General features: G+C 45.4%; 1 protein-coding gene across 2 annotated transcripts; it reads right to left on the bottom strand.

Annotated features, from left to right (window-relative positions):
- Positions 1-15,041: 15,041 nt before the first annotated feature.
- Rheb (Ras homolog, mTORC1 binding) lies at positions 15,042-56,729 on the bottom strand. Of its 2 annotated transcripts, none has more exons than NM_013216.1 (8): positions 55,345-55,519; positions 31,918-31,989; positions 27,359-27,426; positions 22,276-22,358; positions 19,628-19,684; positions 19,482-19,529; positions 18,784-18,865; positions 15,042-15,535 (listed from the first exon to the last, which is right to left on the bottom strand). In NM_013216.1, exons 1-8 carry the CDS (start codon positions 55,394-55,396, stop codon positions 15,443-15,445), a joined length of 555 nt encoding a protein of 184 aa, NP_037348.1. In that variant the 5' UTR covers positions 55,397-55,519; the 3' UTR covers positions 15,042-15,442. The 2 variants fall into 2 exon arrangements, with proteins under 2 accessions (NP_037348.1, XP_063141720.1); XM_063285650.1 differs by having other exon boundaries at positions 15,511-17,394; positions 55,345-56,729.
- Between the last annotated feature and the right edge of the window lie 15,360 nt (positions 56,730-72,089).

Raw genomic sequence — 72,089 nt, 5'->3', positions numbered from 1 at the left:
GAGGACAGGAGTGCTGTGAGATACTGTCTATGAGGAGGACAGGAGCGCTGTGAGATACTGTCTATGAGGAGGACAGGAGTGCTGTGAGATACTGTCTATGAGGAGGACAGAAGCGCTGTGAGATACTGTCTATGAGGAGGACATGAGCGCTGTGAGATACTGTCTATGAGGCGGACAGGAGCGCTGTGAGATACTGTCTCTGAGGACAGGAGTGCTGTGAGATACTGTGTATGAGGAGGACAGGAGTGCTGTGAGATACTTTCTATGAGGACAGGTGTGCTGTGAGATACTGTCTATGAGGACAGGAGCGCTGTGAGATACTGTCTATGAGGAGGACAGGAGTGCTGTGAGATCTGTCTATGAGGACAGGAGCGCTGTGAGATACTGTCTATGAGGACAGGAGCGCTGTGAGATACTGTCTATGAGGACAGGAGTGGTGTGAGATACTGTCTATGAGGACAGGAGCCCTGTGAGATACTGTCTATGAAGACAGGAGTCCTGTGAGATACTGTGTATGAGGACAGGAGTGCTGTGAGATACTGTCTTTAGGACAGGAGCGCTGTGAGATACTGTCTATGAGGAGGACAGGAGTGCTGTGAGATACTGTCTATGAGGACAGGAGCGCTGTGAGATACTGTCTATGAGGACAGGAGCGCTGTGAGATACTGTCTATGAGGAGGACAGGAGTGCTGTGAGATATTGTCTATGAGGACAGGAGCGCTGTGAGATACTATCTATGAGGAGGACAGGAGCGCTGTGAGATACTCTCTATGAGGAGGACAGGAGCGCTGTGAGATACTGTCTATAAGGACAGCAGCCCTGTGAGATACTGTCTATGAGGACAGGAGCGCTGTGAGATACTGTCTATGAGGAGTACAGGTGTGCTTTGAGATACTGTCTACTAGGACAGGAGCGCTGTGAGATACTGTCTATGAGGACAGGAGTGCTGTGAGATACTGTGTATGAGGAGGACAGGAGTGCTGTGAGATACTGTCTATGAGGACAGGTGTGCTTTGAGATACTGTCTACTAGGACAGGAGCGCTGTGAGATACTGTCTATGAGGACAGGAGTGCTGTGAGATACTGTCTATGAGGACAAGAGCGCTGTGAGATACTGTCTATGAGGAGGACAGGAGCGCTGTGAGATACTGTCTCTGAGGACAGGAGTGCTGTGAGATACTGTGTATGAGGAGGACAGGAGTGCTGTGAGATACTTTCTATGAGGACAGGAGTGCTGTGAGATACTGTCTATGAGGACAGGAGCGCTGTGAGATACTGTCTATGAGGAGGACAGGAGTGCTGTGAGATCTGTCTATGAGGACAGGAGCGCTGTGAGATACTGTCTATGAGGAGGACAGGAGTGCTGTGAGATACTGTCTATGAGGAAAGGAGCGCTTTGAGATACTGTCTATGAGGACAGGAGCGCTGTGAGATACTGTCTATGAGGACAGGAGTGGTGTGAGATACTGTCTATGAGGACAGGAGCCCTGTGAGATACTGTCTATGAAGACAGGAGTGTTGTGAGATACTGTCTATGAGGAGGACTGGAGCGCTGTCAGATACTGTCTATAAGGACAGGAGCGCTGTGAGATACTGTCTACTAGGACAGGAGTGTTGTGAGATACTGTCTACTAGGAGGACAGGAATGCTGTGAGATACTGTCTATGAGGACAGGAGTGCTGTGAGATACTGTCTACTAGGAGGACAGGAGTGCTGTGAGATACTGTCTTCTAGGACAGGAGCGCTGTGAGATACTGTCTATGAGGACAGGAGTGCTGTGAGATACTGTCTATGAGGAGGACAGGAGTGCTGTGAGATCATGTCTATGAGGACAGGAGCGCTGTGAGATACTGTCTATGAGGAGGACATGAGCGCTGTGAGATACTGTCTATGAGGAGGACAGGAGCGCTGTGAGATACTGTCTCTGAGGACAGGAGTGCTGTGAGATACTGTGTATGAGGAGGACAGGAGTGCTGTGAGATACTTTCTATGAGGACAGGAGTGCTGTGAGATACTGTCTATGAGGACAGGAGCGCTGTGAGATACTGTCTATGAGGAGGACAGGAGTGCTGTGAGATCTGTCTATGAGGACAGGAGCGCTGTGAGATACTGTCTATGAGGACAGGAGCGCTGTGAGATACTGTCTATGAGGACAGGAGTGGTGTGAGATACTGTCTATGAGGACAGGAGCCCTGTGAGATACTGTCTATGAAGACAGGAGTGCTGTGAGATACTGTGTATGAGGACAGGAGTGCTGTGAGATACTGTCTATTAGGACAGGAGCGCTGTGAGATACTGTCTATGAGGAGGACAGGAGTGCTGTGAGATACTGTCTATGAGGACAGGAGCGCTGTGAGATACTGTCTATGAGGACAGGAGCGCTGTGAGATACTGTCTATGAGGAGGACAGGAGTGCTGTGAGATATTGTCTATGAGGACAGGAGCGCTGTGAGATACTATCTATGAGGAGGACAGGAGCGCTGTGAGATACTCTCTATGAGGAGGACAGGAGCGCTGTGAGATACTGTCTATAAGGACAGCAGCCCTGTGAGGTACTGTCTTTGAGGACAGGAGCGCTGTGAGATACTGTCTACTAGGACAGGAGTGCTGTGAGATACTGTCTACTAGGACAGGAGTGCTGTGAGATACTGTCTACTAGGAGGACAGGAATGTTGTGAGATACTGTCTATGAGGACAGGAGTGCTGTGAGATACTGTCTACTAGGAGGACAGGAATGCTGTGAGATACTGTCTATGAGGACAGGAGTGCTGTGAGATACTGTCGATGAGGACAGGAGCGCTGTGAGATACTGTCTATGAGGAGGACAGGAGCGCTGTGAGATACTGTCTATGAGGACAGGAGCGCTGTGAGATATTGTCTATGAGGACAGGAGCGCTGTGAGATACTGTCTATGAGGAGGACAGGAGCGCTGTGAGATACAGTCTATAAGGACAGGAGTGCTGTGAGATACTGTCTATGAGGAGGACAGGAGTGCTGTGAGATACTGTCTATGAGGACAGGAGTGCTGTGAGATACTGTCTATGAGGACAGGAGCACTGTGAGTTACTGTCTATGAGGAGGACAGGAGTGCTGTGAGATACTGTCTATGAGGACAGGAGTGTTGTGAGATACTCTTTATGAGGACATGAGCGCTGTGAGATACTGTCTGTGAGGAGGACAGGAGCGCTGTGAGATACTGTCTCTGAGGACAGGAGTGCTGTGAGATACTGTGTATGAGGAGGACAGGAGTGCTGTGAGATACTGTCTATGAGGACAGGAGTGCTGTGAGATACTGTCTATGAGGACAGGAGCGCTGTGAGATACTGTCTATGAGGAGTACAGGTGTGCTGTGGGATACTGTCTACTAGGACAGGAGCGCTGTGAGATACTGTCTATGAGGACAGGAGTGCTGTGAGATACTGTCTATGAGGACAAGAGCGCTGTGAGATACTGTCTATGAGGAGGACAGGAGCGCTGTGAGATACTGTCTCTGAGGACAGGAGTGCTGTGAGATACTGTGTATGAGGAGGACAGGAGTGCTGTGAGATACTTTCTATGAGGACAGGAGTGCTGTGAGATACTGTCTATGAGGACAGGAGCGCTGTGAGATACTGTCTATGAGGAGGACAGGAGTGCTGTGAGATCTGTCTATGAGGACAGGAGCGCTGTGAGATACTGTCTATGAGGACAGGAGCGCTGTGAGATACTGTCTATGAGGACAGGAGTGGTGTGAGATACTGTCTATGAGGACAGGAGCCCTGTGAGATACTGTCTATGAAGACAGGAGTGCTGTGAGATACTGTGTATGAGGACAGGAGTGCTGTGAGATACTGTCTATTAGGACAGGAGCGCTGTGAGATACTGTCTATGAGGAGGACAGGAGTGCTGTGAGATACTGTCTATGAGGACAGGAGCGCTGTGAGATACTGTCTATGAGGACAGGAGCGCTGTGAGATACTGTCTATGAGGAGGACAGGAGTGCTGTGAGATATTGTCTATGAGGACAGGAGCGCTGTGAGATACTATCTATGAGGAGGACAGGAGCGCTGTGAGATACTCTCTATGAGGAGGACAGGAGCGCTGTGAGATACTGTCTATAAGGCCAGCAGCCCTGTGAGGTACTGTCTATGAGGACAGGAGCGCTGTGAGATACTGTCTACTAGGACAGGAGTGCTGTGAGATACTGTCTACTAGGAGCACAGGAATGCTGTGAGATACTGTCTATGAGGACAGGAGTGCTGTGAGATACTGTCTACTAGGAGGACAGGAGTGCTGTGAGATACTGTCGATGAGGACAGGAGCGCTGTGAGATACTGTCTATGAGGAGGACAGGAGCGCTGTGAGATACTGTCTATGAGGACAGGAGCGCTGTGAGATATTGTCTATGAGGACAGGAGCGCTGTGAGATACTGTCTATGAGGAGGACAGGAGCGCTGTGAGATACAGTCTATAAGGACAGGAGTGCTGTGAGATACTGTGTATGAGGAGGACAGGAGTGCTGTGAGATACTGTCTATGAGGACAGGAGTGCTGTGAGATACTGTCTATGAGGACAGGAGCACTGTGAGTTACTGTCTATGAGGAGGACAGGAGTGCTGTGAGATACTGTCTATGAGGACAGGAGTGCTGTCAGATACTGTCTATGAGGACAGGAGTGCTGTGAGTTACTGTCTATGAGGAGGACAGGAGTGCTGTGAGATACTGTTTATGAGGACAGCAGCGCTGTGAGATACTGTCTATGAGGAGGACAGGAGTGCTGTGAGATACTGTCTATGAGGACAGGAGTGCTGTCAGATACTGTCTATGAGGACAGGAGTGCTGTGAGATACTGTCTATGAGGAGGACAGGAGTGCTGTGAGATACTGTCTATGAGGAGGACAGGAGCGCTGTGAGATACTGTCTATGAGGAGGACAGGAGTGCTGTGAGATACTGTCTATGAGGACAGGAGCGCTGTGAGATAATGTCTATGAGGAGGACAGGAGCGCTGTGAGATACAGTCTATAAGGACAGGAGTGCTGTGAGATACTGTCTATGAGGAGGACAGGAGTGCTGTGAGATACTGTCTATGAGGACAGGAGTGCTGTGAGATACTGTCTATGAGGACAGGAGCACTGTGAGTTACTGTCTATGAGGAGGACAGGAGTGCTGTGAGATACTGTCTATGAGGAGGACAGGAGTGCTGTGAGATACTGTCTACTAGGACAGGAGTGTTGTGAGATACTGTCTACTAGGAGGACAGGAATGCTGTGAGATACTGTCTATGAGGACAGGAGTGCTGTGAGATACTGTCTACTAGGAGGACAGGAGTGCTGTGAGATACTGTCGATGAGGACAGGAGCGCTGTGAGATACTGTCTATGAGGAGGACAGGAGCGCTGTGAGATACTGTCTATGAGGACAGGAGCGCTGTGAGATATTGTCTATGAGGACAGGAGCGCTGTGAGATACTGTCTATGAGGAGGACAGGAGCGCTGTGAGATACAGTCTATAAGGACAGGAGTGCTGTGAGATACTGTGTATGAGGAGGACAGGAGTGCTGTGAGATACTGTCTATGAGGACAGGAGTGCTGTGAGATACTGTCTATGAGGACAGGAGCACTGTGAGTTACTGTCTATGAGGAGGACAGGAGTGCTGTGAGATACTGTCTATGAGGACAGGAGTGCTGTCAGATACTGTCTATGAGGACAGGAGTGCTGTGAGTTACTGTCTATGAGGAGGACAGGAGTGCTGTGAGATACTGTTTATGAGGACAGCAGCGCTGTGAGATACTGTCTATGAGGAGGACAGGAGTGCTGTGAGATACTGTCTATGAGGACAGGAGTGCTGTCAGATACTGTCTATGAGGACAGGAGTGCTGTGAGATACTGTCTATGAGGAGGACAGGAGTGCTGTGAGATACTGTCTATGAGGAGGACAGGAGCGCTGTGAGATACTGTCTATGAGGAGGACAGGAGTGCTGTGAGATACTGTCTATGAGGACAGGAGCGCTGTGAGATAATGTCTATGAGGAGGACAGGAGCGCTGTGAGATACAGTCTATAAGGACAGGAGTGCTGTGAGATACTGTCTATGAGGAGGACAGGAGTGCTGTGAGATACTGTCTATGAGGACAGGAGTGCTGTGAGATACTGTCTATGAGGACAGGAGCACTGTGAGTTACTGTCTATGAGGAGGACAGGAGTGCTGTGAGATACTGTCTATGAGGAGGACAGGAGTGCTGTGAGATACTGTCTACTAGGACAGGAGTGTTGTGAGATACTGTCTACTAGGAGGACAGGAATGCTGTGAGATACTGTCTATGAGGACAGGAGTGCTGTGAGATACTGTCTACTAGGAGGACAGGAGTGCTGTGAGATACTGTCTTCTAGGACAGGAGCGCTGTGAGATACTGTCTATGAGGACAGGAGTGCTGTGAGATACTGTCTATGAGGAGGACAGGAGTGCTGTGAGATCATGTCTATGAGGACAGGAGCGCTGTGAGATACTGTCTATGAGGAGGACATGAGCGCTGTGAGATACTGTCTATGAGGAGGACAGGAGCGCTGTGAGATACTGTCTCTGAGGACAGGAGTGCTGTGAGATACTGTGTATGAGGAGGACAGGAGTGCTGTGAGATCTGTCTATGAGGACAGGAGCGCTGTGAGATACTGTCTATGAGGACAGGAGCGCTGTGAGATACTGTCTATTAGGACAGGAGCGCTGTGAGATACTGTCTATGAAGACAGGAGTGCTGTGAGATACTGTGTATGAGGACAGGAGTGCTGTGAGATACTGTCTATTAGGACAGGAGCGCTGTGAGATACTGTCTATGAGGAGGACAGGAGTGCTGTGAGATACTGTCTATGAGGACAGGAGCGCTGTGAGATACTGTCTATGAGGACAGGAGTGGTGTGAGATACTGTCTATGAGGACAGGAGCCCTGTGAGATACTGTCTATGAAGACAGGAGTCCTGTGAGATACTGTGTATGAGGACAGGAGTGCTGTGAGATACTGTCTATTAGGACAGGAGCGCTGTGAGATACTGTCTATGAGGAGGACAGGAGTGCTGTGAGATACTGTCTATGAGGACAGGAGCGCTGTGAGATACTGTCTATGAGGACAGGAGCGCTGTGAGATACTGTCTATGAGGAGGACAGGAGTGCTGTGAGATATTGTCTATGAGGACAGGAGCGCTGTGAGATACTATCTATGAGGAGGACAGGAGCGCTGTGAGATACTCTCTATGAGGAGGACAGGAGCGCTGTGAGATACTGTCTATAAGGACAGCAGCCCTGTGAGATACTGTCTATGAGGACAGGAGCGCTGTGAGATACTGTCTATGAGGAGTACAGGTGTGCTTTGAGATACTGTCTACTAGGACAGGAGCGCTGTGAGATACTGTCTATGAGGACAGGAGTGCTGTGAGATACTGTCTATTAGGACAAGAGCGCTGTGAGATACTGTCTATGAGGAGGACAGGAGCGCTGTGAGATAATGTCTCTGAGGACAGGAGTGCTGTGAGATACTGTGTATGAGGAGGACAGGAGTGCTGTGAGATACTTTCTATGAGGACAGGAGTGCTGTGAGATACTGTCTATGAGGACAGGAGCGCTGTGAGATACTGTCTATGAGGAGGACAGGAGTGCTGTGAGATCTGTCTATGAGGACAGGAGCGCTGTGAGATACTGTCCATGAGGAGGACAGGAGTGCTGTGAGATACTGTCTATGAGGACAGGAGCGCTTTGAGATACTGTCTATGAGGACAGGAGCGCTGTGAGATACTGTCTATGAGGACAGGAGTGGTGTGAGATACTGTCTATGAGGACAGGAGCCCTGTGAGATACTGTCTATGAAGACAGGAGTGTTGTGAGATACTGTCTATGAGGAGGACTGGAGCGCTGTCAGATACTGTCTATAAGGACAGGAGCGCTGTGAGATACTGTCTACTAGGACAGGAGTGTTGTGAGATACTGTCTACTAGGAGGACAGGAATGCTGTGAGATACTGTCTATGAGGACAGGAGTGCTGTGAGATACTGTCTACTAGGAGGACAGGAGTGCTGTGAGATACTGTCTTCTAGGACAGGAGCGCTGTGAGATACTGTCTATGAGGACAGGAGTGCTGTGAGATACTGTCTATGAGGAGGACAGGAGTGCTGTAGATCATGTCTATGAGGACAGGAGCGCTGTGAGATACTGTCTATGAGGAGGACATGAGCGCTGTGAGATACTGTCTATGAGGAGGACAGGAGCGCTGTGAGATACTGTCTCTGAGGACAGGAGTGCTGTGAGATACTGTGTATGAGGAGGACAGGAGTGCTGTGAGATACTTTCTATGAGGACAGGAGTGCTGTGAGATACTGTCTATGAGGACAGGAGCGCTGTGAGATACTGTCTATGAGGAGGACAGGAGTGCTGTGAGATCTGTCTATGAGGACAGGAGCGCTGTGAGATACTGTCTATGAGGACAGGAGCGCTGTGAGATACTGTCTATGAGGACTGGAGTGGTGTGAGATACTGTCTATGAGGAGGACAGGAGTGCTGTGAGATATTGTCTATGAGGACAGGAGCGCTGTGAGATACTATCTATGAGGAGGACAGGAGCGCTGTGAGATACTCTCTATGAGGAGGACAGGAGCGCTGTGAGATACTGTCTATAAGGACAGCAGCCCTGTGAGGTACTGTCTTTGAGGACAGGAGCGCTGTTAGATACTGTCTACTAGGACAGGAGTGCTGTGAGATACTGTCTACTAGGACAGGAGTGCTGTGAGATACTGTCTACTAGGAGGACAGGAATGTTGTGAGATACTGTCTATGAGGACAGGAGTGCTGTGAGATACTGTCTATGAGGAGGACAGGAGCGCTGTGAGATACTGTCTATGAGGAGGACAGGAGTGCTGTGAGATACTGTCTATGAGGAGGACAGAAGCGCTGTGAGATACTGTCTATGAGGAGGACATGAGCGCTGTGAGATACTGTCTATGAGGCGGACAGGAGCGCTGTGAGATACTGTCTCTGAGGACAGGAGTGCTGTGAGATACTGTGTATGAGGAGGACAGGAGTGCTGTGAGATACTTTCTATGAGGACAGGTGTGCTGTGAGATACTGTCTATGAGGACAGGAGCGCTGTGAGATACTGTCTATGAGGAGGACAGGAGTGCTGTGAGATCTGTCTATGAGGACAGGAGCGCTGTGAGATACTGTCTATGAGGACAGGAGCGCTGTGAGATACTGTCTATGAGGACAGGAGTGGTGTGAGATACTGTCTATGAGGACAGGAGCCCTGTGAGATACTGTCTATGAAGACAGGAGTCCTGTGAGATACTGTGTATGAGGACAGGAGTGCTGTGAGATACTGTCTATTAGGACAGGAGCGCTGTGAGATACTGTCTATGAGGAGGACAGGAGTGCTGTGAGATACTGTCTATGAGGACAGGAGCGCTGTGAGATACTGTCTATGAGGACAGGAGCGCTGTGAGATACTGTCTATGAGGAGGACAGGAGTGCTGTGAGATATTGTCTATGAGGACAGGAGCGCTGTGAGATACTATCTATGAGGAGGACAGGAGCGCTGTGAGATACTCTCTATGAGGAGGACAGGAGCGCTGTGAGATACTGTCTATAAGGACAGCAGCCCTGTGAGATACTGTCTATGAGGACAGGAGCGCTGTGAGATACTGTCTATGAGGAGTACAGGTGTGCTTTGAGATACTGTCTACTAGGACAGGAGCGCTGTGAGATACTGTCTATGAGGACAGGAGTGCTGTGAGATACTGTGTATGAGGAGGACAGGAGTGCTGTGAGATACTGTCTATGAGGACAGGTGTGCTTTGAGATACTGTCTACTAGGACAGGAGCGCTGTGAGATACTGTCTATGAGGACAGGAGTGCTGTGAGATACTGTCTATGAGGACAAGAGCGCTGTGAGATACTGTCTATGAGGAGGACAGGAGCGCTGTGAGATACTGTCTCTGAGGACAGGAGTGCTGTGAGATACTGTGTATGAGGAGGACAGGAGTGCTGTGAGATACTTTCTATGAGGACAGGAGTGCTGTGAGATACTGTCTATGAGGACAGGAGCGCTGTGAGATACTGTCTATGAGGAGGACAGGAGTGCTGTGAGATCTGTCTATGAGGACAGGAGCGCTGTGAGATACTGTCTATGAGGAGGACAGGAGTGCTGTGAGATACTGTCTATGAGGAAAGGAGCGCTTTGAGATACTGTCTATGAGGACAGGAGCGCTGTGAGATACTGTCTATGAGGACAGGAGTGGTGTGAGATACTGTCTATGAGGACAGGAGCCCTGTGAGATACTGTCTATGAAGACAGGAGTGTTGTGAGATACTGTCTATGAGGAGGACTGGAGCGCTGTCAGATACTGTCTATAAGGACAGGAGCGCTGTGAGATACTGTCTACTAGGACAGGAGTGTTGTGAGATACTGTCTACTAGGAGGACAGGAATGCTGTGAGATACTGTCTATGAGGACAGGAGTGCTGTGAGATACTGTCTACTAGGAGGACAGGAGTGCTGTGAGATACTGTCTTCTAGGACAGGAGCGCTGTGAGATACTGTCTATGAGGACAGGAGTGCTGTGAGATACTGTCTATGAGGAGGACAGGAGTGCTGTGAGATCATGTCTATGAGGACAGGAGCGCTGTGAGATACTGTCTATGAGGAGGACATGAGCGCTGTGAGATACTGTCTATGAGGAGGACAGGAGCGCTGTGAGATACTGTCTCTGAGGACAGGAGTGCTGTGAGATACTGTGTATGAGGAGGACAGGAGTGCTGTGAGATACTTTCTATGAGGACAGGAGTGCTGTGAGATACTGTCTATGAGGACAGGAGCGCTGTGAGATACTGTCTATGAGGAGGACAGGAGTGCTGTGAGATCTGTCTATGAGGACAGGAGCGCTGTGAGATACTGTCTATGAGGACAGGAGCGCTGTGAGATACTGTCTATGAGGACAGGAGTGGTGTGAGATACTGTCTATGAGGACAGGAGCCCTGTGAGATACTGTCTATGAAGACAGGAGTGCTGTGAGATACTGTGTATGAGGACAGGAGTGCTGTGAGATACTGTCTATTAGGACAGGAGCGCTGTGAGATACTGTCTATGAGGAGGACAGGAGTGCTGTGAGATACTGTCTATGAGGACAGGAGCGCTGTGAGATACTGTCTATGAGGACAGGAGCGCTGTGAGATACTGTCTATGAGGAGGACAGGAGTGCTGTGAGATATTGTCTATGAGGACAGGAGCGCTGTGAGATACTATCTATGAGGAGGACAGGAGCGCTGTGAGATACTCTCTATGAGGAGGACAGGAGCGCTGTGAGATACTGTCTATAAGGACAGCAGCCCTGTGAGGTACTGTCTTTGAGGACAGGAGCGCTGTGAGATACTGTCTACTAGGACAGGAGTGCTGTGAGATACTGTCTACTAGGACAGGAGTGCTGTGAGATACTGTCTACTAGGAGGACAGGAATGTTGTGAGATACTGTCTATGAGGACAGGAGTGCTGTGAGATACTGTCTACTAGGAGGACAGGAATGCTGTGAGATACTGTCTATGAGGACAGGAGTGCTGTGAGATACTGTCGATGAGGACAGGAGCGCTGTGAGATACTGTCTATGAGGAGGACAGGAGCGCTGTGAGATACTGTCTATGAGGACAGGAGCGCTGTGAGATATTGTCTATGAGGACAGGAGCGCTGTGAGATACTGTCTATGAGGAGGACAGGAGCGCTGTGAGATACAGTCTATAAGGACAGGAGTGCTGTGAGATACTGTCTATGAGGAGGACAGGAGTGCTGTGAGATACTGTCTATGAGGACAGGAGTGCTGTGAGATACTGTCTATGAGGACAGGAGCACTGTGAGTTACTGTCTATGAGGAGGACAGGAGTGCTGTGAGATACTGTCTATGAGGACAGGAGTGTTGTGAGATACTCTTTATGAGGACATGAGCGCTGTGAGATACTGTCTATGAGGAGGACAGGAGCGCTGTGAGATACTGTCTCTGAGGACAGGAGTGCTGTGAGATACTGTGTATGAGGAGGACAGGAGTGCTGTGAGATACTGTCTATGAGGACAGGAGTGCTGTGAGATACTGTCTATGAGGACAGGAGCGCTGTGAGATACTGTCTATGAGGAGTACAGGTGTGCTGTGGGATACTGTCTACTAGGACAGGAGCGCTGTGAGATACTGTCTATGAGGACAGGAGTGCTGTGAGATACTGTCTATGAGGACAAGAGCGCTGTGAGATACTGTCTATGAGGAGGACAGGAGCGCTGTGAGATACTGTCTCTGAGGACAGGAGTGCTGTGAGATACTGTGTATGAGGAGGACAGGAGTGCTGTGAGATACTTTCTATGAGGACAGGAGTGCTGTGAGATACTGTCTATGAGGACAGGAGCGCTGTGAGATACTGTCTATGAGGAGGACAGGAGTGCTGTGAGATCTGTCTATGAGGACAGGAGCGCTGTGAGATACTGTCTATGAGGACAGGAGCGCTGTGAGATACTGTCTATGAGGACAGGAGTGGTGTGAGATACTGTCTATGAGGACAGGAGCCCTGTGAGATACTGTCTATGAAGACAGGAGTGCTGTGAGATACTGTGTATGAGGACAGGAGTGCTGTGAGATACTGTCTATTAGGACAGGAGCGCTGTGAGATACTGTCTATGAGGAGGACAGGAGTGCTGTGAGATACTGTCTATGAGGACAGGAGCGCTGTGAGATACTGTCTATGAGGACAGGAGCGCTGTGAGATACTGTCTATGAGGAGGACAGGAGTGCTGTGAGATATTGTCTATGAGGACAGGAGCGCTGTGAGATACTATCTATGAGGAGGACAGGAGCGCTGTGAGATACTCTCTATGAGGAGGACAGGAGCGCTGTGAGATACTGTCTATAAGGCCAGCAGCCCTGTGAGGTACTGTCTATGAGGACAGGAGCGCTGTGAGATACTGTCTACTAGGACAGGAGTGCTGTGAGATACTGTCTACTAGGAGCACAGGAATGCTGTGAGATACTGTCTATGAGGACAGGAGTGCTGTGAGATACTGTCTACTAGGAGGACAGGAGTGCTGTGAGATACTGTCGATGAGGACAGGAGCGCTGTGAGATACTGTCTATGAGGAGGACAGGAGCGCTGTGAGATACTGTCTATGAGGACAGGAGCGCTGTGAGATATTGTCTATGAGGACAGGAGCGCTGTGAGATACTGTCTATGAGGAGGACAGGAGCGCTGTGAGATACAGTCTATAAGGACAGGAGTGCTGTGAGATACTGTGTATGAGGAGGACAGGAGTGCTGTGAGATACTGTCTATGAGGACAGGAGTGCTGTGAGATACTGTCTATGAGGACAGGAGCACTGTGAGTTACTGTCTATGAGGAGGACAGGAGTGCTGTGAGATACTGTCTATGAGGACAGGAGTGCTGTCAGATACTGTCTATGAGGACAGGAGTGCTGTGAGTTACTGTCTATGAGGAGGACAGGAGTGCTGTGAGATACTGTTTATGAGGACAGCAGCGCTGTGAGATACTGTCTATGAGGAGGACAGGAGTGCTGTGAGATACTGTCTATGAGGACAGGAGTGCTGTCAGATACTGTCTATGAGGACAGGAGTGCTGTGAGATACTGTCTATGAGGAGGACAGGAGTGCTGTGAGATACTGTCTATGAGGAGGACAGGAGCGCTGTGAGATACTGTCTATGAGGAGGACAGGAGTGCTGTGAGATACTGTCTATGAGGACAGGAGCGCTGTGAGATAATGTCTATGAGGAGGACAGGAGCGCTGTGAGATACTGTCTATGAGGACTGGAGCGCTGTGAGATACTGTCTATTAGGACAGGAGCCCTGTGAGATACTGTCTATGAGGACAGGAGTGGTGTGAGATACTATGAGGACAGGAGTGCTGTGAGATACTGTCTATGAGGACAGGAGCGCTGTGAGATACTGTCTATGAGGACAGGAGTGCTGTGAGATACTGTCTATGAGGAGGACAGGAGTGTTGTGAGATACTGTCTATGAGGACTGGAGCGCTGTGAGATACTGTCTATGAGGACAGGAGCGATGTGAGATACTGTCTACTAGGACAGGAGTGCTGTGAGATAGTGTCTATGAGGAGGACAGGAGCGCTGTGAGATACTGTCTATGAGGACAGGAGCACTGTGAGATACTGTCCATGAGGTGGACAGGAGCGCTGTGAGATACTGTCTATGAGGAGGACAGGAGCGCTGTGAGATACTGTCTATGAGGAGGACAAGAGCGCTGTGAGATACTGTCTATGAGGAGTACAGGAGCGCTGTGAGATACTGTCTATGAGGACAGGAGTGCTGTGAGATACTGTCTATGAGGACAGGAACGCTGTGAGATACTGTCTACGAGGAGGACAGGAGTGCTGTGAGATACTGTCTACGAAAGAGGACATGGCTCCTGCACTCACAGACTCAATGCAACTAGTTACCACAGAAGATAAAGACAAGAGTTAAGATTCCAATAGGAGGCAATAAATAGGTGCAGGAGAGAACATGAAGATGTCAGAGGAATTTGTTAGAGGTGTTTGTGGTCATGTGGGAAAAAAGAGTTGGGATTATAGAATCATGGACTGAAGAGATGGGTCATTGGTTAAGAGCACGGACTGCTCTTCCAGAGGTCCTGAGTTCAAATCCCAACAAGAACATGGCTCAGAACCATCTGTAATGAGATCTGAGGCCCTCTTCTGGTGTGTCTGAAGACTGTGAATACTGTATAGTGTGGCAGTGGTGGCACACGCCTTTAATCCCAGAACTTTGGAGGCAGATGCAAGTGGATCTCGTAAGTTCAAGGATAGCCTGGTCTACAGAGTGAGTTCTAGGACAGTCAGTGCTGTTACACATAGAAACTGTGTCTTGAAAAAGCAAACAAAACAAAAACAAAGGGTGTGCACCAGCATGCCCCATCCCAACATGGTTTAAAACCACATTGAGCAGCAGCACGGAGGACTAAGGTTTACAGCTACTTTATTTACAAGTATACATTTAACACAATGAGATAAACACTGATAGACTGAAGGACTAAGGTTTGCAGCTACTTTATTTACAAGTATACATTTAACACAAGGAGATAAACACTGATAGACTGAAGCCTAGCTAATAGTAGTGTAACGTGTATCATTTTGATGATTACATTATTTTAAACAACAAACTACACTGAAAAATTAATGCCGATAAAATTCTTGGTCATAATATTAAGAAATACAATATATAAATTGAAAATATGATTGTTTAAAATTTGAAAATGGAAGTGAACTCATTTGGACAGAGTCAGACGTTAACATAATCTGAGAGGGGAGGACCTCTGACCCAAATGACATCGTTCAGGTTAACAGAAGAAAACAGAAGCCTAGTTTTATCTTCAAGGATGACAGGCAGCTTGCTTCCTCAGGTGGAATACACTCAGGCTCTGCAGCAGGCGCGTCACATCACCGAGCACGAAGACTTCCCTTGTGAAGCCGCTCCGTCAATCTTTTCTGCTTCCAAAATTATCCTTCTAAAAACATCCACAGCAGTCTGAAGAGAAGTTAAGAGCAGCGACAGGGTTAGTTCTCAGTAGACTCTGATAGCTGTTCACAACCAACAAGACTGAGAAGGGCAGGCACCCATCTGTTCTTCAGGGCCATATGGGGACCAGAAGGTCCCTAGAAGACCCATAAGGCCCGGGACCTTCCTTTGTCACAGCGACCAGCACCAGCTCCCACTCTGCTTGGCCTCATGCTCTCTGCCCCATGCTCTACGATGCTCCCTGGATAGTTGGTCCAGCTCTACTCTGGCCTTTCTCTTGTACCCTCTGCAGCTCCTACAGGGTCCCTTTCTCCTAGGACCTTTGGTACCCCAGGCCTCCAACAGGGGAGGTGCTCTTCTTGCCCATCCTGCTCCTGCAGACCACACTTCTCTTGGCGCCCCCAAACTTCAAGTCTGACTACATTCTGTGTTTCTCTGGGCTGCATCTACAGATGCTGCAAGCTCTCCATCATCCACAGCTAGTCCTCCTGTGCACCATGCCACCAATTACAAACCCGTCTAGTCTAGTTCCTCCCAGTCTTGGTCTCCTCTAGTGATTTCAACCCAATCTTAGTCCTGCAGTCAAACTCCTCTGGCAACTTTAGAAAGATCTCCTTTGGGGTTGGGGATTTAGCTCAGTGGCAGAGCGTTTGCCTAGCAAGCGCAAGGCCCTGGGTTTGGTCCCCAGCTCCGAAAAAAAGAAAAAAAAAAAAAAGAAGAAAAAAAAAAAGATCTCCTTTTTTCTGAAGGGTAATGAGAACTATCAGTCTCTGTCCTTTAAATACAAGAACTTTGATTATGGAAATTAAAGGCTATTGTTTTTAGAAGGCAGGACCTGGCTCAGGCCACCTCACTATCAGGAGTCAACTCACTCTAATATCTACTTTACGTGTCCCAACATAGGTATCCATTAGCTTGGAGAGTCCATAAGGCTCAATCTGGCAGAGCTGGTGTCTGGCTCTGCTGACAGTCCTCCTGTCCTGCTCTAAGGCTAACCACTTTCTCTTCTCTAGGTCAGCTTTCGGTCTCACAGCACTGAACCCACTTGCTCAGCAGGCATCCACCAGCATGTGCGCACTGCTCAGCCCAGGGGAGCATGGACCTGTTACAGGAGCATGACAGGAACCCTTGATGTGAATCAGGTTACCGAGCTCCAGTCGTCCAGAGGTACCTGGCCCTCCCACCTCACTGACCCTGGCTCATGGTTGGTCACTTGTTCTCTAGTTCACTGGAAAACAGACGCTGCCTTCACAAGAGAACACCATGCTCACCACCACAGCCATGCACACCCTCTGCTCCCATGCGCAGTGACCAAGTCTACCATCTGACGAAGTACAAGCCAGCACAGCGCTCCTCTCTCTTGAAGTAAGGCCACTTCCTTCCCTGCTTATCAGAATGTGATTCTGAGGAAAAGGCCAGGCTGTGGATGGGTCTGAAACTAGTTCTTCTGCCTATACCGTGAGTTAGAGATCCTCAAGTTCTCAACTTTTCTAGATTTCTTATTTCTAAAATGAGATGGTTCAACAGATACTTTTGAGAACAGAGGAGACAAGCATTCAATTCCCAGTACAGGCCCCATTAGTGCTAACCTCCTTCTTGCTATCTGGACTTCACTGTCTGTTTCCCAGCTGAGCTGATTCAAACAGAGGACTTGGACATCTGAGCTGGATCAACAGGAGGGCATAAAGGTCAAGTGAGCCCACCTCAGATATCAATGAGTGCTTCAGAGGGAAGACGGGACCATTCAATTCAGCTGGGTGCATCAAGGAGCCCAGGAAGTGTGAAACCTGAGTGAAGACCTTGAGGCTGAGGAATTTCCTCATGGGAAAGGCACAGAAAGGGTTCAAACAGACGCTTGGCTCCTTGGCCTGGAGATTCCTCAGAGAGGTAAAGTCATCTTAGTGGTAGATCAAACAGGCCCCACAATGAAACTTAACTACTATGAACTACCAGAGGATGCAAGCAGACAATGGGGGCAGGACATTTTAAGCTTAAGCAGTGTCCTCCCTGTGCTTGAAGAAGCAGTAGAGGTCTGTGTATGTGACTGGAAGGCAGAGCACAGGCTGCCACATGCTAAGGACTTGAGCATGCTCTAGGAGGCTGAAGCGTGTGGTCTACCCAAGGAAGGCCAGGCAGCAAAGGGGAAGGAAAAAAGTAAGGGAGTGGAGGAATCAGATACCACAGGTCTGGGCAAAAGAACAAGTTTAAACTGAAGCTATGAATAAAAACAAGCAGAGTTCAGTGGCGCTCTCTCGCGGAGACAACACACCCCTTAAAGGGATAGTCACAGGGCTGAAACTGGGAACAAAATAACACTTAATTTCTGTGCTAAAATAACCATGCAACCTCAAGAGAAAACAGAGCTTGGTGGGCTTGCAAGTTGTAAGGCAACTCTGCTTACCACAGGTTCAGACTCTGCATTACAGAGCCAGCTGCCACTCCCATGGGGAATGTTTCTAAAATGAACTTAAAAGTGAGCTAACACTGGGTTCGGTCCCCAGCTCCGAAAAAAAGAACCAAAAAAAAAAAAGTAAGCTAACAAATCCTGCACTCCAAAGAAAAAAATTCCCCGCTTTGTGCCACAAACTGTGACGTGTTGGCTCAGCGTCCTCGGGGCCAAGCTGTTAACTTCTTTTTTCTTACCGATGAATCCATCCCAGGCTGGCCTAGGCCCAAAGGTTCTGCAGGGCAGTCTCCTAACAGCCCCGTGCCTGCTGTGCTCTAAGTATTCCTCATCCCACGGGCTTTCTCTGCCTTTGCCAGGCCCACAAGGAAGGGCCAGGCCTGAGTCAGGTGCATGCCGCCACCTTCCTGTCCCTCCCACTCACCCAGCTTTGTCTGTCTGAATTGTGGACTGTGCAAAGGAGCCAAGAAGTAGGCCAGTGTATTACTTACAATAAAAGGAATCATTTATAAAATCAAAACCATGCATCTGACCCCTCTGCACTGTAAGGGACACAGTCACAGTTAGGTCTCCTTGTCTGTGTCTTCCCTCTGTCCTGCCTATGGCGACAGTCCCAGGAGCAAATATCCTCTCAACAAAACGCCCTCTCAACAGGCCTTCTAGGCCTACCAGAGCAGAGTGTTTACAAAACTCAGAAATTATTAGTAGCTTTCTAAAACACTCCAAAGTTGGCGTTAGAAATGGCAGATGGTTAAATGAGCAGGATTAAAAATGACAGGTAAGACGCCGACTGAAGGAATATATGCTGGTAACTAATGAGAATGACGTTTAGTTAATTTTAGGAACTACACACCTGATTTTCTTTTGCAGAAGATTCCAAAAAAGCTGCATTCCAAGATTCTGCCAAAGCCTTTCCTTCTTCATAACTGATCACCCTAAAGAGAGAAGAAAGTCCTGATTCTTTGTTCTCTGTCATTTAAAAAGCTGTGACTAATTCAGCAAACAGGCCCCACACTTCGATCAACTTTCCTGTAAGTAGAACCATGTGCTCTACATTATCAGGAAGCGATGAGGGAGCACTTAATTCTGCATGGCTGGAACCCAACAGACAAGCCTCGAGTCGTCTATGTGCTGACATCTATGTGCTGACAAGTCTTGCAGGTTCAGAAATGTGACTGCTTCCCACTACTGCAGACCCAACCTCAATCTGCTGGCCACAGCAAGGTTTTAAACACTGCAAGGCCAGGGTAAATCCCACCAGGGTCATAGCTCACCTGTTTACCTGAGCACCACCAACCCAGGCTATTCTCAGCTCCGTGGACATGGTGTTCCTGCCCCTGCTCATCACAACGAGTGTGCAAGGGCACTGTGTGAAAACCGAATAATACCTGTCATGCTAACTAACCCAAGACAGTTTCCCAGTTTGCTCCTTGTTCTAAACCAGTGTGGCATTTACCCTGCACATTGCTTCTGCTGTACTTCTGGCAACCATGAGAACAGAATTTTTGGCATTTTGGTGACTAAATCTTTTTGGACTTAAGAGCTACACACCTTTCCATATGCAGGTCCTTCTTATTTCCGACTAACATAATCGGTATCCTATGAGGAGAGAAGACGAGACAGGTGAGTGAGCCTCAGTGTTCCCACTGTAGGAGATGCTCGCACACCCTTCTAGACACAGCGACTGTGCTACTTACTGCACTTTCCCCACCATGTCCAACAGCTTGCCGTGGATAACTTTAATTACTTCAAAGCTACAAGACAAAAAGCATGGAACATCATTGTAATGGAGAAATTAAAAAACTTACATTTACAGGAGGAAAACATATACCACAGATCTCTTCCCATAGGACACTCAGGATTTGTACTGTGACTACTCTACGTCTTACACTTACTCTTAGGTCTAGCACTGGGCCCACAAACCACAGCACCTACTGGACCCCCAAACTGCATCTATCAAAGAACAGAATGTTTGACTGCAAATCGGAAGAAGGTCTTCTGAGGTGGTGTGCCCCAGTGATCAGCCCTGTTCCCCCAACACTCCCACCCCTTTTTTGAGGCAGTCTCAAGGTATAGCCCTGGCTAGCTTAGCCAGTTCTGTCTGCCCCTATGTCCACCGTGCTGGGGTTAGAGAGACATGTATACCACACTTGGTTCCCCTTCCTTTTCTAAGTACCATTATCCACTGGGTGATGCCAACCTCTTGATTTTTATGATCATCCACATCCACAGTGACTGCTTTCCACTACTACAGTGCCAACCTCCATCTCTGGCCACAGCAGATGGTATCATCCTGATACAATCACTGAACATGTCACAAAGATTAGCCTAAAAACCTGCCGCAGTGGGATCCCTCACACCTCTGACCGCTGGCTAATAGACACCAGCCATTCCCATTCTCCTTCAGCCTGGTACGAGCATCAACCAGCACACACTGTATTACTTGTAAGGCTGCCCAGAACCCGACTCCTTTCTGCAGTCACTTTTAAGCCTAGCTCTTCAGAGGCAGAGGCAGGTGAGTGGGAGGGCAGCCTGGTCTACATGTGAGTTTCAGGACAGCTAGGGCTACATGGTCAGACCATTTATCAGCTGGGCATGGTGGCACACCTTTAGTCCCAGCACTCCCGAGGCAGAGGTAGGTGGATCTCCATGAGTCTGAGGCTAAACTGCTCTATACAGTGTGTTTCAGGAGTGTCAAAGCTACATAATGAGACTCTGCTTAAAAAAAAAAAAGTCCTAAATAGTAGAGAGTGAAAAAGATGATTTAATGATTTAGTGAAAGAAAAAGCAAACAGAACAAAACTAAAACATAAAACACAGATTAGTGCAATGTTTATAGTATATTTTTGGGTATCCCCTAGAGCTATTTCTACATTTCTCCAACTGTTTCCCAGGATGTGGAGCTGGCCAGGTTTGTTTTAACTCAGGTATAAGCAGGGACTAGCAGCAAAGGGTCTGTTCAGAGAACCTGGTTTCCAGTGACACACCAACACTTCAAGGTAGGAGTCCTGCCATGGATGCAGTTGGGCAGACATATACATGGAGGAGGAGGAAACAAATTTCTGTTACCAACAGTGTGTAGTGATTAAGGGCCTAGGCCCTGCCCAATAAGGCTAACTGAACAGTTGAAATGTTGCTAGGTAGGGCCAGTAAGGATCTGAACTTTCTATTTTGTTAAATTTGAGCTGATTCCATCCCTGCAGTCAAGCTCAACTAGATAGCTGGCCTTGACTGGCAACTAGTCAGTGTCACATAGAGCCTCTGCAGCCCTGGGCAAGTTCCTTTAGCAGCTGTGTGTTTAATTTCTCTCTACAGAGGTGAGAAACAAGGTATCTGAAGAGGGTTTCTTATGGACACAGTCAGTGGCGGGCTGTTTTACAATTATTTTCTTTATGTGTGCATGGGTAGGTATGCAGTAAGGTTGACCTAAGGTGCCTTCCTTAGTCACTCTGATTCTTTGAGACAGGTTCTTACTGAAGCTGGAGCTTGCTGACTGGCTGGACTAGCTGGCTACCCAGCCCCAGGGATCCTTCTGTCTGGAAGCAGAGATTTCAGCACAGGCCATCATGCCTGGCTTTTACATGGGTGCTGTAGGTCCAAACTCAGGCCCTCATGCTTGGACAGTGGAAATATTTTATCAACAGAGCTGCCTCCCAGCATCAGTAACACATCATTAAAAGGCAGACAGGGTGACAGACTAACATTTCTCACACTGAAAAGATCCCAGCTAGCCATCAAACTTCTACCAACACTGGCATTTCTATGAACCTTCAAAGACAAGCTGCTCCCACTGTCATGAGCTCTACTTGTGTGCTCGGCCACATCTGCTTTGTCTGCTGCAACAGACCACTCCTTTTTCTGACAATGGATGCCATCCCTGCTAACAAATGTGTTGCTTAAAAGAACCAGAATTAATTCTCATTAACAAAGCAGTGGCTGCATTTCAGTCAGTGAAACCTTATTACTCAAAGGTCTCGTTTCATAAATCCACATGAGAAAGCATTCAAACAAACTCAAGTCCCTAAATTATATTGCTAAGTCAATTCCATATTAATATAGCAAAACACACAAAACAAAACCAATTTACTATTTCCCATTTACATACCAGAAAAGCTCAGTTCACATTCAAGTAAGAAAGCAGATTTTATTCTATCAGTGTGACGGAATGCACTGAGGACTCTATCCCTATAATAAATAGATTGCTTCACAAGGAAAAAACAAAAAACAAAAAACACTGAAGACATTCAGTGTAGTAATCAATTCTAACTGTTACTATTAATTCTAGCATAATCTTTTAAAAGGGTCTATGTATAGTAAAAACTCAAGCAAACTGCTAGAGTCTTACCTTTTGATTGATGTAACAGAATACACAAGAATATAACCATTAATATCTATGGAGTATGTCTGAGGAAAAATGGAATATTCATCCTGTGGGGAAAAAATTAATTACATTTGAGTAGTCTTCATCAAGCAGCGTAAACAATCTTTATCCCAAGTTTTTCATGTATTATTTAAAGAGATTAAACCAAAGGAAAAAATGTTATGCCAGATAGAGCTATACAAGAACCTGCCTGGAAGAAAAAGAAAAAGAATGTTGGGGGTGTGTTTGATATATGAAGGAAAATTCAACATTCCCAAAAGACTGTGTCAAGGTCTTCAATGAAAATATGCAGGGTCATGGGACAGTCAATAATTACTGCTAAGTTAACATGTGAACAGACTAATAAAAATGAGTTTTTAATAAAGGAACGATTCTGCAGGCACTTGAACAAACCCCTAAAGCTACAGTAACAGCTCGTCCTGGCTCATGAATAGTGACTGGAAAATGTAAAAAGATGCGGTCATGCACGGGAATGAGGTACAAACTACAGTGCCCTCAAAAGCAGCAAAGGTGGAGAGCAGCACGAACTGCAAACGCGAGCACAGAGCCTTTAGATTCCCTGCGATCGCTCAGTTTGTACTTGAGCAGAACTGTACTCTATACAGGAGTGAAGACTTAGATAAAAGTGGCTGGCAGCAAAGTGCTTGCCTCGTAGAGCTTGAGGGACAGAGGAGAGATTCCCAGAAGCCTGCGTGAAGAGTAAGCAGTGCCGGCCGGCCTGTGTGCAGACAGGCAGATCACTGGCTCACTGGCCAGTCTGTCACACCAACTCCATGAGTGGGGGGTTCAGTAAGAAACTGAGTCTAAAAGGCAAAGTCAAGGACAATGGAGGAAGACACACACCACCAACCTCTGGTCCTTACCTGTGTCCACACCTACTAACCCACACACTGACACACAACATTCCTTCCACACACACTAGTCATCAGTTATAATGATAAACTGGGATGTTCACGGCAGCACCACTGTAGAAGCACTACTGACAACCTAACAGGTCAATAATTATGGTTCAGTCTACAGCTGCTTGCCATGTGGTCACCAGGGGCCATGTGCTTAAGAAGTAAGTTCCGTGGTAGAAGTCTATCTTTTTTTTTTTTTTGATAAAAAGAGAAAAAATACAATACCATATTTACATGTTCTTTGTGTATTATAATGGTATAATACAGTGTTATGCCTTACTATATTCTAATAAAATTTAATTTTTAAACTATAAATATTTAAAACACGATATTTTTTGGGGGGGTTTCAAAACGGTTTTTCTGTATAGCCCTGGCTGTCCTCGAACTCAGAGATCTGCCTGCCTCTGCTTCCTGAGTACTGGAATTAAAAGTGTGTGCTACCACAGTCTGCTAAAGCATGATTTTTAATGATAAAATTGGTTACATTATAACTGTCAAATAGATCTATCTATAGTTTTAAAATATATTTTTCTAAATCTCTTGTCTTTGTTTTGAGATAGGGTTTCGATGTAGCTCAGGCTGGCCTCATTCAAATATGCTATGCTGCCAACGACTAATTTGAAGTCCTGATCTTCCAGCCCTTCTTTAGCATCAGGAGTATATAGGTTAGTGCCAAGCATGTCTCACCTCAAAATCAGGCCAATCCAAAATGTCTCCTGAAAACTCAAAGTAAGCAAGCTGCATTAAGCACACTCATCCTTCTCTTCGGCTGGGCAATTAAGCCACAACGACAGTCGTGTAGTGTGCGTACTGTCTATCTATACTGATCTGACCAACAATGAACCCCTCAACAATGTGGTCCCAAGAGATTATAGCTGATCTGGAAAATCCCCACTGCCTAGTGACACCCACTGCACCGGGACCTCACTGCCGCAGCAGTGCTGGAGGCTTAGGAAGACTGTAGTCTAAAGCCAGGTACTATGTGCTCACTTATTTTACTACTATTTTGGTTTTCCAAAACAAGGTTTCTCTGGGTATCCCTAGCTGGCCTCGAACTGACAGAGATCCACCTGCCTTTGCCTCTGGAGTACTGGGGTTAAAGGTGTGTGCCACTACTGCCTGACAAACGTTTATTTAATTTGGAGACAAGGTTCACTATCCTACTTCAGCCTCCAGAGTGCTGGGATTACAGGCATGGTGTGTACCACCTATATCCTGCTATATACATAATTCTTAAAAAACAAAAAACAACAGAAAATGCTGATTTATTATTTTTGTGTATGTTTGTGTATGTTGAGTTTAAATGCATCACATGTGTGCAGATACCTGCAGCGGTCAGAAGAGGGTAATGCCGGGAACAGGAGTTACAGGTGTTGTGAGCCAACCAGTGTGGCCATAAAGTTCAGGTCGCCTGAGGTGCTCTTAAGTACTAAGCCCCCACACACAACCTTAACAACAACAGTCAAATCTCCTAAAGTCCTACTTTTCAGAATGACCTTGTTATAAGTAACATATGATCATGTTTGTGCTGATATAAACTATAAAGTAAAAAGTACTTGCAATTTATTATGACTATTTATGGTGTACATTTTTTAAACATGCAGACTATTTTATAAATTTATTAGATGATGATGATGATTTTGAGATATGGTCTTATTATACTGTTCATGATGATCCTTAACTCTAGAGATCCTCCTGCCTCAGCCTCTCAAACTCACAACTGTCTGAATCCCTAGTTCCAGCATATCCGATGCCCTCTTCTGGCCTGTGTGTAGTGCATTTATGCGGTGCACAGACATTCCTGTAGGCAAACACCCATGTGCAGACAGTAAAACGAATGTAGCTATAAGCACCAGCCCTCACTGTTTAGTACCAGCCTCGCCCCCTAGAACTGATCAACCCGAAGCCAGAGGTAGGAGATTCAGTCTCTAAGTTTTCTGTGGAGTAAGGGCAGAATGGCAGCAGCTAGAGAGGCCATGTTTTACTGCTGTGAACTACACACAAATTATTAATATTAGCAAAGGTGTGAATTATTATTCAAAGTAGTCAACTCTGGATGCATTATCTAGTAACAAAGAACTCACCAGAATGACGGTAGTAACCCAAGTAAGTACTACTCTGAACTACAGAGCACATATGATCCCCAAGCCAGGAGCCTGTCAATTTTTATTATCTGCATATCAGACTATTAAAAACTGTTTGATGCCCGCCCAACTGTATGTTCATGTTTAGAGCAAAGCACTTCCTCAGGAGAATGTACCTGAACTGTGTCGATTCAGAGAGCCACAGGAAGACATCCCCCCACACCACCCTACTCTGGCTCTGCTTAATGTCTATCAATAGCAGGGACGAGCACCCTCTGGTCTGAGGCACATCAAGTCTACAGAAACTTCAACCTAATGATCCTGTGCAGGCTGATACCAGGAAAGCAGTGGGGCACAGCAAAACTCATCCTCTGTCTCCAGGTCACTGGAGAAGTAAGAATAGCTGAGATTCAAAGCCTAAAACTCAAGAGATCCATCTGCCTTTACCTCTTGAGTGTCACCATGCCCCACCCAACTCAAAGCTTCCAGACTTAGTCCCCACTTTCTAGGGGTTTAAAAAAGATTTCAAGGGTTGGGGATTTAGCTCAGTGGTACAGCACTTGCCTAGCAAGCGCAAGGCCCTGGGTTCGGTCCCCACCTCCAAAAAAAAAGAAAAAGGAAAAAAAAAAAAAAAAAAAGATTCCAAAGATACAAAAGCAGATGAAGCCAAGGTAATGTCAAGAGTCCTAGTCGAAATATCTTTGCCCAGGACCCTAAGTTTAAACCTGGTTTATCAACAACATTAGTAACAGTCTCCCTCACATTAAATGTGTCTTTAATTTAGGTAATAAACTGTATTCAACTACAAGGACAAAGCAAAGCCTGCAAAACTGAACCAAATTTCTACTTCAGGGATTCCCCCTACTAGTTCTGAGAGAGGCATGCTGTCTATGCCATTGCCATCTCTTGTTTTAATGAGCCCTGCTGATGCCTGTTTCCCCACGACCCCATAGGCCTGGGAGGAAAGTGCATGCCACAGTGCTCTAGAAGCTCAAGGTCTCACACGGTCAGGGTTTACTTGCTTCCAGAACAAGAACTCCAGGCTTCCCTAAGTGCTAACTCCCCTCTGTTCAGCAGTTTCCTGCTTCACACCCTCCTTCTGTGCTTACTTCACGATAAAACAGAAGGAATTAGTTTCTAAGTATGGAACAGATCCCATTATTTTAGGTCCCATACAAACGCCTCCATTCAGCAGTGCAGAGATTAGACCACTCGCCTGCACCCGCTCTTCTGACCTTTGTGACTGCACTGCATGGGCAGGGAGAGTCAGAGCTGGAGGCCCAGCTCATCATACTCCCCGCCCGCCTTCCAGTGAACAGGGACAGACTCAGTCTAACAAAATGGTTTCCAGGAAAGGCAGCACTGGGTGCTATGGAAACAAGGCAGCTCAGCTGTCAAAGGCTCTTGTGTTCCTGGAGTACTCTTACTTCTTCCTCCTCTGTCCCCAGCCTGTAGCCCCGGCAGACATTCCATACGTCACTGCTGCACTCAGTAACCCGACTATCACTCTTTCTTGTGCAGAGGGATGTGGAAGAACTTAACTTCTGGCAACCATTCATCAAGTAAATCCACAGTTAAATCTGCCCATCACACAATCGAACCAATCTAGTGTTTCCCGGCTCAAGTCCTCATGATGAAATAAGCATTACCTCTCTTGCCAGCTAAGAAGTATTTTATTTTTCTCTTTTTTTTTTTTTTTTTTTCCGGAGCTGGGGACCGAACCCAGGGCCTTGTGCTCGCTAGGCAAGCGCTCTACCACTGAGCTAAATCCCCAACCCTATTTTTCTCTTAATATAGGAAAATGCACATTATGGGGGGCCAGAGGGAAGGAAGTAATATGATCCTTTTAATATAGAATTAAAGTGTCATTATTCTGTAGTGACTGTCAACCCTCAGTTAACAAGACCTGCCATGTGGTTTAACAAAAGATCAGGCAGACAGAACATTAACACTCTGCGGTACCAGCCTGAGGTACTCTGGGGTACAGCCTGAGACCCCGAGTGTGTGAGAGGGCTGCTGGGCAGGCCCATCAGATCCACCGCAGGAAATTCTGAGGTCACTTACCTGCCCTGCTGTGTCTACAAGCTGAAGATGATACTCTTGCCCATTTACTGTGATCAGCTTGGTGAATGCTACAAGCAAAAAGAGAATAAAATACTGGTTTAAATAAATTAACTCTGGATTACTTAAAAGTCTGAACAATGACAAGTGATCAAACTAAGTCCCTAATAGTCTTGTCACAAGTTGCCATTAATGGAAATTGAACAAGCCTCAAACTGTACAGAATATCTCCTTCCTTCATCAGCCTAGTAGGAATTGCTGAAGAAAATCAAGCTCGGGGAAACCTTGAATGCTTTCCAAAGGAACTGCAGTCAGGCAATAATTCACATCTTATAAAAACAATCTGACTGCTCTGTGGAGGGTGCTTCTTCCTCTATGAACAAGGGAAATACACTATGTAAAGTCAGAAGTCTAGAATGAACCAAAACCACAAAAGATCTTCCCTAATTCACAGGAAGTCTACTAATGCCAGAGCACAAAGAACTCGCATTAAGTGCTAAGAAGCTTCAGAACATTAAAACAAGCAAACAAAGCAACACTTTACTGAGATAGCACAACAATGGAACAGATGTTCTCGGCTGGAACCACCAATCCTTCTCAGTCTAAAGAGCCAGGCAATTTGTCACAGCCTTTTTCCCAAAAAGGATGAGAAAAATCAGTTCAGCATTTCAAGGGGACAGGCTTCCAAACATTAGAGGGAGGCTACTTGGAGATCTGCAGCCCCACAAGAAAGTGGAACACATTTTTTTTTGTGTTGGTGGCTCCAGCCACTCTCCTGTCTGTCTGTCTTGTACAATACAGGCCCAGTAACAGAAGCTATCCCTCTGCAGCAGAAAGTAGTCCCAATGTGTTTCACTACCCAATCGACAAATAGAACTATTCAGAAAACTAAGCAACAAAGAGAAAGGCAGAGGATACCATGTGGATCATAGTTGCTGAGGGAGACCCCACCAGGCAGTGTTAACCCGCTCTACACGCAAGCAAGGATGCTGGGCAGGTTCACAACGACAACCAGATGGAAACTGAACAAGAGTAAGTCGAGATGGAAATATCCAATACAAATCCACTGATCGCTGGTAGAGCGCCACACACTCATCTAAAGACTCAGCATTTGGGAGGCAGAGGAAGAGGCAGACGGATTTAAGACCAGCTTGGTCTACACAGCAGGTCTGCTAGAGCTACACAGTGAGATGCTGATTCAAACAGTGAACATTCTCTTATTCTATAAAAGAGTTTTACTTTGACTTCTCACTTCCAGTCACCTAACACTGCAGGAGATTTGATCAGTCAGTCAGGGAGCTTGATGAAAATTATGTGAGCAGAAACGCAGCTATGCTTAATTAGAACTAAACAGTTGTAGTTGTTGCGAGGTATGATCCAATTGTTCTGATCAGGCTAAGGTTACTGAGACAATGGTTCATTTATTTACAATTACTTCCTGGGTACGACTGTACCAGCAGCACTGTTCTACATGCCGAGGATGCTCCAAGTCCCTGACTCTGAGCTGACAGAAGACGGGAAACCCATATCATTACCAAATGGAAAATGGACATGGGGAGAAATTATATTTAGTGAAAAACAAAACAAATCAAGAAAGTCAAGGGGAGGGGAGAGGATAATTGTTTGTGGATTTGGTTTACTGCTTGCATTATGTTATTTGGGAACTGCACGAGAATCCTGTATCTGAGAGTCCCTGCCCCCAGCTGGTTTTGACTGGCAAATAAAGTTGACAGCAGCCAGTGGATGGGCAGGGAGACAGAGGTGGGACTTTAGGACTCAGGGGCAAGGGGACCAAAGAGGTAGAGAAAGAACTGCCACTGCTGAGGGGAAGAAGATACAGGCCTGAGAGCTGTAGAAGACATAGTGCCAATCACATAAGAGCTGGGAAGAGTGGTCCCAAGGCTTCCCCCCACTGAGTCTAGGGTAACCAAGTAATAATTCAGGAAGGAGTACTGAAGGGGAGGTGTTAGAACATGGACGTTTAGAAGTGGTACAAGCCATTGAGCTGATCAGTGCATATTAAATAAGGGTGTGTGTGTGTGTGTGTGTGTGTGTGTGTGTGTGTGTGTGTGTCTACTGGGGAGAGTCGAGCAGATTATAGCAACAGATAAGAGATGAAAATGACCAAAATACATTCTATACGTGTATGAAATTAACAGAAAGGGAAATAGTTAAAAGGCAGTCAATCAGTCTAAAATATGCTAGCAATGTTGTGAATAACAAGTAAAACTGAACACAGGGAACCTGGGCATGGTGGTAACCACTTGTCCAAGCACTCAGAAAGCAGACAGGAAGATGAAGAGTTCTAGACCAGGCTAGGCTACATAGATTGTCTCCACCTCCTGCCCTTCACCCCAAAGATACAAGTACTAGGCCAAGTGTGCAAGTAAGTTGTAGCTATTTACTGGTAAAGTCTTGTGCAAACAAAAGTAACAGATGTCTGAAACTCTGGCATTCACAAAGTAAGCTGTTATCTCTATAGTGAGTTAAGCATCTTTAATTCATATTCACCAAGAGGTCTAACACCGTGAGATTCTTCATCAGACTTTCTTAACCACAGACAGGTGGTGATGGCACAGAACTTCCATCCCAGCACTAGGGAGGCAGAAGCAGGGGCTATGAGTTTGAGGCCAGCATGTCTACAAAGTGAGGTCTAGGACAGCCAGGGCTACTGCACAAAGAAACCCCGACTCAAAACAAACAAACAGGGCTGGAGAGATGGCTCAGCGGTTAAGAGCACCCGACTGCTCTTCCAGAGGTCCTGAGTTCAATTCCCAGCAACCACATGGTGCTCACAACCATCTGTAATAAGATCCGATGCCTTCTTCTGGTGTGTCTGAAGACAGCTACAGTGTACTTATATATAATAAATGAATAAATAAATCTTTAAACAAACAAACAAACAAACCAACCAAACATCCTAACCACCAATCATAGTGCCAACTAACCCTGAGATGATAAACTCTAAGGTAATAAATGGCTCCTATTCTTGCTTGTAAACCACAACCTCTAAGTCTAGTACACATTAGGTTGTTAACACTACAGAAAGGATAAAAACCGTATCTGTGAAGTACTTCTGGTCTGCACGGTTTTCTTTGTTAATTCTTCTATTATCCTATAACTATTGAAAATGACAGAGTCCCCAAACTCTTTCCTTTTAAAGCAATGTCAGAGTGTACCACCATGAACATTTGCTATGAATAACCTACTCTGTAATGATAAAAGTTAAGTGTAAAATAATTATTAGGTTATTTCTACATCTCCAGTATTTGGGGGGGGGGGCGTAAAGACCAAGTCTCATGTATGTAGCTTTGGTTGGTCTGAAACCTTTTCTCTCTCTCAAATTCATGTTCTTTTCTTTCAAGTTCATGGTTATCACCAAACATTGCTCTCTTACCAAATAGTGGAGGAACAAAATAAAGGCTTCTACCCTGGTAGAATATAAAAGAATAGAAAATAGAGCCCACTGACAAAATATGCCCCTATAAAGTCTCAGGGGATATTTGATTTGATAATCATTTCTGCTCTTGCCTGCAGACTTTACTGAATTAAACACTATGAATCTATCTGTATGATAATGTCTTTACTGCTGAATACCAAAATAGGAAAAACCCAAAGGCACAATAAAAAGTGACATTAACAACATTAAACTAGCCAAGCTGGGCTCGACAGCCATGTACCTCTCTTCCTAACTGCTCAGAGGAGCACATGTGGAATGCAGCCAAGCTAGGAGACACAGATCAACTCTGTGGACTCACTAGAATCAAAGTCCATCAGTATCTCTACTGTAAACGCAGGATGCGAAGGCCACCGTGCCACTGAATCTGCCCCTAACACGCCCAATCTGTATGTTCCTGACAGCAAGCCCTCCTCCATTAGTCCTGCTCTCAAGAGCCTCGCACCTTGGCTCAGAGTCTACCAGGGACTCTAAAATAAAGCAGGTGCTCTGATATGCTGGATCCCACCCTGAACATCTGTAAGGGTCTCAAAGACAACAAAATAAAGACCATGGCTGCTTCTGGGCTGCACATGCCCATTTCCTGCATGTGTTATGAAATCCAAGAGACTAAGAAACCACCTCTTTCCAATGCTGAGCGCCTGCTGTGATCCCAGAATAGCATGTTTGCCGGCAGCCTCTTTCAAGTCTTTAGGACGCAGAAAGCAGGGTGCTCCTCAAGGTACAAAGATTTAGGGGTTTTCATTCTTTTCAAACTTGACACACATACAAAGGGCTCCTGCTGAGTGGAGGGGGTGGGGATAAAAATAAGACTGCTCTCACTTCCTTTTTCTTGAAGCAACTTTGTGTATGAAGGTTCCAGTGTGGGAGCAGAGTCCCATTGATTGAGATATCACTTTCTTCATGCCAGAGGACATGGGCCCCGAATAAAATAACTTCAGGGCACACTGAGTAAAATTTTTGTCTGTTTCCTTTAAATCCCTCATTGGAGAAATATAAATTTAACAGATTATCCCCTGCAACCAAACTTTCAAGACTATACAAATAATATTTGTGTACAAAAAAATGCCTTCTCCATTCCTAAATAGTTGAAAACAATACTCACTGTTTTCTATGGTTGGATCGTAGGAATCAACAAATTGACCTTCAACAAACTGAATTGTCAATGAGGACTTTCCTGTAGAAGAGAACAAACAGTTTAGAATTATTGGTATATCTGGATAAAAATAACTGTTTTACAAAAAAGCCACTCTAGGACTAACAGGATGGCTCAGTGACTAAGAGCCACATAAGCAGAAACCAAGTTTGATTCCCAGTACACATGCTGGGCAGCTCCCAACTGCCTGTAATCCGGCTCCCCTTCTATACGTGTAATAAAAGATTAAATGTTGATAACTAAAAACAAAACAAAACAAAAACCCATAGCAAAAGCCCATTCTAGTAGGTGAAGAAACTCAAGGTGTCAGGGCTGTGTAAGTGATTTCAAAGATAAAACATATTCAACTTGCTTTATGTGAGATTAAAATCAATTAAGCTATAACCATGCAAACTTTTTTTTTTTTGACATTCATTAAGTATTTCTGACCAACAAGCATAGAGGACAGTTAAGGGAAGTCTAAAGCAGTTTAAAACAGAAGAACAGGGGCTGGAGAGAAGGTTCCGTGGTAAAGAACCCTGGTTGCTTTACCAGAGGATCCAGGTTTGACTTCCAGCAGTCACTTAGTGGATCCAATCCTGGGGATTCAGACACTGACTGTTTATATATGCTTGGCCCAGGGAGTGGCACTACTAGAAGGTGTGGCCTTGTTGGAGTAGGTGTGTCACTGTGTGTCACCTTATCCTAGCTGCCTGGAAGTATTCTGCTAGCACCCTTCAGATGAAGATATAGAACTCAGCTCCTTATGCACATTCCTGCCAGGATGCTGCCACTCGCCCACCCTGATAACAGACTGAACCTCTGAACCTGTAAGCCAGCCCTAATTAAATGTTGTTCTTACAAGAGTTGCGCTTAATCATGGTGTCTGTTCATAGGAGTCAAACCCTAACTAAGACAGACACCCTCTTCTGATCTCTATTGGAGAGGCACTAGGTAGACATATGGTACACACACACACACACACACATATATATATATACACATATATAAAACACTTATACGGGGTTGGGGATTTAGCTCAGTAGTAGAGCGCTTTCCTAGGAAGCGCAAGGCCCTGGGTTCGATCCCCAGCTCCGAAGAAAAACAAAACAAAACAAAACAAAACAAAACAACAAAAAAAAAACCACTTATACATGTGAAAATATAAACCCAAATAAAGAAATGAAGAAACAAAATTGGGAAAGGGTGGGGGAGGGCAGGTGCAATTCCTGTAAGCCTTTCTTCCCTTTCAGGAATTAACCAGTTTGGGGTTTGTGTCTGTGCACATGTCTATGGTCAATGGAAGCCAAAGGACGGTCTTCCCTGTAAACCCCCTGCAGGTGCTGCCCAGCTTGATCTTCCACTTTTTACTAAGAGCTGTTCTTATTGGCTGGCCGCTGAGCTCACAGGCTCTACCATTCTTCCACTTCTCCATGCTCGGGATTTCAAGTGCTTATAATCCCAGCTGCCTTAAGACAAAACAAAAAACTGTGGGTGCCAAGCTGAACAAGGGAAGAACATTATCAACTGAGCTGTCTTCCCAACTATAGATTTATTTCATGTATGTGAGTACACTGTCGGTGGTTGGGGATTTAGCTCAGTGGTAGAGTGCTTGCCTAGGAAGCGCAAGGCCCTGGGTTCGGTCCCCAGCTCCGAAAAAAAAGAACCAAAAAAAAAAGAAAAGAAAAAAAAAAGAAAATGAGACTGTAGCTGAAAAAAGGAAAGTGAGTACACTGTCACTGTCTTCAGACACACCAGAAGAGGGCATTGGATCCCTAATTACAGATGGTTGTGATCCTCCATGTGGTTGCTGGGAACTGAACTCAGGACCTCTGGAAGTCAGTGTTCTTAACCACCAAGCCATCTCTCTAACCCCTCCAATCATACTTTTATTAGTGCACATTAACTAAAAAAAGGTACAGAAATTGTACAAAATCACATTCATATCACCGTGTATACAACGTACTTTGATTATATTCACATGCCTTATTTCTCTCTTGTCCCCTCCCTACCTCTTGGTAGTCTCCTTCCTCTTACATACTCCTCCCCTCTATTTTCATTTCTATCTATCTGTGGTGGTCTGAACATGCTTCACCCAGGAGTGGCACTATTAGGAGGCTTTGTTGAAAAAAGTGTGTCACTGTGGCGTGGGCTTTAAGACCCTTGCCCAAGCTGCCTGGAAGCCAGTCTTCTCCTGGTTCCCTTTGGAACAAGATATAGAACTCTCAGCTTTGTCCCCGGTGCCATGCCTGCCTGGATGCCGCCATGCTTCCTGCCTTAATGATAATGGACTGAACTTGTAAACCAGCCCCAATTAAATGGTGTCCTTAAGAGTTGCCTTGGTCATGGCATCTGTTCACAGCAGTACTCCCTCCCTCTCTCCCTCCATCCGGTTTTTGAAGACAGGGTTTCTGAGACACACCCTGGCTGCCCTGGAACTTATTTTGTAGACCAGGCTGGCTTAGAACTCATAGAGATCCACCTGCCTCTGCCTCCTGAGTGCTGGGATTAAATAAAGGCATGCACCATTATCACCGGTTTTGTGTCTATTTAAAAATCTACATTCTGCAGATAAGAGAAAGTACATTTTAAAAATGACTTAATTTTTTCACTATTTTTAGTTACTTAAGTTGGGGGAACTGTTTCTCAGGCCTTGACTGGCCTGATGGAACTCACATTATAGACCAGGCCGGCCTAGACTGCACAGAGATCTGTCTACTCTGCCCTACTTCCCTTTGGGATGCTTGCATAAAGGTGTGCACTGCTACTCAGGCCAAGAAAGTTTAAAAAAAAAATTAAGAAACTGTTTTTGTGGGTTGGGGATTTAGCTCAGCGGTAGAGCGCTTGCCTAGCAACCGCAAGGCCCTGGGTTCAGTCCCCAGCTCCGAAAAAAAGAAAAAACAAACAAACAAACAAACTGTTTTTTGTGCCAGGGTTTCTTTGTGTAGCTCTGGTTGTCCTGGAACTGAAAATAAAGTCTTGAGGGCTTGTTTGGGGAGGTTCTAGCAGGGGAGGACAGCTACTCTAGATCCTTGACAGAAGGAGGAGGGACGAACACTGGAGTAGTGAGGCAGGAAGGGGACATCTGCCTAGTTAGCCAGGTTAGCCTTCACATCCAAAAGTAAACTCTTTGTTTTTGGAGCTGAGGACCGAACCCAGGGCCACCACTGAGCTAAATCCCCAACCCCTCAAAAAGTAAATTCTTAAAGGAAGCTCTGACCCTGAGTCAAGGTAATTTCCCACGCTGTCCTTGACACCTGCTGCCTTAATGCATTATCTTCCCGTGTGCTTTCTTACAGCCTGCTGTCAGCGTTACTAGATTATCAGCTTTTAAAGAGTAATCTGAAAAAACCAAAAACCAAAACCCTGTCACACAAGCATTTTATTTAAAATACTCCTTAATACAGAACCCTGTTCTGATGACTGGAACAGGCCTAGGGATGCCCAACAACAGTACAGAGCTGGAACTAGAACCCTACCTCCTTACTCCCCTAATCTGCTTCCTTAGTGTCTCCCACACATGTTAGAACAGGGCCTACCTTGTGAAGACAAAAAGAAAAAATCCTCAATTATTGTTGTCAGGAAAGAATAAACTGTGTCTTGTTCATCTCACTGCCAAACTCCTCTCTTTCTCGTTGTCAGACATTACACACGTGTTCTGCAGGCTTGCTGGGCTAACTCCTGCTTTGAAAGGCATTTCTACTCCTAGCCTATAACTACAGGCAGAGTGCAGTTCATGTTCCCCAAATCAAACTTTGAATTGCACAGCTCACAGGCTGAGGAGTGTCCTCACACCAAGGAGCCATAACTTGAAATTAATTCATAAAGCAGCACCCACCCACTGAAGACAGACAACCTCCTAGACGGAAGCTCAGTTCTTAGTACAATCAGCATGGACTCCCAATGCCACCACAACCCACAGAACCAGACACGCCAACTGATTCACTTGACTGGGCCTCCTCAGGTCCAGTCACTACCATCTTGCCTCTGCCAACCTCCCGCTGCAGTGACCTCTACCCTAGCTGCCGCCACCACTCCCAGATGAGTGAATGACTCATTCCTGTCACTCTGTGAGTACAAATGTCAGTTCTGCAGGGAGCCTATCCCCAAATCACCCTAGGAGTAGCGGTCCCTATCAACAGTCCTCCTGCAGCCACCTGCCATCTCTTCTCCCCATTTGGCCCAATCACCACTGGCCCACTGAGATCAGCCTAACACATACAGACATTCATCTCTAAATGAACAAACCCAAAGCTCAGGTCTCATCTCTTCTATTCAGAGTGTTTAACAGAACAATTCCATTAGCATTTATAAAGACCAATCATGGGTCTGCTCATGATAAAATAGCAGTTCAGGAACTACACAAATGTTGCTTGCATTGTGTCTAAATGCATCCAAGTTAGTCATCTTATCAATAAAGAAGGATCTAATGCTAAGTTTAGGTACTATTTCCTGGGACAAAGACAGCAAAGGAAAAAATTCCTCTTATGTTAGTAAAAACTGAGAAGTTGGTAAAAATTATTTTTCAAAAGATTTTCTCCTTATTTTATGTCTCAGTGTTTTGCCTGCATGCCTGCCTATGACTGCAGAGGTTCTGGAACTGGAGTTACAGATGGTGGGCGAGCTGCCACGTGGGTACTACCAAACTCTTCCCTAACCACTGAACCATTACTCCAGCCTTCCTCACAAAGGGAAATTCTTACTCATGTAAATATACATTTAACACAATACTTGGGAGTCAGAGAAGTTAATTAGAAAGAACAGAGAAAAAGGTTCTTTGTAAAAAAAAAAATCATTAATTTATTTATTTGCACACACGTATTCAAGTACAGGCAGGCACATGCCACAGTGCTTGTGCGGAGGTCAGAGGACAACCTGGGGCAGCTGGTTCTCTTTTCCCACCATGTGGGTCCTAGGAATGGAACTCTGGTTCTCAGGCTTGGTGGAAAGGGCCTCTACTGCTGAGGCATCACTTCTGTTCAAGACATTCCTCAGGAAGTCTTTGAAGGGGACCGTACCTCTTAGGAGATGGGAGCGTCAGTCTACACGTTCCCTAACAAATAAATGGAAAGAAGGTGGGGGATAGCTTTCTTTCTACCATTAAATGATCAAGAATTAAAAATTATAGCAAGCGCAAGGTCCTGGGTTCGGCCCCCAGCTCCAGAAAAAAAAAAAAAAAAAAGAAAAGAAAAGAAAAAAAGAAAGAAGGGGGTTGGGGAATTGGCTCAGTGGTAGAGCGCTTGCCTAGCAAGCGCAAGGCCCTGGGTTCGGTCCCCAGCTCTGAAAAAAAGAAAAGAAAAAAAAAATTAAAGAAGAATTACAAAGTATTTTGCAATTGTCAATGTAGGTCTAGATTAAAATAGTGAAAGAGGGGTTGGGGATTTAGCTCAGTGGTAGAGTGCTTGCCTAGGAAGCGCAAGGCCCTGGGTTCGGTCCCCAGCTACGGAAAAAAAAGAACCAAAAAAAAAAAAAAAAAAAAAATTAGTGAAAGAAAGCCAGCTGTGGTTATGCACATCTGTAATCATCATTCTAGGGGCTGAGGGGAGAGGGGGAACCAAAGGGCACAAAAAAGAGGAAAAAAATACCTGTCTGTCTGTCTGCATGTATACATACACATATATTTAAAGTTAAATCTATCTTAAATTTATTCTTTAAAAATTTCATATATGCATACATAGATCTCACCATATTCACCTCCTCCCACCATCGAACTCCTCCTGGGTTCCCCTCATTTTCCTCTCAACTCCCCATCCTTTTAAAAAAAAGTCCACGGAGTCCAATTAGTGCTGCCCATATATGCATGAGCATGAGGTCATTCACAGGAGCACGGTCAACCTAACAGGGACCACATTCATAAAAACAAAAACAAAACAAAAACAACAAAAAAACAAAACAAAACCACTCTAGCCCACTCCTGCCCCCAACTTCCCAAGCAGCCATCAGCTGTCAAGAGCTGCTGACTTGCTTGATCCAAGTCTTGTTGGGAACGCTGAGACAATTTTATACCAGCTTTCTCTGACTTGTGGCTTTTAAGAATTTCTGCCTTCTCTTTCAGATGTTCCTTGAGTCTTGTGGGAACACAGTATGATACAGATATCCCACCAGTTGTGAAGAGACACTCCATTTGAAAAATACACTTATTGTTGCACATTCTGAAGTGTCCATTTGTATTCTAATAAGAAAGTTAACCTGATATAGTAACAAGTCATCTGGTAAAAGCACATGAGGTAGTCTAGCCTAAATCCCAACAAAGAACAGTCAATTACTGTCATCCTGAGAAGTCAGCTGGAAAAGAGAATTTAATCAAATATGTCCTTCCAGCTGGCCCCTAGAGGAAAGGTATTATTTGTTAGGAGACATGAGGCTGTGAGCCTCTGGGTCTTCCTTGGATCTCTCCTCCCTTGTTGGACTTTCCTCCTAAGGGGGAGATCACTAATTACTGAAACCAAGATAGGAAGGTTCCACTTAGCTGTTCTGCTGTCTTCTTTAGAAAGTAGAACACTAGACAACTGTCAATGAAATCTACTAATCAACACAGACTAGTCATCCTTGTCAATAAAACACAACAGCTGTGCTCAGGTGCTCTCGCCCGCTACTGTACTGCAGCTTCCAGAGACACCTGAACCAGCAGTTCAGCTCTTGTGGAAAAGTCAAGTTCTCTGTGTGCTATACTGGTGGCTACTAAAATCAAACTGTGGTCTTCATTATGGCTAACGTTTATGATCCCCCCTCACATGCCTGACATTTACTTTGGCTTCTGTCTCTAGCAAATGTAACTTCTAAAAACACTAGCAACTTGTCAAAGGTGAGTCTGCAAAGATGGTCATGCTTTTAATTTGTACTGAGGAGACACTAAAACTCGCTGGGGGCTGGGAGGTGTGTCTGAGAAATGTTATAGAAAAACAACCCAAGAGTGATCTCAAGTCAACAGAGAGGAGTGCATGTTGGGCAGGTGCATCCCCGCACAGCACAGGCAAACCATCAGCAATCAGCAGCACACGTTATAAAGGTCATGAAAAGAACCAGCCTTGGGGTTGGGGATTTGGCTCAGTGGTAGAGCGCTTACCTAGGAAGCGCAAGGTCCTGGGTTCGGTCCCCAGCCCCGGGGGGGAAAAAAAAAAACCAGCCTCAAGTCCCACAGTCAGCTTCCAGACTCCTCTTCCTAATAAAACAATTGCGTTTTTTTTTTTTTTTGGAGCTGGGGACCGAACCCAGGGCCTTGAAGCGCTCTACCACTGAGCTAATCCCCAACCCAATTGCGTTTGTTTTAAAAACCACAGAAAAAATTTTGTAAAAAAATTTCTCAACTTTCACTAGATAAGAGGGCACCAAATTGGTTTATTTGTTTTGCCATGATGAAATAGCATGGTGAGTATTCATTCCACTCTACTTTCTCTGAAGCTGTACTTTCAGGGCTACTGATTCCCATGCTTTGTGACTACCAAAATAATCGTCACTTCTGTAACTCCTTAGCTCTTTTCAGATTAATGCTCAACTTGTTTTTATGTTTCTTTTCCTAAAAAACATATACCTACTTTCATACCTCCATCCTCATCCCCAGCATTGTCTACTAAAACAGTTTCCGTGTTTCTGGTTCATTGGGTTAAGACGGGTAGAGTCTTGCTCTGCTAAGTAGGTGGTCAAGTCATCAGGCAGTAGGGGAACCATTACAACTCCTGTACTAGATCTGGGGCAGGCACTCCTCTTCTTTGGAGTGCTGGAGGTTGAACCCAGACTTCAAATACACTAAGTAGAAACCCCAACACCAAGCGACAACTTTACTCTACCCCTAACTCTTAACATACAGGGACACTAATGTCCCGTGTACAGTCTAACACTGTAGCAAAACCCAGTAGTATCTATCACCCGTAACCTCTCCTCTACAGCACCTGTCTCCTAGACATGCCAGGAAGTAAGGGCTGGGTCACCATGACCCAAACTACTGTCCCAGTGCCTCAGCACCTGCTGAGGACCAGTCAATCAGTCTTGGGCATTCTGCCAGCACACATTCTTTCCAGCAGTCATCACCCCATCCAGACCAACTCTGAAGCAATGTTTTCAAAGTGGGGGGCAATGAACCACTGGGTCATGAGATTCCTTTATTGTTTAAGAAATAGGAACACTGACCTGGAATGCAGATAAAGGTGCTGGGAAACCAGTTTGGGACACATTTATAACTGGGTGACCATATGATGTTTGTTACCATAGGCTGCAGTTAAATGGTTAGCACTCTGACTCGGAGATGTACTACTGTAACTCTGACTCTCAATCTCTTACCTCTACAGGCTTTACTTCACTTCCAAGATAAATCATTTCCTAACACTCCTTTGTCAGGGGCCTCCCATTTCCTTTCTGTGAGCCTTCTGATAAATCTGTCATCATAATCTAATGAACTGCTATTGTAAGTCTGTTCAGCATCTTTGAGCCTTAGTGGTTACAAGCTATATCTTCTCTAGCCCCTACCACTGTAGCTCCCCTTTCTTCTGCACTAGCAGATTCAAGTGCTAGCATACGCCCAGCAACCTAGCACCACAGAGTACTTGTTATCTAGTCTACCCAAACCCCCTTGACAGGAAGTTCTAGTACAGGTGTATATCAGTAAGTACCTCCCTATGTACTGTGCCATAGTGCAACAAGTCGAACTATCATCCAAGGAGTTCTCCAATGCTCTAACTCCCACCAGCAGGTCAGAGCATAAGCATTTAAACCCTGTTGATACAGCCATGGTCATAATGTACCACGACCCTTGAGATACCAAGGGCATTCAATCTCTTCATTACCACTATCTTCCAGGTACCAAGGTGAACGTTAAGCACTATACAGGCAGCCTGTGAAAGCACGCCTGTCCATCTGACATCATTCACACACACCAGCTTTCCAACAGAAGTTGTTCTATGTCCCTGTTCTCTTACCTAGTTCCTCTCAGCTACCTCTAACCTTTCTCCTCCTGAAACAGCTCTAGACAGATTTTCTCCTGGTTCACTTCTATGCCACTTAGCTTGTTCCACAGCTGTCTCTGAAATATTTCAGAATTCCCAGGAACACACCTCTGTGTGGTTCTGTCTGCTATCAGACAAACACCACCTTGCTAGGAGAGTGCAGCAGCTGGGGGCTGCATGCGTGACCATGAATAACAGAACAGTGAAGATGACAGATCTTAGCTACTTAAAACTTCACTCCACTAATCCAAGTTCTCAAGGAGAACCCATGGAGATGCACGTGCCCTCCAGCCATAGTAAAAAGGTGTTCTGAAGAGCCTTGAAGAAAAAGATCAGATAGAGATCAAAACTACAGAGACAATTAAGGAGATTAGCTTTCTAACTTCAAAAAAGAAACTGATCACCAAGACAAAACCTGCAGATCAGACTGAAAGAATACAAGCTCATCAAAAGGATGCAACTGAAAAATTACAGGGAAACAACACCCACACCCCCAAACCCCCAAACCAAACACAGCACTACCAGCCAGTGATGAGCTGAGACATCTGTATGTCTCTGAGGGACTGACATCCCGTAACTACAATTCTGCTCCTTCTTCCCCGTTATGCATTCACTTCAGCTTTCACTCCTAGTTTCTGCAGTTATGGTCACAAGTGCTTCTGGAGCCACAGTCACCTTGCACACCATCTCTCTTCAGGTAACTTCTTCTACTAGCTGCATTTCTGTAGTTCCAAGCTTGGGAACATTTCATCCTCAGTAAACCTTTAAGGTCTTCGTAAAAGGAACAGGAACTGGCAGTGCCTGCTCGGAACTGGCTTGAGTGACTCTTATAAGGAAGAGGACAGTCAGAAACCCAAAGGGGAACATTCTTTGAGTGTTTGAGGTAAAAGTGACACACAGAATCAAACAAGTCACAGACCACAGGAACCAAGTTCCCCACTAGAGAATAAGGTAGAGAGAGATAAAGGGTGAGGAGAAAGTGAGTGAGATGGAGTAATCTGGAGGAAGCAAGAAAAACCCAACCATTAGGAACCTCAAGTTACATTCCTAGATAAAGAGACTCCACTAATGAGACAGAACAGTATGGTGGTCAACTTGATGGTATTTCAGTCACCTACAAGACATAGCACTGGTTATGTCCATGAGGAGGCTGGAGAAGGTTAACTGAGAATGGAATGCCCACCCTGCATGTGTGTGCCACCATCCTGTGGACTGGGGTCCTGGATGAGTAACAGGAGGAAAGGAAAAGCCCACTGAGTCCCAACACTCACCACTTCCTGCTTCCCAGCACAGATCATGTGACCAGCTGTCTCACATTTGTTTGCCTTTCTTCCACAACAAACTATGTCCTGAAATTGTGAGCCAAGATAAACCCTTCATTCCTCAAATTGCTTTTTGTCAGGTGTTTAGTCACAGCATCAAGAAAAATAACTAATACCATCAAAATGATTAGAACAGATGAAAGGAACCTGCAACTCTGCCCAAAACTAAAACCAAACAAACAAAAAAAACCAAACAAACAAGCAAACAAACCCCAAATGTTTGAGGGTCCAACACAATTATCAAAAGCATTGCTTTCATTAAAAAAAAAAAAAAACAACTTATGAAAAAACAGTCAGGAATGCTGGCATTCTCCTTTAATGCCAGCACTCAGGTAGATTTCTGTGAGTTCAAGGCCAGGCTGTTCTACCTATATATAGAACAAGTTCTAGGACAGCCAGGGTTAGAGAGATCCTGTTCCAAAAAACAAACAACTTATGGGGGGTGGGGGTAACACAAGTAAATATCAGTGAGAGTTTCAAGTAAAAATGGATTAGTTTTGGCAATTTTCAGAGCAAAACAAACCCAACTCTACGACAAGCGTCCTTTCCCATTTCTAGAAATCCATTCAGTCCCCAGTACAGCACCCGTCAATGGCAGCTCCATGGTAGGAGGGTGCCAACAGCACTAGTGAGTAAGGTTTGTAACATCCTGCTTTCAGAAGCACTTTAATTAGTAGAAACTGAACAGTGGGTGAACGTTTAGGATTTGAACTCAAGATTATGGTATGAATCACATGAGATGAATGTGAAGTTCTATGGGTCATACAACATGGCAGTATCTACCACAGATTCAATAAGTGGCTATTAAATTCTAGTACAATATCCCCTGAATCGACTAACCTTTTCCCCAAATTATGATCAATACAACTGATGATCAATTACCATCAATACAAATTGGGGTGGGGGTGGAGACTGTATTCCAGGACCCCCCCCAGCTATTCAGTCAAGAGTAGTACTGGTGTAAGACAGGCGGAGTCTAGAAAAAGACCCATTTACAGGTTCACGGCAGAGGTGTAAAAGTGAGTCTGGGAGAGAGCAGTGTTTTCAATACATGGTGCTCAAACAACCAGACATTCAGTGATACTCACAGAGACGGTGAGAGAGACAGACACACCTCAGCTATACCTAGTTGGTACCCTATTTAAAAAGAAAATTATCAAAACCAGATCATAAATTAAATATAAAATGACAACTATGAAACTTCTAGAAGAACACATTCAAGAAAATCTTTGTGACATGAGTTGAAGAAATTTTTTTCTATATATAACTAAAAGCACAACTTATAAAAGATTTTTCAAAGGGGCTGGGGATTTAGCTCAGTGGTAGAGCGCTTGCCTAGGAAGCGCAAGGCTCTGGGTTTGGTCCCCAGCTCCGAAAAAAAAGAACCACAAAAAAAAAAAAAAAAAAAAAAAAAAAAAAAGATTTTTCAAAAGAAACCAACTTGAACTTACCAAATTAGGAACTGTGGGACAGGGAAGGTAGCTCAGTTAGCAAAATGCATACTGCACTGCTTAAGGTTTGAGTCCGACACCCAGGCTCCAGAGCTGGGGGCTGGGGGCTGGGGGCTCAGAGGTAGAACCTCGGCACCGTGAAGTAGGGACAGGATGATCCCTAGGGCTTACTGGTGAATTAGTCTAGGTAAACTGGTTGAGTTCAGTTAGAGAGACCCTGCTGCAAAGTATGAGGTTGAAGGCAATCAAGGAAGACACTGGGCATCAACTACTGACCCTGCCTGCATACCTGAACCGCGCATATACAGATACAGTAACTGCTCTATGACTTGAGTCATCCTCTTAATGAATTAAGTGAATGAAAATATAAGCTATGGACAGACCTTCAGGGAACTCTGTCAAAACACCGTGGAGTAACTGCAGAAACCAGCAAATCAAGAAGGGAGCATTGCTGGGGTGGGGTCAGGGGCAATAGAGAAGGGACTAGCATGGCATCTGTGGTCTGAGGGAAAATGTAAAGTGGGGGAGGGGAAAGAACAATGGAGGTGGAGGGAGATAAATGAAGCAGAGAGGAAGGCAAAATAACAATAAAGTCTCAAGGGGTTGGGGATTTAGCTCAGTGGTAGAGCGCTTGCAAAGGCCCTGGGTTTAGTCCCTAGCTCCGAAAAAAAGAAAAGGGGAAAAAAAAAAAAAAAAAGTAAGTCTCAAAAGGTATAAGGAAGTAAGGAATTCCACTACTAACTACCTGAAAATGCATATAGCATGGAAGTTAGTGTATAAATATACACCATATATACAATTATATATACATATATAATTTAAATTAAAAATTCCCACCTGAGCTAACACTGCTTCCCCAAAGATTTGTAGAGCATAGAACAAAACCCTAACACCCTGCACTTGAAAGTCCCTTTTAAAGTTGTCAGAGTGGAAGGTAAAAATGAAGGTGGAAGGTCTGTCCTTTTTGCTGAAGAGACCTTGTACTTCAGACAGAGTTCATAGCTCCACAATGGACCTAATCTGAAGGCCTCCTCCCTGAGGGCAACCTTTCATGATACCAGGCACCGGGCAAGTGTGCAAGAAGGGAAGGAACCAATAGTCCTACTCAGCTATGATGCCCACGAACCACAACGACCAGCACGGCACCATAACACTAAGTACGGGCACAGATGACTTGGCAGTAACCAACAGCTCTCTAACTGGACTTAAGCCATCTTGACAAGAAGGAAACCATGCGACTACTGGCTAGTGAAGTCATGGATCTTGAAGGAGAGCCCCCAACCACCATCTTGAAACCAGCATAATCCCTCAGTATATTCCTTCTTTAGGTAGGTTTTGGGGCTTGAACTCAGGTCACAAGGCTTCTGGAAAGCACCTTACACACAAAGTGGTCTGGCTGGTCTTGGTACCTTGAGCTGAAGGTGTACATATGCAGCTGGAGTCACTGAAGATAGATTTTAAAATGATATACCTATGCCAGCACCCCCATTTCAAAGGAGCCATACAGGAATTTGTGTATACTCTGGGAAAGTGCTCACGACTGTTCACATGAGCACCACTGTCACCACGGGGTCTGAGGGGGACACAGATGCCAACAGTGCAAAGTTTTTTTCCTTATTTTTTGCTACACGGCTCTGACTGTCCTTAAACTCATGCCTCCAAGTGCTTGGATTACAACTGTGTGCCACCGTGCTTGGTTTGCAGCCCCTCCTCCTCCTGCTTCGTTTAAAGATGGGGTCTCATGCTAGTCTTATCTCAAACTTGCTATGTAGTTGAGGATGACCTTGAACATCTGATTCTTCTGTCATACCTCCCAAATCCTGAATTATAGGCATGCACCAGCACATCAGATTTTGTACAATGCAGGGGTTGGAGCCCAGGGCTTCATGCTGGTAGGCAAGTACTCTACCACCTACCTCCTCAGTCCAAACTGTTTAACAGAAAGCTCACGTGAGACGCTCTCATTGGAGCTTGAGAACACTTCCACAGGAGTCGACTCACTTGTTCCTAGCAGTTAAGCAGGGATGACGTCATCCTGCATTTTCTCACACCCATATGCAAACTTTAAAAAAACCACTGTGTACCCACTACTGCCAAGCACTATGGTACCAGAGGAAAACAAGAATGAATGACTAAATTACATAAATGAAGAATTTTATTAAATGTCAGCGGTTTGGGAATTGATCCCTAAATTAGAATATTCATTTTTCTAGAATGACTTACAGATAAGCCAAGGTGGAAGTCAAGAACAGATTTTACTAAATTATAGGTAACTAAATATCTGCCAAAGAATAAATGTGCTCCAAAATGGGTTGAGTGGGCATGGAAAAGCCCCTCCTACAAAAAAGGGCAAATGAAGAGGTTGAAAAGGTAGCTCAGTGTGTAAGAATGCAAACCACCAAGTCCGACCCGCCGGGAGGAGAACTAACGCCTCCAAATGGTCCTCTGATCTCACATGTGTGCTGTGTCAAACATGTGCAGGTTTAAAAGAAAGACACCAATTAACTTAAAGAGCATAAGATTTAATATTGCTTAAAATACCCACTTGTCAGCTAAACAATCATATTAATAAGGAAATTTCTTCAAAAATTGTTAAAATATACCGTGTTTACGCCAACATTAATTCGGTTCTCAGACACTTTGGCTACCCAGTTCCGTCCCGGGGCCACACGTGAACAGTGGTCATGAAACAGCAGGCAGCTCTGACGTGTGTAGTTTGGAGACTTAGTATGAAAAATATTCTTAAATCATATGTTGAAATTAAACTTTACTGGAACAGAAGAATCCTAGTTGTATAAACTAAACTTATATGAATTAAGACCTATGGGGGGGGGGGTTGGTAGTGGTGGTGGTTGGGGAGGGGAATACCCTTATAGAAGAAGGGGTGGGAGATGGGATAGGGGACTTATGTCCGAGAAATTGGGAAAGGGAATAACATTTGAAATGTAAATAAAAATTATCTTTAAAAAAAAAAAAAAGACCCTGGGTTTAATACTAAGCATTGCAAAACAACAATAATAAAACTGTAAAATGGGGAAAAAATAAATTAAGCCCCAGACTATCTTTAGAAAGGTATAGCGCAACTGTCTTAAAACTAAAATTTCTATTCAGTCATCCACTTATCTATGCAATAGAGACCAAGAAGGAAATTGTCTAGAAATGAAGCTTATCCCCAACAGGAATGAGAAAAACACCCTGTGGGTCTCAACCTTTTGTGGGTAGGTTGCCAAACAACCCTTTTACAGGGTGCCCTAAAACCATCAAAATCAGGTATTTACATTATGATCATAACTAGCAAAGTTACAAACATGAAATAGCAACAGAAATAAGTTTGTGGCTGGGAGTCATCATAACAAAGGGACTGTATTCAAAGGTCACAGCATTAAAAGGTTGAGAACCACTGATGAGGCACACAAACGCTCAGCACACCTGCTTGGCTGACTCAGAGTGGGCCCACCTGGGCTCTGAAACTTCTCTTGTCTCTGGAGTGACAAAGAAACTACCAACCCTAAAGTAAGGAGGGATGCGGGTTGACATTAAGTTATCAGGAGCAGAAAACATCAGTCCCCAACATGGCCACCTGCTAGGATCTTTATAGCCAGAAGCCAGGCAGATGTGGCAGGTGCAAAATGAAGCTTATGCACCCTCTAGCCCTTGGTCCTGTTGTTTTTTCCTTTAAACCAAAAGCAACACTGCCTGGTCACACGAGCTGGCTAGCACAGTCCCTTCCCAGAGAGACATCCTGCATTGGCCCACAACAACTCAGTCTTTCTGATTGCCCCAACCTCTTCTTGCGGCAGACTGTTCTGAAGATGGAAAACAAATTATGATCCAGGGCCAAATCTGCCTCACAATCTGTTTATTATTTATTTTTTTCTTTTCTTTTTTCCGGAGCCGAGGACCGAACCCAGGGCCTTGCGCTTCCTAGGCAAGCGCTCTACCACTGAGCTAAATCCCCAACCCCCTGTGTTTTTTTTGTATGAGTTAAAAGTGGGTGTGCATGTTTTTCTTTCAATGGCTTCAAGAAAAAAGGATGCCAGCTTTGTGCTCGGTACATGGACAGAGAATGCCCTTGAGCATTTAACCAGCACCTATCTGAGTAAGTAACACAGCACTTTAACCCCTTCAACCGACAGTGCAGCGTGTTAAGCTGTGGAGTATTGAGACCCTCTCCTTGGGAGTTCATTTCATCAAGAGCCCATCACTCTGCTCTAACCTCAGGAAAATACGAAGGCTAGAAGCTTCCTGTTCTGAACTAATATCAGTGTAGATTAAAATTCCCAACCGGGTATGGTGGCACACACCTTTGACCCCAGGACTCCGGAGGCAGAAGCAGGCAGATCTCTCTGATTTGGAAGACACAGTGGTCTATGTAGTGAGTTCCAGGACAACTGGGGCTATATAAAGAGATATAAAATAAAAGAAGAAAGAAAGCTCCCATATCCTATAAGGAACACTTCAGAGGCTGAAGAAAATTTAGCAATTTTGAAATGTAATAACGATATTTAAAGCTCTTCGTGTTTCACATGAAGTAATACATGTGACATAAAAGTACTAAGCGGTTTGCTTCAGTTAGTTTAAGAATCCTGAAAGCACTTTATCATGTGTTGTAACACTTGTTACTTTGTAACAAACGCTTCCTACCCTAACAACCATGACCAAATTCAATTTCCATTTAGTGAACTATGTAACAATCCACTTATGGACAGTATTAGACGTTATTAACAGCTCATTGTTTTGTACCTTCAACTAAGAAAAACACTGCACAATAATGACTTCCTATACTACAACAGGTAGAGGCAGCTGGTTTTCATTTTGTGATCCAGCTGCTGTTTTTAATTTCAGTAATGCTGGTATTTATAGATGCCACTTTTTAGTATTCTGGTAGCATGTGACACTGGCAATTTTATTTAATCTTTGGAAACCTTACCATTATCAAGTACAAAGGGGACACATCCAACGAGCATCACACGAGGCCACAGAAGCAACTCACTGCTTCCTACTCGTTATGAATGACTTTCCCAAGTTCCTTTGAGGCCCTGGAGCTTGTGCCCGCCTTCTTCCCAACTTCATTTCTTACTCTTGCCTCATTATGCTTTACCACCTCCAGTTTCCTTCTGTTCTCATCATGCCAAGATCTTTCTCATCTCGCTAAACTCTCCTTGCCTCCTAGAATACTAGGGAATCTCACCTAGGAAGCTTATGCATATCTTTGCTAATCGTACCTACAGTGCACCCATTTTTGACTCAACTTTACACAACAGTGAGTAACAGGATCTTAGGCTGTGGCCTTTGGACTTCTGGACCTTCTCCAGGACTCATAAGGTGAAAACATCACCAAGTCAGCCACTGAATTATGCTCCCATTTGTATAAAAGATGCAAATGCAATGGTAGTGCCTGTGTGGGCATCCTCAGCAAGACCCAAGACAGCAGGCACAGAAACATTTTGTGACATCACCGCACTCTCTGAGGGGAAGCCATCTCCATTTGCCAACAGCCTTAAGAACACAGTGAGTGATCAAGTGTACGGGGTCTTGACCCTTGCACATCTTTTACTATTCTCCAAGAGGGCCGGCAACATGGCTCAACAGCTAAAGGTGCTTGCTGTGCAGGTCTGGGGAAAGTGGAAAGAAATAAGAGATTCCTGAAAGTTGCTCTTTGACCTTGACATAGGCACCATGGCAGGAGTGCTGCCATACACAGTAAACAAACCAAAAAACAAACAAACCGAAAAAGCCAGAAACCATTCTACAGCATGATGGAAGGTCTGAACAAGCACTGCTGCCGCACACAGAAACACGACTAACCTGGCCGGTGGGTTTTAAGACACAAAAGAAACAGATTTCAATGGATGATCAGTACAACTTTTGGAGTCTGAAGTCCACATCATAGAAAAAAGAAAAAGGAAAAAAAACCCAAAAGAAACAGATTTCAACTGGGCACAACCCCTGTTCACATAATTTCAATACTTGGAGGGAAAGGCAGGGAAGTTTACTCAAAGTTTTAGACTACCCTGCGCTAAGACCCTATTTCCCTTACTGTCTTCCCACCCTCTCCATGAGTGGGGAAAGGAGATCACCAAGTCAAGTAAAAACCGGTAGTACGGGGTTGGGGATTTAGCTCAGTGGCAGAGCGCTTGCCTAGCAAGCGCAAGGCCCTGGGCTCGATCCCCAGCTCCGGAAAAAAAGAAAAAAGAAAAAAGAAAAAAAAAAGAGCTATTCAGAGTATAAAGCGAAACAATGTGATTTAATTCAAAGGGAACAGATAACAAGGCTGTGGACTGCCTAGAGAGAACCAACTTCCATAAGCTGTCCTCAAATCCATGTACACACCTGCTTGTCTCAAATAAATATACTAATAAAAGACTGTTGGTCACTGCTTAAAACGGTTCAGTGAACACCAAAAACATGCCACCACCTCAAAGAACTATTAAAAATTCACCCATTTTCAAGCTAGGTTGTGGTAACACACACCTTTAATCCTAGCACTCAGGAGGCAGAAGCAGGTGGATCTATGTGAGTTCTAGGAGAGTCAGGGCTACACAAACAAATCCTGTCTTGAAAAACCCATAAACAAAACACCACCACCCCCTAACCCATTTTAAACTATTCATTAACTATTCGATAAATGCCATTATTTGCCTCATACTACAATGAAATCAGGAGCAGATGAAAATCATTGCTTTAAAACATCAATTATTAAGAGATTCTTTCCTGGGGGCTAGCTAGAGTAAAGAGATGGCTCAGTGGTTGAGAGCATTTGCTGCTCTGGCAGAGGACCCGGTTCATTTTCAAGCACCCATACAGTAGGTCTTAATCACCTGTAAGCACAGTTCCAGAGGAATGACCTCTTCTTGTCTTAAAGACTTGCAAAATAAATCAATCTAAATAAAAATTCTTTCAGATCTGAAATGCATACTATCAAAATCTAAGTTGCTTTATGGGCAGAAATTGACAACTTAGTCCTACATAACAAAGGGCTAAAAATAGGCAAATTTTTCTTGAAAAACAAACCAAACCAAAACCAAAACTCTCAAGTTAGAAAGCTCCTACGTCTCCACTGTTATGACCCACAGTGATGCTAGAGCGACTGTGGCCTGGTGTAAAGACACACAGATCAGCAAAGTCCAGCAGAGGGGAATCTATGCACACTTCACATTCCACTAAAGGAGCCAATGAGGAAAGGCGTTTCCTAACAGGCTGAGACAAGCTGTACCCTGAAAGTAAGAGCTGAGTGTAAAACACTCAGAAGCAGCAGCAGTAAAGCCCCACTGTTTCCCATTAGGCGGTGAGTGCCCTGGATACGACACCAAAAGCAGAAAGTGCAAAACGGAAACAAACTAGACCTCAAGCAAGGCCCTAAACTGAATCCTAAGCACCAAGCTAAAAAAATGGAAGCACAACTTCACCACCATAGATGGAAGAAACTTTATAAATCAGATATATCCTTGAAGCCTACTAGGATGGCTAAAGTCAGAGTTGGTAAAGAGGGAGACAATTCCAAGCCTAATACATTGTTATAGGAATGTAATGGGAGATGCTGTATAAAGTTTGACGATTCTTTAAAATGTCAAAACCAGGGACACCCCATGTCCCAGCAATTCCATTCCTAGGGAACACCAAGAGAAATGAAAACAAAGGAATGTCTGTGCAGGGATGTTTACAACACCATTATTTTTAACAGACAAGAAGTATAAACAATTCACATATCTAAGAGGAAAACGTAGTATAAACTCACATTAATGAACTATGAATTCAGCCACAAACAGGAACAAGGTACGCTGCCCTTACATGAAGTGTTCAGAGCAAGTAGTTCGATAAAAACAGAAGGCAGCGTCGTGGCTGCCAGCGTCTTGAGTGGTAACAACTAACCCCTATGAGCACAGGTTTTCTTCTCAGTACCCATGGGCATCAAAATTGGATCCCCAGAACACATGTCGTGGAAAGAAAGAACCAATTCCCAAAAGCTGTCCTGTGACCTCCACATGCTTGTGTACATGATCTCACTTCAGCAGCACCCGCTCTAAGACTGTAACCATACGATGAAGCGTTCCATAGGTTAAGGTTACAATAAACTCCGCTAATTCTCTTATACAGAGCAATGAATGGGACTGGTAAAGCTTCACAAAAATAGACACCCCTGAACTACTCTGCTGAGGTACGTATATAGAACACGCTACTAAGCACACATTAATTTCATACTTCATGTATGGAAGTACATGGCAAGTCATGTTTAAACCACAATTTCTTAAAAAGACACACACACATATACAGAGGTACTAAACTACTTTTGAGTGTGGTATACTCAAAACATGTGTACAGGCGTGTGTGGGCATGCAAAGAGGCCAGAAAGAAATGTTAGGTGTTCTGATTCCCTTGAGACAGGGTCTCTCACTGAAACTGAAGAACTCCATTTGCTAGGCAGGCAGGTGGCTAGCAAGCCGGGGCTCTCCAGTCTCTGTCCCCACCACCACACTGCCTTGCACAGCTTTACATGGGTTCTGGGGACTAGAACTCAGGTCTTCACAGTTAAACAGAAAGCACACTACTCACTGAGCTACCCTCTTATCCCTTACCACATTTCTCAAACAAATTATTTCATAAAAGAACAGGATGATTGAATGGGTCAGAATCCAAAGGGCTTATGTTCTACTGGGAACAATCAAGCACATGATGATACCTTTCACTGTGAAGAATCCAACAGCATCAGTCGCACTCTAACAAGGTTTACCTCATCTACTCTTCCTGAACTGCCATTTACCAAACCATTTCATTTTATAAACGTTCACATTCCTCTGATCCCATCCGTCTTAGCAATATAAGGATTACACGCAACAAATACACTTTTGGAAAGATGATCTAGTGACAAACTAGATTACCGACACCCTGGAAGATATTCCAGAGGGACTACCAGATTTTGACAATTTTGACTGGAGGAGTCCTCACTACTAAGGACTCCTCAGCTACAGTAACAACCATGTTACCATGAGGAAGCTGCTACATATGACCACCACCAAAATGAACAAAAGGACCTCCATAAAAGCCAGACTAATTACAGGTGACATTGAGGTGACATGTCTGCAAAAATCTTCCCTACTGCAAATACCAGGAAAATACCACAGAAGAGAATTTTACTGTCCCATTTTAAACCCTTTTCATAGGTTTATCAATGTTTCAAAAACAAATGAAGGGGTTGGGGATTTAGCTCAGTGGTAGAGCGCTTGCCTAGGAAGCGCAAGGCCCCGGGTTCGGTCCCCAGCTCCGAAAAAAAAGAACCAAAAAAAACAAAAAACAAAAACAAAACAAAAACAACAACAACAACAAAAAAAAAAAACAAATGAAGACTTGAAAGCCACATTTCAGTGCTTACTGAAGCAAACTTAAAAGTCTGTGGCACGTCCAGTAACAATGCCCAGCAGTATAGTCAAAGCAGAAAACCATTTACTCAAAAGAACAGTATAAAAAGGCATGGTTTTGAATCAATCTCTCTCTCTCTCTCTCTCTCTCTCTCTCTCTCTCTCTCTCTCACACACACACACACACACACACACACACACACACACACCCTAGAAACACTGACATTTCTATACTAGGGCACTGAACATATCTCTTAGGTTCTGAGAAGTGGGTAATCCTGGCAGAGCGGCTAGTGCATGCAATCATGCTGGCAAAAGACCAACCCACTCCTCTGCAAAGAATCCTGAAACTATAAAATATTTCTGTTCATAGGAAAGCAAACTAAAGTCAAAGGAAACATTAGGAGTAACGTAGTATCTTACTTTAGGCATTACCCTTGCAAACAACTATGGAGAAAACAGGCTGTGTGACACATTGGGGGCATTGAAAATAGGCCTACAATCCTGTGCTCCTCCACCAGCTAGCACCACACTTCCAACCAGCAGCCTAGAGTGAACCTTTGTGGGGAGAAGTATAGGAGTAGCCAGGCACACCTATCCCTGCTCTAGTGGGGCTTTCACAGGAAGACCAGTCTAGGCTATACAGTGAGTCCAGGACTACCTGGGTTACATAAGACCTTGCCTAAAAAATCAGGATGGGTTTCTACTGACAGAAGTTCTATAGCCAAGGAGACATAACACCAAACTTATTTAAATCCAGTGCCATTCCAAAAATTACAAGAAAATAAAATCCAGACCTGTAGAATATTCTCACGGATTGATATGCCTTGCACATTCAAGATTACCATCTTCAATTAGTTAACACTCTGTATATTTATCTAATTAGAGGGTACTCAATCAACAGCCAAGTTACATCGTGGTCTCATTCTCCGAATTGGGGGGAAATTAAGAAACAGTCAACAGTATGGTGATCCAGACAACCAGCATCGGTTACCTCAACCAGGAGCTCCATAGTGGTGTTTAGTACATGGTCTCTTAGAGACACTGAAACCGTAATTTTGTGGATGTTAACTCTAGGGTTGCAACTGTTAAAGCAGTCACCTACTCTTTCCTAAGATAAACACCTCACTTAGCACCTTTCCACTCTAGGCACCTTCAACTCTCATACTGTCTCCAATCTTCCAACTCCTTCCTAAGGGGTTTCTCCAGACCTTGAGGAAAGATAGTGAAAGGATGAGTAAGCAGGCCCAGACTGATGTTGGTCAAAGAGCACAGACCCAGACACCAGCAGTGGAAAGCCGGGTGAGAACGCAGAATGAAAAGCCTACAGGAGTCCGTTCAGGGGCAGGCTTTCTACTGGCCACCTCCTTCGGCAACCAAACTCCCCACCTCCCACTCACTTCACCACATGTCAGTTGTCCCTGTCAAGCATACATTTTTCGGAGACAGTTACGGCTTTCAAACAGCACTTAAAGATGAACATGATGTTCTCGGGTTCCGGTCAAAGACAATAAAGCCTCGCCCTGCAACGTGGTCAAGTTCATACGTCCTGTTTCACATAAGAGACTGAATACTACTGTCTCGACACCTTGTACCTTCCCCACTCCACCCAGGCCCACCTCTATTCGGCAAAAAGATGACTACTAGGAGCAGCTTCAAATGTATGTCAATCGCTTGGTGGTGGTGTTGGGAAAACAAAAGGGCTTTTGAATTACTTTAACAGCCTGGTTCAAAGAGCCTGGCCTTGTTTCTTCTCAAAGGGGGAGAAAATAGGACACCGAGAGTTCGGAGATGTCTTTCTCGCCTTCCCTGTGCTGGCCGCCAGCTGCTACCTAGCGGGCCTATGAGGGGTCCAGTCTAGGTTTCTTGGAGGCGGAAAACTTGGTGGCCAAACATCTTGGAAGTTTCTCCGTTTTCTTTTAAAAGGTTTAATTTCTTTACAGATGGAAAGGTCACAGGGAGAGGTTTCCTTTGTTGAAATGCCCGGGGCTTGTGGGATTGGGGAAACGGGTGGGGATAGACCGTGCTCAGAGAAGGCGGGACAGACACGGGGATCCGACTAGACTGCTCCGGGCCGCAGGACCGGTGCAGTGGTCCGCAGCTCCTACGCCTAGAGAAGAACTCAGTCGCCTCGGCCTGCGGCCCCGCCACCTGTCCGTCGCGCCCGGGTACAGGGGAAGGCGCCGCCGCCTCCACTCAAAATGGAGGTTATGAAACGCGCGCCGCCCGCCCGCCCGCCCGCCCGCCACATGGCCGCGCCGCCACAAACTTCGCAGGCGCGTCCACGTCCTGGGGATCAGACCCCGGCATCACCGGGGCCGCCACTCACCCACAGACCGATAGCCCAGGATGGCGATCTTCCGGGACTTGGACTGAGGCATCTTGGTAGCCTGGTCAGCCCCGGCCCAACCACATCAACCGCAGCGGCGGCGACTCCTCCGGCTCAGACTATCGGCGGCGGGTGCGCCGGGGGAACGCGGCATACAGAGCGCGGCGGCGGGCGCGGCTGCCTCTTGCTCGCTCGTTCTCTAGCTCGCTCAACCGCCCGGAACCGAACGCGCGGGCCCTCCCCCAACAACACACCCACGTGACCGCGCGCGGCCGCGTCTGCGCCGCCTCCCGCCACCGCCTCCCAGCCCGGAACGCGCGGGGGTGCGTCGGGGGAACGTTTTACTTTAAAGGGAAAAAGCGGAGACGCCCGAAGGCCCCCGGAAAAGTCACGACCAAAACTCGCTGCGTCATGACCCTCCCACCTACTTCCGCCGCTTTTTAATTACGACAGTCTTTCCCGAGCTCTGACTGGACGGCTTCCAGACTGCCGCGCGATGACGCAATGGAAACTCCATCTTCTATTGGGGATTAGGAGGGGGTGGAGCCAAGGAGAGACACTGTTCAACCGGGAGCTAAAAATACAACCTGGCTGCTTTTGCTACGCGGGGCGCCTGCGTGATCCAAAAGCGTGGCCCTACGGGCGAGTGGGCGGGCGGACAACTCCCCAGTGATTGGCTGATATGGCGTGCGGGGGCGGAACCATAGGCGAGAAGCGCGGTCATTGGTGAAGTGACGAGCCGTTGGCCGACTTGCGCCTGCCGGCCCTTAAAAGGCGTGAGGCGCGTGGCCCTAGCTGACGGGCTGTAGGTTGGCTGTCACCTCTCTTCGTTCTTGTCTATACTTTAAATTACCGTCCTGCTATGTTAGCTTTAGTCTGGGCTTAGTGTGGGTGGTGACTAAGCTTTATTCGTGGCTGAGGAACTGTGGGAAGAATGGAATCTGTGCAGAACGCAAATGTCAGAGATTCCACTAAAAGCAGCGCGAGCTGGCCAGTCCTAGTGCGGACTCGGGCAACACGCTGGGCAGCGCGCACCTCGCATAGAAAGGCGCACTCGTGGGTATCCTGCAGCCAGATCAGCGCGTCTTTTCATACATAACAGTCGAGATGTTATTTCTGGAGAAACGTGAAAGTCAGCCATTGTCAAGAACGCTGAGGAAAAGCAGGCGGCTTCGCTGTCTGGTGTGGGCGGGCCATGCCTGAAAAGGGAAGGCTGTCATATTTTCTGCAACAGGCGTACTGGCACAGAGCCCTTGTTTCCGGAGAACTAGAGGATTGGGATGTCCTCATATTGAAGAACAGGAAGAAAAACTAGTCCCTAGGTCTAGTTCATGAAAGCCCAAGCTAGGCCTGGAAATAAAGGTGCCAAGAGCGTGAACAGCACGCTTGTCCTTAATTTCTTGTCCTTCACAATAGACCTGTTTTTATAAGGTCTCATGTAGTCCAGGCTGGCCTGGAATTCTTAAGAGATCCACCTGCCTCTGCCTCCAAAGTGCTGGGATTAAATGCTGCCCTGCTACCCTTGATCTTTCAATTCTGTCTTTGCCCAAGTGCTCTGATTTCCGGCTTCCAAACCATGTTTATTCAGTGCTAGGAATTGAACCCAGGATGAACGTTAGGGAAGTACTCAGGCAACTGAGCCTTCCCCTTAGAACTATATTAAGTATTTTAAAACAGACTCAGGTAAATGTATATTCAGCAGATAAATCCACCAGTGTTCTTGAGACCAAAGCACTAAATTTCCTGGTGAATGTAACACAGGGTTACCTTAAGGGGGGTGCGGTCAACAAGTTGCATTAGGCAGTAAATGCACTTGATATGCAAGCCTCACAACCTGACTTTGATCCATGTATACCAAGGTGGAAAAAGAACTGACTCGTTCTTTGACTGCTAAATCTGTTCTATTTTATACACACATCTGCACACTACTACCACTACCACTACCACTACCACTACCACTACTAATTAGGACAGGATACAAATACCAGGCTATGCATAGTGAAGGTCTGAATGTGTGTTGGTGTTGGGTAAATTTATACATGCATGCTATTGTATTTTGTTCTGATATCTGCTCAAAAATATCTTCCTTTGAGTTCCCTGAAAAAGTTTAAAAATATTGCTTTAGGCTATGAATATTTGTAACCAGATAAGTAGTTCTAAAGTTCAAGAATCTTCTAGCTGCTGATTAAAAGCTCTTAGATGTCAGATTGGAGAATTTTGAAGATACTCCGCAATGGATTGAATTCACTTTCAACACTGGCTCGGGGCTGGAGAGATGCCCTAGTGGCGAAGAGCTCTTTTTTTTTTTTTTTTTTTTTTTTGGTTCTTTTTTTTCCGGAGCTGGGGACCGAACCCAGGGCCTTGTGCTTCCTAGGTAAGCGCTCTACCACTGAGCTAAATCCCCAGCCCCGAAGAGCTCTTTTGGAGGGCGGAGTTTGGTTTCCATCACCCACATAATGGCTGACAACCAGCTATAGCCCCAGTTCCAGGGGATATGAACCCACTTCTGGCCTCTGTGGGCACTACATTGCACATGGTACACAGACACATACATGCCAGGAAGATGTGTGGCTCAGATTCCCGAAGACAACAGATACCAAAAGTATGCACTCATGGAAATACCTAAATATAATCAGACAGGAGCATCAGGAGAAATGCTCTTTCTGTCAATCCCAAAGCAGCACATCCAGCTGAGAAAGCTCTTGAACTTTTGTTAAGCAAGCTGGAAGAGTGGCTGTCTCCAGTCAGCTTCCAAAGGTTCTGCTAACATGGTCTCAGTATGCTGCCCTTTCTCCACGTTCTTTTACATCGTTCCTTTCCTATGTGCCCTAAAACTCTGAAGTCTTCCATTTCAATCTCTAGAGAGAGAATATAATTAGTTCAGTTAATGACCACTGTCCCTTGAGGAGCTCATGCTAAACACGTGACTTGGGCAGATAGGTCTTTGCTGGTATCTATTTCTGGGGTTTGTGGCTATTACTTAAAACAACCAGCCTTACACTGTAGTATTTCTTATTGGCTTTTTGTGACTATTTGCAAAGTACAAGACTTACACTTGTGACACAGTTTTATTATACTTTATTTATTTATGTGTGTGTTGTATGTGTGTGTGTACATAACATGGTGTATTTGGAAGCCAGAGGACGACTTTTGGGAGTCTCTTTTTCTCCTTCCACCATCTGGGTCCTGAAGTCAAACTCAAATCAACAGGCTCGGTAGCAAATACTGCTACTCCCTGAGCCATCTCACCAGCCTACAATGTAGGTTTTTGATTCCTAAGATCCCTTCCTACTCCCATTATTGGATCAAGCGAAGACAAAAGTCCTTGTTTACTAAAAAATATTGTGAAATTGTTTCTCATGGGAAATCTTGACCTTAATTGAAGTGTCTAAGAGTCTTGTGTTTTGTTTTACACATTTGATGGCTATCTTGTTATGTCTCAGAGGTGTCTGCCTTCAGGTTTCATTGCTGTGAAGGAACAACATGATCAAAGTAACTCTCATAAAGGACAACATTTAATTGGGGCTGACTTCAGGGGTTCAGTCCATTATCGTCATGGTGAGAAACATGGCAGCATGCAGGCAGCCATGGTGCTGGAGAAGGGGCTGAGAGTTCTACATCTTGATTCAATCTGCAGGCGGCCAGGAAGAAGCACCGATCACACTAGTCTTAGCTCGAGCATACATATGAGACCTCAAAGCCTGCCTCCACAGTAATACACTTCCTCTAACAAGGTTACACCCACTCCAATGAGGAGGCCACTTCTCGTGGGCCAAGCATATCCAAGCCAGCACAGTGTTCAAAATCAACCAGTGCAGATTTGGGGGAACATCCCACTCCGGTCTGCTATGTGGACAAAATGTTGAAGTCAGAGGGTCAGCTCTTACCCCTGTGGACAGAGAGGGACCTTCTCAGCAGAAAAATGGTCCTGTCTTCAGCATTTCAGGGTGAGTGTCATCTTGGGGGAAGACAAGTCCTTTACTTTCACTGGGAAGAAAAATCTGACCCCTCTCTTACCAGGTGTTCACCTCAGTGTACCTCTTGAAGCATGGAATTATGGGATGCCCCTAAAGAAGGGAAAGTGAAGGGGGCCTTGGAGGAAGGCACATGTGCCAGAGAACACTGACTTACCAAGGAAGCAGGAGGACAGCTGTAGGCTGTGTAGTCACTGTAAACTGTTCTCATTTCATCATGGCTTGAGCTGTGTCCCCCAAGAATGAACCTGTGAAAGTTCAATCCCTGTCAGAACACTCTTAGTAGAAAACAGGGCTCCTGCAGACAGATTTCGTTAAGATGAAGTCATATTATAGCGACCCTCAAGCCAGTATGAGGTATGACCTAAGAAGGGAGGAGACATGGGCATGAGGGAGGTGTGACAGCGACTAAAGGGCTCCTGGGATTGTGTGAAGCTGGAAGAGGTGAGGAAATTACTCCTGAGACCCTTCAGAGAGAGTGGTTCGGCCAACACCTGGATTTCATGCTTTGACCCTCTAGAATCCTGAGAATAAATTTCCATTGTTTTAAGCAACCTAGTTAGCAACATTTTATCAGTGTAGTTACAGGGAACTACATCCACTCTCCTCAGGCTGCCACCGATCTTAGAATAAGATAAGATAAGGTAAGTTTGCATGTGGTTTCCAGGGGCTGTAGATAAAGACTGTCTTTGCATAACCCCTAGGCCTATAGCTTCTCACGTTCACCAACAAAAGGCTGTTGACCCACACAGAGCCAGGATATGAAGGTCGTTGGCTCAGTGGATGGTTAGATGACTGGATCAGAAGGCTTAGCTCATTCCTAAGAACCTAGGAGATGGGGTTGGGGGATTTAGCTCAGTGGTAGACCTCTTGCCTAGCAAGCGCAAGGCCCTGGGTTCGGTCCCCAGCTCCGGGAAAAAAAGAAAAAAAGAAAAAAAGAAAAAGAAGAACCTAGGAGATGTCCAGGAAAAGCCAGGAGGTGATTCCTTGCAGAAAATCAGGTTACAGTTTATGATCCTTCAAATGCACCTTAGATGTAGAATTTAGTCACAGTTATTCATAAGCCATTGAAAAATATAATGAACACTTGAGGTGCATAGTAAATGTCAGCCCAGTCGTATGAAGGGCTGGCTCAGTATTGAATTTCATCTAAGCCATAAGGCTGCAGGGAACCTGTGAGGATGCAAGAAGGAAAAACAGGACACAGATATAGAATGTACAGGTTGGTCATGGTTCCATCATTTGCATGTGGCATGACAGGTACTGAAGTGTCACATAAGGGACGTCAGGGCAGTTTCTTCACGGTTGAGTGCTCAGAATGTTGGGTATTGCCTATTTCATATCTCTCTCTCTCTCTCTCTCTCTCTCTCTCTCTCTCTCTCTCTCTGTTCTTCTTGTTTTTCAAGACTGGGTTTTTCTGTCTGTCCTGGATCTCACTTTGTAGACCAGGCTGGCCTCAAACTCACAGAGATCTTCGTGTGTTTGCCTCCCAAGTACTGGGATTAAAGGTGTGGCCACCACTGCCTGGCTTTTTCTTGACTGTCAACACAGTGGAGGCTCACCTTGACCACCTGGCTAGGTGTGTCAACTGTCATGCTTTACAGGGTCCCTTTCTCTCTTCCTCACTCCATACTGTTTAGGAAGGAGCCTTGTGCTCATCTTCTCCTGAGGGGTGGGAAGTAATCTGTTACGTCATTTTCTTTCTGCCTGAGAATTTCCTTCAGAGTTTCTTTTAGACTCCTAGATACATATTTTCTATCTGAAAATATATTTTATTTCTTTGACTTTCACTTAGAAGGTTATAGATTTACATATAATCTAAGAAATAGCACAGGAAGGCCTTATGTGCCTTTATGTAACATATTCCATAAGTATAGGTAATATCAAGATTGAGTTCTTTATGTCATATTTAGAACTCACCAGCTTTCCTGGTGTGTGTGTGTGCACGTGTGTGTGTTATGTGTTGTGTCTGTGTGTGTCTGTGTGTGTGTGTTGTGTGTTGTGTCTGTGTGTGTGTGTCTCTGTGTGTGTGTGTCTGTGGTGTGTGTGTGTCTGTGTGTGGGTCTCTCTGTGTGTGTGTCAGAAGTGAGCCTCCCTTTTTTATACGTGTTTGTATTTTTGCTTTAACGGTGTTTTAGGAGTTTCTTTCTCTCTCTTTTGAAGTGTTCTTGTCTCTCGGACCCCATTTTTCATGGGTTTAAGTCTTTTCCCTTCTGCTTTGACTTCTGTGTTTGGCTGATAATTTTCTCACTGGAGTTTCAAGACCTCTGGCAGCAGAGGAAGTCTCTTTAAGAAAACAGTTTAAACACTGAAAAATTCTATCTTACTTCCTGACTGTCCCTTTGTAATACAAAGTGAGTACTTAACCTCCATGTTTGCTAAATGCTGTCCAAAGTTCCATAGTTATGAATTGTTGGTTTTATGTGTTTTGGAAAAACTTCCAGTCACTATTTCAAAACAAAAAAAAATAATTACAAAAAACCATAATTACACTCTGTGGTAGTTTAAGTAAAAATGGTGTATATGTATACAGGCACTTAATATTTTTATGCTATTTTGAATGAGAGTTAAGTTTTAAAAAATTTTTGATTTCTTACTGGCACCTGGAAACATAACTATTTTTTAAGCTGGCCATTTAGTAAAATTTATTTATCAAAGCTTCATTTATTTTACTCCTTTGTTCATTCCTTCTGCATAGATATCACATAGGCTTTACTCACTGATTCTCATTTTGGATGCTGTCGCTTACTCCACTATGACACTGGATTCAAGGGATGAATGCAGACTTCCTCCTTGTCCCTGGATTCTGGGTGAGAAAAGACCAAATTTCATCACTTTGTATACTGGTAGCTACAGGATCTTAGTTGAGGAGGGTTTCCTCCTTTCCTGGTGTGCAGATAAGGAAGTTTTATTTCCATACAAATGATAGATTTTCTGAGAAGTTTTTCAGAGTTTATCAAGATGATCCCATGGTGTGGGTTTCTTACCTCAGTTTCCCCCTGGATTTCACTGACTGAGCTTCAGATGTGAATCCAGTCTGTACCTCTTTCCCCCTCTATGACCTCATTTGGTCAGCCTGCTGGTATTTTACATGATTAGGTTTGTTACAATTTGTTACTATTTTCTGTATCTGCCTTTGTTTTTTTTTTTTTTTTTTTTTTTTGGTTCTTTTTTTTCGGAGCTGGGGACCGAACCTAGGGCCTTGCGCTTCCTAGGTAAGCGCTCTACCACTGAGCTAAATCCCCAGCCCCTGTATCTGCCTTTGTTAATCTAGCTATTGTTTCCCTTCTGTGTAGTCCCTCTCCCTGTAGTGTGTGCATGTATTCCTGTGTGTACATGTGGAGGCCAGAGGTCAATCATTTGCTACCTGACTTTTTGATAAAGGGTCTTTGACTCAACCTGGAGCTCATGGATTAGCTAAACTCGTTGGTCAACAAGCTCCAGGGATCCACTTGTCTCCATTCCCATTCCTTGCCTAATGCTGGGGTCACAGCGTGGTGTTGTGCCTAGCTTTCATGTGGGCCTGGGGAACTGAACCCAGGTCCTTACACTGTGTCTACCAGCACTTTATCAACTGAACCGTCTCCTCAGCTCTCTCCTTGTAATTTTTTTGTCTGGTTTTGTGTCTGGGTTATCCTGGGCTGACAGAATGAGTTGGAAAAGATTTCTTCTTCCTCTTCGTCATCTTCTTCACTGTCGTCTTCTCTTTCTCCCCCTCCTAAGAATTTGTGTAGGATTAACACCAATCTCTCCTTTATAGAGAAAGGCTGTTTATGTTATCTGTTGACTCTTGAATGAGCTTTGAAAATTTGTGGTAGTGAAGAGATTCATCCACTTCACCTATCAACTTTGTTAAGACAAGGTTGACTTGTTACGGTTATCTCCTTCTTTTTTTTTTTTTTTTTTTTTTTTGGTTCTTTTTTTCGGAGCTGGGGACCGAACCCAGGGCCTTGCGCTTCCTAGGCAAGCACTCTACCACTGAGCTAAATCCCCAACCCCAGGTTATCTCCTTCTTACCCTTTGTAACCATGCCGGGGCATCTGTCTCACTAAAGAGCTTAGGAATTCGGTCCTCTTAGCTTTTTTCTTCATTTGGGCAATCTAGACTTTAACAAACTTTATTTATCTTTCAAAACCTTTAACTTTTGATTTCACAGATCTTTATTTTTTGTCGGCGCCAGCACCGACACGGTACCGAGAATCGGGTGAAAGCCTGCGGGATGAAAGAAACACACACATACACACAGGTTATCGTGTCAAGCCAGGAGAGGAAGAGAGGAAGAGAGAGAGAGAGAGAGAGAGAGAGAGAGAGAGAGAGAGAGAGGAAGAGCAGAAGAGAGGAAGAGAGGAAGAGAGGAAGAAGAGTGAGAGTTTCCTGTAGCTTTATTCACCACTTATATACCCAAGTCTCCAGGTAGAAAATAACTGGGAAGCACAGTGGGAAACCCTGGCTTGTGACTTCGATAACAAAAGACCAACTATGAGACCTGAATTAATTAGGGAGAAATCCGAGAAGACCAGCCTAAATCTCAAGGATAAAAGCTGAGGAAGCAAAAGGCAGAAGTAAATTGACCACCACCCAGGTGTGGTCCAGGTGTGTCAGTTCCACACAGCAGAGGTCATGCAGTGGAGACACCGGGTGTTTACTACTTGGTCTTTTCTTCCTGTGCCGTAAATACATGGGAGAGGCTCTTAGGAGTATGTGTGGCCAAGAGTCACGTAGCCACTTTGAGCTATCTAGGCCCAAATCCAATATGGCTCACTACAATTTTTATTGCTTCTGTTGTAATAATCCCTAAGATCTTACCGAGTTGGACGCCATGTTAAAAGCAACATTATGACACTTGCCAAAATGCAACAAAGACCTAGTCCATAGTTCCGGGTAGATCTCCAAGTAGAAGGTCCCTAAGTGTACTGACCTTTCTCTTTCCTTTTGGCTTCTGCAGTTCTACTTTTTGCTAACTGAAGTATGTCAACCAGGATATGATTTTTGTGCATAAAAGACAAAGAGCTATAAGGTACTAAATTGCATAATTGGGGAAAGTTCCTCATGTAGTCTCTAGCCTGAAATAAGGATTTTTCTTTTCTGCTTTAAGAGTGTCTGTGTAGTGGTCTTTGGTGGGCTTGCTAACCTTGCAACATTCTGGATGCCTTAGCAAGATCCTCAGAAACTAAGCTACTGGGACACTGGTGCTCTCAGATCCCCTCTGGGGTGACAATGTGGAAACAAATGGTTCCTATCAAATGCATATCCTGAGATATTCCGGGGACCCATGAACTTCTCCTGCCTCTAGTCCTACTGTGTCAAAGGCTCCCAATGCCTTTGAAAGACCCCCCCCCCTTAAAAGGAAAATTTTACGAGCTTAAGGTCCACAACTATAAAAGTAAAAAGTAAGTCTTAAGATTCACAGACTCAGAAGTAAAACAGGCCCGGGCGAGCCCAGGCACGCCCAGGCCCTGTGGGGCCTGCCCCGCCATTAAGACTAACAGACCATAAAGATAAGGAAAAAGGAATGCAGGAACCAGCCCGAGTTATCGAGTTATCAGTGCTGACTCATAGGCCATCTGGCAGGAAGGGATAAGCCCCTAGCCCCTGACATTCCGGACGCCCCAGCCTGCACGTACTCTTTTGCTGCGTAACCATGCATCCGCGCCTCATTTGAATCCACCAATCAAGTCCCTGTAACCATGCATCTGCTTCTGTATGCCTGCTTCTGCTCCCCAGAACTCTATAAAAACCCGTCCCCGGTTTGCTGGGCGCACCAGTCCTTTTGAGCTGACTGAGACACCCGCAGGTACCTGTGTATCCGGACAATAAACCCTCTTGCTGATTGCATCCGGTGGTCTCGGCCTGGTCATAGGGCTTGGGGATCTCCTTCCCGAAGGAAGATTCTCTCTGAGGGTCTTTCACCTTCACCCTAAGATGGGAAACCACAGAGAGTGTCTGAATCTGCCACCTCCAGAAGTAAGTTTGTTTATGACACCTTCCAAATAGGACACCTTAAGAAATAAGGATTGGGGATTTAGCTCAGTGGTAGAGTGCTTGCCTAGCAAGCTTAAAGCCCTGGGTTCAGTCCCCAGCTCTGAAAAAAAGAAAAGAAAAAAAAAGAAAAGAAAAGAAAGAAGGACAACCTTAGGAAAGGCTAGATACAGTCCTAACTCTAGGGTCTGGGCTCCTCCACAAGATGTCACTCGAACTCATGGTTTAAGTGTGTGTGGTACTCCCCTCTGGTTGTCTTTGTTTGTCTGTGTGTGTTTTTTTGTGTGCTTCTGTCAGTTCTGTTTGGCTGTGGAAACAAATCTAAGATGGGGATGGGAGTGAGTAGTTCCAAGACACCACCTGGAGTGTTAAATACTCCAAGAAAGGTTTCATAGACAAGGACAAATACAGGGTCTGTTTCTCAACCAGAAAACTCGAGTCTTCTATGAAATCATCTAGCCATCTTTTGGAGTTGGGTGGCACAGTGACAGATCTCTGGACTCCCAAATGATCCAGGCTGTCTAGAACATGGTGACCAAACACACCCCTGCAACTCTGACCAGTTTCCCTGTGCTGACTAATGGCTTTCTCTGGTGCAAGACCCTCCCCAATGGCTTAAGACTTGTGCCCTCTTGTTGGGGACACAAATCCTTTCGGTTCAGCTAGATTGCCCAAAGAAACCCAAGCCTCCTTCTATTCTCTGGTATCCATCCTTGTTCTCCTGGCCCCTAGGTTAACTACGCTATATTTGGTCATCGCTGGACCATTAACACTTTTGCTTCCAGTCCTCACTGTAGGATCCTGCTTGCTCAGCTGCCCGTTTAACTGTGCAAACAGTGAGTTCTGTTAAATTGTTAGTGCTGAGGGATGTAATCACCTGACCTGATAAGTGCACAATTTGACTTATGCATATAAAACTAGTGGGGACTGTATGTCCTCAGACCTAGAAAAGCCGACACCATGTTAGAGACACCATTACAACCTTAAAACCCAGCATGTAGGCTCCAATGCCTGCCCAAACAGGAAGAAACATAGTCCATGGTCCCAGGAAGGTCTCTGAATAAAGTATTTTGATCACATTTGTCACTTCTTGATCCAGCTCCTCCAAGACCTCCATTTTACCGGGTCCCCTCCCATTTTTTGTGTCTTCTTTTTGCACCCTCACAGACTCCAATAGGTACTGTTCACATGTGCAAGGTCGTAGGGTCATCTACTGTAATTTGGGCAATGTTCCAGATGCCACACCCTGGAGAAAACTCACTCCTGCACCAGTAAGTAGTCTTCAACTGCCCATGGTTCCTCAGCCTGATGTGGGGCTTCTGCAGCACACCCCTATCCGTACTGGAGTGTTGATCGGCTTGATCTTGTGCCAGTCTGGAGGCAGACAACTATAGATGTCATAAGTTCATGGATGAGGTGTCCAGTCCTGTCCAGAAGACACTTTCCCAACCGTCTTCCCCACCTAACAGATGTCTTAGTTAGAGCTGATCTGCTACACGCAAAAGGAGCTCATACACATATATTTTAAAGTGTCATGAATTACTGGAGCTGTGGTCCATTTGGTAGAGCTGTTAGGGATTGGTTCTAACGGTTTGAATTAGTCTGGAATCTGTGTGTCCAAATGCTGAGTTCAGGCTAGGAACTGGAGGCGAGGGGGAGGGAGAATCGCCATGACTTCGGGGAGAAGGATGGGATGTAAGAGCTGCAGGAGAGAAAGCCAACCAGCCACATAGAATTCCGATAAGTGGCCACTGGACACTACCTCATTGGGCCTGAGGTAGCAGGGGAAAGTTTAGGAGTCTCAGGAGTACCAGAGGGGAGCGTTCGCTAGCAGGGGAAGGTTTAGGAGTACCCAGTCTTTGAGCTAGACATGGCACGTCAAAAATTAATTGACGTGTGTGTGTGTGTGTGTGTGTGTGTGTTTCATTTGTGAATCCAAAGAGCTCCTGGGTGGGTGTCTGGGAGAGCAAGTTCCTGGGAGCCAAGGCAGAATAGCTAAACGACTGCTCCATCGAGCACTTACCCAGCATGCACCAAGCCATAGGCCCCATCCCCAGCCCCTATAAATCAACCGTGGGAGACCCAGGAAGATCAGAAGTTCAGATTATCTTCTGCTACACAGAGATGTTGGGGCCAGCCTGTGACACAGAAGACTTTGGCTTGAAAAAGTCTTTAATACTTTTGATTTGCTTCCAGCTAAATTGACAAGAGACCGGAAGTAAGTAACAGTGCAAAACAGGTACTAAATGTAACTCTTTCTGAAAAGCAGAGACTTCATATAAAAGTCACATAAAGGGGAGGTACACTTTAACTTTCAGTGTAACTATATGGTCATGAACACAAATACATTCAAGTATGGTTAGGCCCACTCTAATACCAGAATCCTGGGGCCTGAGGAAGGGGGATCCTGTGTTGTGGACCAGCCTGGGCCACATAGTGAGACCTTATCCAAAACAAAACAAAAAACATAATTGTGTTAGTTTGAATATGCTTAGCACAGGGAGTGGCGCTATTAGGAGGTGTAGCCTTGTTGGAGGGCTGGACAATGTGATGCTCCTCCTCCTAACCCGCGAGCCGGCCTTTTCCTACTGATCTTCAGGTGAAGATGTAGAACTCAGCTCCTCCTGCCCCGTGCCTGCCTGGATGCTGTGATGCTGCCATGCTCCCACCTTGATGATAATGGACTGAACCTCTGAACCTGTAAGCCAGCCCCAATTAACTCTTCTCCTTACAAGAGTTGCCTTGGTCATGGTGTCTGTTCACAGCAGTAAACCCCTAAGACACATATACACAAAAATAAACAACCAACTCAAAACATAACTCCCCCAAACAAGCAAATATAACAGTGTCTGTTAAGACTGAACGCATCCTTGCTTCCTATATTAAATTTAACTCCTGTGTGATAGTATTTGAAGGTAGAACCTTTGCCAAGTCATCAGGTCATAAAAGTGGATCCTTGGTAAGTGAGATTAGCTGGGGGAGGGGAGAAAACTGGAATTTGCTATCTTTCCCTCATGTAAGGATAAATGCAGTTATCTCCAGTTTTAGCTGGACCAGGGAGCCCACCAAAACCAGGCACCCTGTATCCTGTTCTTGAATGTTTAGAAGAGACCATATATCTCAGCTGGGTGTGATGTGCATGTATCTGATTACACAATGAGTTCCAGAGCTTCAGAGACCCCGTCTCAAAACAAACCAAAACCAACCAACCAACTGACAAACAAACAAACAAACAAAAAATACCTACAAACCAACCAAAATCCAAAAACCAAATAAGAACAACAACCAGAGAGAGAGACCATACCTCTTTAAACTTCTGTTGTTTATAAGTGATCTAATCCATGCTGCTAGTGCCAGAAGTTAGTATCGCTAAAGTAGTTCTTTATTGATAGTGATAAAATACCATAACCAAAAGCAACTTAAGGAAGAAAATTTATTTTGGTTTCTGATTCTGTTGGAATCCATCATGGCAGGCACAGTGGCAGAACCAGGAAGCTGGGTTATCACATTTTCACCTACACACAGGAAGCAGAGCAAGGGAACAGGAAGTGGGCTGAGGCTATAAATCCTCAAACCCCACCCCAGTGAAATATTCCCTTTAGGTAGAAGGCCATGATTCTAAAGGTTCTATAACCACTCCATGTGGGGCAGATCCAAATATTCAAATACATAAGCCCCTAGGAGACATTTCTCATTGCAACCACAACAGAAGGTTTGAGACCTCTGGCTTTTCTCTGCCTGCCTTTGACTTCAGCTCAGCATGATTTTGACATTTAGCAGAGTGACAAAGTAACAAAGTAGCAACAGCTCGTGGAGGCAAAGCAGCCTGAATGTAATGTACGAAGTGTGGCTGAAACCAGGAGTATCACTTCTCACTCAACACAAAACTTGGTTGCCGGGAGGGGTAGTGCACACTTAGATCCTAGCACTTGGAGGCTGAGGCAGGAAGATGCTTCTCTTTCAAGGGCAGCTCTGGCTATCCTTGAGTTCCAGGCTAGCCTGTGGAGGGTTTTATTTGTTACAAGGCTAAAGCACAATCTGCTTAGTCTCATACTTTTGAAAAACAGGGCTGTGCCTTAAAATTATTCAAAGTTGACTGACAAGCCAGTTTATGGCAGAAATGGCCGGTCACCAAAGCAAGGAGGCTCAGAGGCTGCAGGCGCTTGCAGTGGATCTATCCGGGTGAGCTCCATTCCTGGAACCCACAGAGGACAGAGAAAACTGCCTCCCAAAAGTTGTCCATGACCTCCATTCAAACACACACACACACACACACACACACACACACACACACACACACACACACGCCAGACATACATATACAATATAATAAATGAGAAACATTAAGTTCCTTCTCTGTCACTAAAAGTTTGTACACTCTTGCACAAGCTTCTTCAGTTTTCTCCATCTCAAAGGCTGCCCTGAGAACTATCTGTCTCCCCTTCTCCCTTTCTGCCTTCTGGATGAAATGCTGGCTGTGTCCTCAGAGTGGCGCACAGCACAGCATATGACATAGTGCCAAAGATGAGGTTTCTTCTGCACGCTCCCCTCAGCCTGTTCTGATGTTCATTCCCACCTCGCCCCCAACCTTTCACTTATTCTTCAACATGGCTTCAGCTAAAGCTTTCGTAGGGAGAGACCAACTTTCCTTTGATGGCACTGGGGTAGAGTAAGCTACCTCAGCCTTCCCACGGGAAAGAAAATGGAACAAGGCAATCTTGAAAGTCGCCAATGTTACCCTGAATTAAAGGCTGACCTAGCCAGTGCCTACAAAGCTTGACCTTCATGGAGGTGGCTCAAAAGAGGAGAGAACTAACTATAGTAAAGAGCCAAGAGAGAAATAGCCAACTGGAGGGGACCCAGTGGCAACCATCAGAGCAGCTCTTGGCTGCGGGAAGAAGTTCAGTGGACTGCATGAAGTCTAGCAAAATTTGTGCAAACCTGGCTGCTTCATATTTCCATTGTTAGCTGGATGTGAGTATGACCCAGCCAGGGTCAAACAAAGATGTGTGTGTGTGTGTGTGTGTGTGTGTGTGTGTGTGTGTGTGTGTGTGTGTATTTTTTTTTTTCTGAAGAGATCTCCCTGTGTAGTTGGAGGAAGTCTGGTACTCACTTTAGAGCCTAAACTGGTCTGGAATTTATGGTGACCTTCCTGCTTCTGCTTCCAGAGTGATAGGGTCACCACACCCTGTAAGGATAGCCAATTTCTTTTTTTTTTTCTTTTTTTTTTTTTTCGGAGCTGGGGACCGAACCCAGGGCCTTGTGCTTGCTAGGCAAGCGCTCTACCACTGAGCTAAATCCCCAACCCGGATAGCCAATTTCTAAGGTGACCTGTGGCCTACTCAACTCTGTTTCAGATGAGCTGTGTTGGCTGGTCCAGGCTCTCAGAGGAATTGAATGGTAGGAGTGAATCGTCAGCCATGGAAGCAGGGTGGGAGCTGGAGGACACCCAGGGAGATAGAAGCCAGGAGGTGCCAGCAGACAGTATCCATGGGGCCCTGCAATGAGTTGTAGAGGAGCAAAATTATGGGGTACACTGGCCACTTGCTGCTGTTCTGGGGGATCCAAGAACAAGGCAGAAGCACTGTGTGAAGGTTCTCAGCAACCTCCCTAGTCTATGTCCAAGGGACAAGTGTCTATTGCTAAAGATACCATGTCTGAGACAACTCTTGCAGAAGAAAGCATATAATTGGGGTTGACTTACAGTTTCAGAGGTTAGTCCATTATTATCATGGCAGGGAACAGAGCAACTTGCTGGTAGGTGCTAGAGCAGTAACTGAGAGCTTTACATTCTGCTCTGCAGGCGGGAGGCGGGGGGCAGAAGGAGGGAGGGAGGGAGGGAGAGAGGGAGAGAGAGAGAGAGAGAGAGAGAGAGAGAGAGAGAGAGAGAGAGAGAGAGCGCATCTGACATGCTCACCTCAAAGCCCACTCCCAGTGACATACTTCTTCCAGCAAGGCCATACCTCCTGATCCTTCTAATCCTTTCCAACAGTTCCACTCCCTGGTGAGTGAACATTGAAATCTATGAGCCTACAGGAGCCATTCTTTTTTTTTTTTTTTTTTTTTTTTTTTGGAGCTGGGGACCGAACCCAGGGCCTTGCACTTCCTAGGTAAGCGCTCTACCACTGAGCTAAATCCCCAACCCCTACAGGAGCCATTCTTAATCCCATCTGTACATCAGGCCAGTGCTGCAAAATGGGGCCTTTCGCTTCCTCGAGTTGCTGCTTCCTTTGAGTACAGACCTGCCACTAAGGCCACCAGCCTGCAGCTACTGAAAAGAAAATTATACGAATTCTAGGTTTAAAAATATAAAATTAAAAGAGTTAGCCCCAAAAGCCACAAACTCGGGGCTAAGCCCTGCCGCCAGGAATAGCAGGCCATAAAGATAAAGAAAAGGAATGCAAGAACCAGCTCAGGCTATCGAGGACTGAGCCATAAACCATCCAAAGACATCCCCCCAGCTTACTCAGAGTCATACTTTAACCAGATGTCCTCCAGACCCTGATAAGCCCCTACTTGTGCTTTTCAGCCATTGTGTCCTACAGAGAGCATTCCAAGAAACCGGACAGCCCAAGCCTAACCAGAGGTGTTTCAAATACAAATGCTCCATCAATTTTGACAAACTTTTAAAAATAATGAGGACCTAAAGACCCTACCCTTCTCCTGATTTAGTAGCTCTGTTCCAGGAACCAGGGGGCCATAAAACCTTCTGGCGTCCCCTTATCTCCTGGAGCCATAAAACAATCCTGTAACTTGCGGTGCATTCCCCTTTGACATCCCCCATCCCCTGGT

This window comes from Rattus norvegicus, chromosome 4 (assembly GCF_036323735.1).
Source record: "Rattus norvegicus strain BN/NHsdMcwi chromosome 4, GRCr8, whole genome shotgun sequence".
NCBI classification, from domain to species: Eukaryota; Metazoa; Chordata; class Mammalia; order Rodentia; family Muridae; genus Rattus; species Rattus norvegicus.
This window is presented reverse-complemented; position numbering and strand designations above follow the sequence as displayed.

Bases quoted from the DNA above. Each gene is read 5' to 3' on its own strand.
- Rheb (XM_063285650.1), bottom strand. From the start codon at position 55,396: ATGCCTCAGTCCAAGTCCCGGAAGATCGCCATCCTGGGCTATCGGTCT. The intron at 31,990-55,344 runs GTGAGTGGCGGC...TCTCTTCTACAG, and splicing joins CCTGGGCTATCGGTCTGTGG to GAAAGTCCTCATTGACAATT. The intron at 17,395-18,783 runs GTGTGTAGTTCC...AGGAATCTCCAG, and splicing joins CTTCTGCAAAAGAAAATCAG to GCCAAGGAGCCAAGCGTCTG.